Source organism: Maniola hyperantus, chromosome 1, assembly GCF_902806685.2.
Source record: "Maniola hyperantus chromosome 1, iAphHyp1.2, whole genome shotgun sequence".
Lineage (NCBI taxonomy): Eukaryota > Metazoa > Arthropoda > Insecta > Lepidoptera > Nymphalidae > Maniola > Maniola hyperantus.
Genome location: NC_048536.1, coordinates 14,655 through 86,743, shown reverse-complemented (window position 1 = coordinate 86,743; position 72,089 = coordinate 14,655). Strand labels below are relative to the sequence as shown.

The 72,089-nt window shown below is 46.6% G+C and overlaps 2 protein-coding genes across 2 annotated transcripts; both read left to right on the top strand.

Moving 5' to 3' along the window:
- Positions 1-33,361: 33,361 nt before the first annotated feature.
- LOC117982741 (uncharacterized) lies at positions 33,362-62,667 on the top strand. Its single transcript, XM_069501960.1, has 21 exons — positions 33,362-33,552; positions 33,663-33,823; positions 33,877-34,623; positions 34,698-34,876; positions 34,950-35,082; positions 47,451-47,614; positions 47,685-47,871; positions 47,937-48,079; positions 50,011-50,084; positions 50,159-50,303; positions 51,491-51,804; positions 51,980-52,114; positions 52,290-52,424; positions 52,600-52,734; positions 52,910-53,044; positions 53,220-53,354; positions 53,530-53,664; positions 53,840-53,974; positions 55,179-55,341; positions 60,277-60,708; positions 61,278-62,667. The coding sequence occupies exons 1-21, from the start codon at positions 33,362-33,364 to the stop codon at positions 62,574-62,576; spliced, it is 5,277 nt and encodes a 1,758-aa protein (XP_069358061.1). The 3' UTR covers positions 62,577-62,667.
- LOC117982743 (uncharacterized) lies at positions 56,973-58,491 on the top strand. Its single transcript, XM_069500842.1, has 2 exons — positions 56,973-57,008; positions 57,088-58,491. Exon 2 carries the CDS (start codon positions 57,171-57,173, stop codon positions 58,305-58,307), a length of 1,137 nt encoding a protein of 378 aa, XP_069356943.1. The 5' UTR covers positions 56,973-57,008; positions 57,088-57,170; the 3' UTR covers positions 58,308-58,491.
- Positions 62,668-72,089: the final 9,422 nt, after the last annotated feature.

Below are 72,089 nucleotides of genomic sequence, written 5' to 3'. Positions count from 1 at the left end.
ATATTTTTGGCGTGGTATGTATAAGGACGTGGTTGAGTACGTTAAGAATTGTGATACTTGCTCTGCGTATAAACACACGACATCAGCCACTCCAGGTCTGCTAGGGAAGCCTAAAGTCTGCGAGAGACCTTTTCAGGTCATTTCGGCTGATTTAGTCGGACCTTTGCCTAGGTCTAAATCAGGATTTACATTTCTTTTTGTGGTGACGTGTTGTTTTTCGAAATATACAATGTTGTTTCCGTTACGGCGTGCCACAGGTGCCGCTGTTGTTAAAGCGCTAGAGAATTTTGTATTTTTGAACCATAGTGTTCCAGAGACTGTGATTGTGGACAATGGGTCCCAATTTACAGGATCTGAATTCCGTAATCTCATTAAGCGTTATAATATTCCGAAATTACACTACACACCACTGTACACTCCGCAAGTTAACCTTGTTGAGAGGTACAATAAGGTTGTTATGACTGCTGTAGCCGCTTTTGTGAAAGATAACCACAGGTCCTGGGACGAAAACCTGTACAAGGTCCAGTTCGCCATAAACAGTGCGGTTAATGAATCCACTGGATTCTCCCCGTTCTTCCTTGTCCACGCTAGAGAACCGGTTTTAAATGGTTCCTTCTATAAGGACACGGATAAGGAGTACGAGGCCGGAATTCCAAGGGAGGAATACGCAGGAAAGTTTGGATCTTTGGAGGACATATTTGGTCAGGTTAGGAGAAATTTGTTTCAGGCTCATGCAGAGTATGCAACGCATTACAACTTAAGGCGTAGGTCTGCAAGCTATTCTGTTGGGGACATAGTGTGGAAAAAGACCTATCCACAAAGCGACGCTACAAATTTTTTCGCAGCTAAGCTGGCACCTAAGTATGAAAAGTGCAGGGTTGTCAAGGTTTTGTCACCTTTGGTTTATGAACTAGTTAGAGTAGCTGACAACCACCCAATAGGCACTTGGCATATTAAGGATATTAAGAAGTAGATATTTGCCATTACTTAGTTTGGTCTAAACTGTTTGAATATTTAAGTTATCAATATTCAATTAGGAATTTGAATGAGTGTAGTGATGTTCTGAGTTAACAGTTACATTACCATGGTTCAGTTGAGGAGGAATGTAGTGGATGTATGTAGGGATGAATATGTGATGATTGGAATGCTTGTGGTAGACCAACCGGTTGAGAAAGTAAAAATGCAAATATCGTACTTTGGGGATAACGAAAAGGGGGGGTTTTGTGTTTTGTTTTCGTTTTCCTTCTAGATAATGGATCATTTCTGTTATTTTTCCGATTCTGTTCCGAGATCTATTTTCTAGGAGAGTTATTTCGTTTTTTTTTCTCATATTCCGATTTTGATTCGGTTTTATTTTTCCGAATGGGATAGAGAACGGTCGCCATATCAGATGGACCCGTTCACAACCAGTTTTTCCGTATTTGTTGAGTAACAAATATTAAGATGGTAGTTTAAAAGAGTGAATCACCGTAGGCCTAGACGCATTCTATCAGTCAGCTGAAGAATGATGCCAAGATGTTTCCACTCAAGTGTCTTAGACACCATGAAGTTTTTTTTGTATATATTCTTTTTAGAAGTTAGGGTTGTGTAGTTAAGTATAATGTATAAAACCTTACACTGTTTTCAGTATATTTATTTTGTTAGACAATTTTCCTTGTTAGTAGTAGATGTGCGTTCACGCGTAACTTCTGTGTTTTTTTTTGTTTGTTTGTTTCAGGCAAATTGTTAGTAGTTGTTGGATGACGCTGAGGGCAGCGTGGTTCAACCTGTTGAACCTTTTCGTAGGAGGGGAAGTATTGTGACGTTGTAAATTTTGAACTACTAATTAGCGTTTCGCTTTTAATTAAAATCTATTTTGTTCAAAGTATGTTGGTGCCACCTAGCATCAAGGTGCAGAACTACGCGTGGGTCGATGTTCAGAGTTCATTCGAGCCACAATAGATGGCGTTTGCTTCGTTGTCAATTGTCGTAAAAATAAAACAAAATAATTAAATAAAACCATAATATCATTTGTTTATTGTTAAGTCATTAACAAAACGGTTCTTATAATATATCCTTAGGTTCCGCAAATATTCAAAAATGAATTGGCTTCATGATCAAACTAAATGAGAGCGGCCACACTCGGGTTGCGTCTGGCAACACCGATTGGTGAGATTTAGAATTTTCTCTGGAGTCAACAAGTGAAGACGAATTTTTTTCGTTCCAGGAAAATCTCATTTTTTTTCGCCCATGGCTTCGCCTGGGAAAATACAATAGTTATAAAGTTAGTCATCCTAACGTATTTCAATGTTTCATCAATTATGGTGAGTGAAAAATCAAGTAATGTGGATTCGACAAAATGGCGGTTTGGTTAGAGAAAATCCTAATTTTATGATTTCATTCCAGTTCCAGTTATTTTATCTTCCCAAATAAATGAGGATAATGGGTTGTGGGTGGACTTCTGAAAACCATTGGTGGCCAGGAGTTCAATAGGTGAGTTGTGTTTGATCGGGAAAATTCCACGTGTCGAAATTTTCACACAGCACAAATTATAATCTTGTTTTTCTTTGTTACAGGGTTTACGTTTACGTTTACGTTTAGCTTCAGTTTTACGTTTTAGTTTTCCGTTTTCGGTTTTCGTATTTATTTCTTTTGCACATTCACGTTGACAACTTAATTTCTATGGATAAGACTTGGTGAAAATCTTTGTAAGGAAACATTTCGGTTGTGAAGAATCAAGTTAAATTGAGTTTTGGATCTTGGCCGATGCCGTCCAGCTACCTTGCAGTCTTCGCACCTACAAGTAAGCAAATGTTTGTATCCTGCAACAGTTTAGTGAACCTTCTTAGTGTATGTGTACAGTAAGAACCCTGTCTTTACTACTGAGCTTTTATTTTGAAACAATTTTATGAATTTTACTGTGTCATTGTCTATTCCATGCCAATGGCATCTTAAATTTAAAACATAGATCTTATGTACTATCTACCTAAGTCATTCTAATGTATCTAAATTAAGTCTTGGCATTAAGCTAGAATAACTAAGCATTATTAGCCATCATTCTGTATTAAGCGACCCCGGTAAAAGTTACATTAAAAACAATTTTGCCTAACATCTAGCAAATTTCATTTATAACACCTCATATACATTACAAGGGAGTCGACGGCTAGCTTCTATTCTTTACTAGGTAGATAGATCAAGTAAAGTAAATTATTATTTTTTTTTTCCTCTAATCTTTGTAAGGTGGTAGATTATTCCGTATCCGGGTATATTTCTATTCCGCCCAATTTACCACCCTTACAGTCTTAACCATTGGGCTATCAGCGCTTTTTTTATTCATTTGTTTAAATTCAGATCAGAAGTAATCAGTATTTATCATATTAAGATTCAATAGATGAATACCTAGGACATATTTCGTAACTTTTATAATAGCGAAATGCTTATTGAGTTAATAAAATAAACAGGAACGAAGCAACTTCCACGGAATCTAGATAAGCAAATTAATTTTATCCCAATCGCATCACTTGTGACGATTCTCTATCTCGTAGTCAACTGGTAGGCTACGACGATTCTCTATCTCGTAGTCAACTGGTAGGCTACGACGATTCTCTATCTCGTAGTCAACTGGTAGGCTACGACGATTCTCTATCTCGTAGTCAACTGGTAGGCTACGACGATTCTCTATCTCGTAGTCAACTGGTAGGCTACGACGATTCTCTATCTCGTAGTCAACTGGTAGGCTACGACGATTCTCTATCTCGCAGTCAACTGGTAAGTACTGGTAGGTATCTAAGCGATATAGCATGTGTATATATGCACCCCCCCCCCTTCATGGAGGAGGGGGGATGAGCTCAGTCTCAACTAAATCCTTCGCCAGCGCAACTCGTCAATTTTACTCAACGAAGCTTAGTGATTCATTTTTTAATTGTTAAAATGTCATTATTACCAGCGCGAGCGGGAAGAATCGTCCTTTTCTAATTTTAAAATAATTATGATATTAATTAAAATCAATGTCCAATACTACATGATCCCTGCGACTTCACCCGCGTGGGTAACATCACGTGGGAACTCTTTGATTTTTAGTAACCTTTGTCCGTTCCCAAGATGTACCTAAGCTAATTCTGTACCAAATTTTGTCAAAATCGGTTAAACGAGTGGAGCCGTGAGAAGCTAGGAGACAGACAGACAGACACACACACTTTTGCACGTAGTTATGGCAATAGTAGGCTTGGATTCACGGTACCAAATTCACTGGTAGTGAGCGTTCACACGTACCTACTGCAATGCCAGCCGCCGCCCGGGGGCAGAGTTATAGCAGACTCACCACAGAGTCCGAGTCCCCGAGTCGACGTTCACACGTACCTACTGCAATGCCAGCCGCCGCCCGGGGGCAGAGTTATAGCAGACTCACCACAGAGTCCGAGTCCCCGAGTCGACGTTCACACGTACCTACTGCAATGCCAGCCGCCAGTTCACACGTACCTACTGCAATGCAGCTGCCGCCCGGGGGCAGAGTTATAGCAGACTCACCACAGAGTCCGGTCCCCGAGTCGTACGTTCACACGTACCTACTGCAATGCCAGCCGCCGCCCGGGGGCAGAGTTATAGCAGACTCACCACAGAGTCCGAGTCCCCGAGTCGACGTTCACACGTACCTACTGCAATGCCAGCCGCCGCCGGGGGCAGAGTTATAGCAGACTCACCACAGAGTCCGAGTCCCGAGTCGACGATTCACACGTACCTACTGCAATGCCAGCCGCCGCCCGGGGCAGAGTTATAGCAGACTCACCACAGAAGTCCGAGTCCCCGAGTCGACGTTCACACGTACCTACTGCAATGCCGCCGCCGCCCGGGGCAGAGTTATAGCAGACTCACCACAGAGTCCGAGTCCCCGAGTCGACGTTCACACGTACCTACTGCAATGCCAGCCGCCGCCCGGGGGCAGAGTTATAGCAGACTCACCACAGAGTCCGAGTCCCCGAGTCGACGTTCACACGTACCTACTGCAATGCCAGCCGCCGCCCGGGGGCAGAGTTATAGCAGACTCACCACAGAGTCCGAGTCCCCGAGTCGACGTTCACACGTACCTACTGCAATGCCAGCCGCCGCCCGGGGGCAGAGTTATAGCAGACTCACCACAGAGTCCGAGTCCCCGAGTCGACGTTCACACGTACCTACTGCAATGCCAGCCGCCGCCCGGGGGCAGAGTTATAGCAGACTCACCACAGAGTCCGAGTCCCCGAGTCGACGTTCACACGTACCTACTGCAATGCCAGCCGCCGCCCGGGGGCAGAGTTATAGCAGACTCACCACAGAGTCCGAGTCCCCGAGTCGACGTTCACACGTACCTACTGCAATGCCAGCCGCCGCCCGGGGGCAGAGTTATAGCAGACTCACCACAGAGTCCGAGTCCCCGAGTCGACGTTCACACGTACCTACTGCAATGCCAGCCGCCGCCCGGGGGCAGAGTTATAGCAGACTCACCACAGAGTCCGAGTCCCCGAGTCGACGTTCACACGTACCTACTGCAATGCCAGCCGCCGCCCGGGGGCAGAGTTATAGCAGACTCACCACAGAGTCCGAGTCCCCGAGTCGACGTTCACACGTACCTACTGCAATGCCAGCCGCCGCCCGGGGGCAGAGTTATAGCAGACTCACCACAGAGTCCGAGTCCCCGAGTCGACGTTCACACGTACCTACTGCAATGCCAGCCGCCGCCCGGGGGCAGAGTTATAGCAGACTCACCACAGAGTCCGAGTCCCCGAGTCGACGTTCACACGTACCTACTGCAATGCCAGCCGCCGCCCGGGGGCAGAGTTATAGCAGACTCACCACAGAGTCCGAGTCCCCGAGTCGACGTTCACACGTACCTACTGCAATGCCAGCCGCCGCCCGGGGGCAGAGTTATAGCAGACTCACCACAGAGTCCGAGTCCCCGAGTCGACGTTCACACGTACCTACTGCAATGCCAGCCGCCGCCCGGGGGCAGAGTTATAGCAGACTCACCACAGAGTCCGAGTCCCCGAGTCGACGTTCACACGTACCTACTGCAATGCCAGCCGCCGCCCGGGGGCAGAGTTATAGCAGACTCACCACAGAGTCCGAGTCCCCGAGTCGACGTTCACACGTACCTACTGCAATGCCAGCCGCCGCCCGGGGGCAGAGTTATAGCAGACTCACCACAGAGTCCGAGTCCCCGAGTCGACGTTCACACGTACCTACTGCAATGCCAGCCGCCGCCCGGGGGCAGAGTTATAGCAGACTCACCACAGAGTCCGAGTCCCCGAGTCGACGTTCACACGTACCTACTGCAATGCCAGCCGCCGCCCGGGGGCAGAGTTATAGCAGACTCACCACAGAGTCCGAGTCCCCGAGTCGACGTTCACACGTACCTACTGCAATGCCAGCCGCCGCCCGGGGGCAGAGTTATAGCAGACTCACCACAGAGTCCGAGTCCCCGAGTCGACGTTCACACGTACCTACTGCAATGCCAGCCGCCGCCCGGGGGCAGAGTTATAGCAGACTCACCACAGAGTCCGAGTCCCCGAGTCGACGTTCACACGTACCTACTGCAATGCCAGCCGCCGCCCGGGGGCAGAGTTATAGCAGACTCACCACAGAGTCCGAGTCCCCGAGTCGACGTTCACACGTACCTACTGCAATGCCAGCCGCCGCCCGGGGGCAGAGTTATAGCAGACTCACCACAGAGTCCGAGTCCCCGAGTCGACGTTCACACGTACCTACTGCAATGCCAGCCGCCGCCCGGGGGCAGAGTTATAGCAGACTCACCACAGAGTCCGAGTCCCCGAGTCGACGTTCACACGTACCTACTGCAATGCCAGCCGCCGCCCGGGGGCAGAGTTATAGCAGACTCACCACAGAGTCCGAGTCCCCGAGTCGACGTTCACACGTACCTACTGCAATGCCAGCCGCCGCCCGGGGGCAGAGTTATAGCAGACTCACCACAGAGTCCGAGTCCCCGAGTCGACGTTCACACGTACCTACTGCAATGCCAGCCGCCGCCCGGGGGCAGAGTTATAGCAGACTCACCACAGAGTCCGAGTCCCCGAGTCGACGTTCACACGTACCTACTGCAATGCCAGCCGCCGCCCGGGGGCAGAGTTATAGCAGACTCACCACAGAGTCCGAGTCCCCGAGTCGACGTTCACACGTACCTACTGCAATGCCAGCCGCCGCCCGGGGGCAGAGTTATAGCAGACTCACCACAGAGTCCGAGTCCCCGAGTCGACGTTCACACGTACCTACTGCAATGCCAGCCGCCGCCCGGGGGCAGAGTTATAGCAGACTCACCACAGAGTCCGAGTCCCCGAGTCGACGTTCACACGTACCTACTGCAATGCCAGCCGCCGCCCGGGGGCAGAGTTATAGCAGACTCACCACAGAGTCCGAGTCCCCGAGTCGACGTTCACACGTACCTACTGCAATGCCAGCCGCCGCCCGGGGGCAGAGTTATAGCAGACTCACCACAGAGTCCGAGTCCCCGAGTCGACGTTCACACGTACCTACTGCAATGCCAGCCGCCGCCCGGGGGCAGAGTTATAGCAGACTCACCACAGAGTCCGAGTCCCCGAGTCGACGTTCACAGCAACCGTGCCAACTCCGCCGTAGCTACGTACGTAGCCATGTCTTGTGGTCCGCGTAGCAGCGTAGACACCGCGTAGACCTGAGCGCGTTTGGATTTGGAACCCTCGTATAAGTTTTAAAGTTTTCGTGTTATTAATTAATTATCATCACCATTACATCATTTTCTTACAAATTCAACAATTGACAATCCTAAAGTGTAAATAGTACCTATACTTTGAATATATAAATGCTTTGTAAGTTTGTACTTTGAGTAAGTACGTAAAGTGTAATTATCGGTTTGGTTTGAACGAAAAGTTAAATCATTTTCCTTCCAAAATACAGTAAAATTCATCAACACCAATTTGAATTAGATAGCTACAAATTGGAGGAAGTTACAACTTTTATAAATCAGTTGAGGGTCTGCGTGGGGTGCGGGGTGCGGGGTGCGGGGTGCGGGGTGCGGGGTGCGGGTTGCGGGGTGCGGGGTGCGGGGTGCGGGGTGCGGGGAGCGGGGTGCGGGGTTCGGGGCGGGGTGCGGGGTGCGGGGTGCGGGGTGCGGGGTGCGGGGAGGGGTGCGGGGTGCGGGGCGGGGAACGTGCGCAAAATTGCCATCTCCATGTACATTAATATTTCCCCAAATCTGTTTGTGTTCCTGCGATTTGCATTTATATTGAAACGAGAGCTGCTCGTTTCGCCTGAACCGAATCCATTTACAGCCCAGGCTTGTTGGTCCAACAGCCCACAGCCGTCCGCAAACACTGCTAATGAGTCATCTGTGCGACCCCCGACCCCCGACCCCCGACCCCCGACCCCCAACCCGCGACCCCCGACCTCCGGCTCCGGCGCTAAGAGCTTTCTGTTCTAGCATTACATGAATAATATTATCTAGGTTATAAGTAATCAGACGAATATTATACAAACTGCATAGGTACTGGTAGCGGTAAGCCGCGTAGATCCATAAAATAATTATTTATAACTTGGCGCTGAAAACTAGTTCTTTAATTCATGAAGTATGAACTAGCACTTTAATTCATGAAGGTTGAACTAGCACTTTAATTCATGAAGTATGAACTAGCACTTTAATTCATGAAGTATGAACTAGCACTTTAATTCATGAAGGTTGAACTAGCACTTTAATTCATGAAGTATGAACTAGCACTTTAATTCATGAAGTATGAACTAGCACTTTAATTCATGAAGTATGAACTAGCACTTTAATTATTATGGTACGGCTGGGATTTCCTCGTACAAGGTCAAACTCAAAGAAAATTCGGAAAGGGTGGTATTTTTGTATGAAAATCTCAATGCCTTTCTTTCTCAATCCAGTCTCAATACTTTTCTTTATCAGTGAATTGTTCTCGTGCGAAGTCGGGGCGGGTCGCTAGTGACTAATAAAATTAAATGGATTAACGATTATAACTCTACGGATTAACGATTATAACTCTATGGATTAACGATTATAACTCTATGGATTAACGATTATAACTCTATGGATTAACGATTATAACTCTATGGATTAACGATTATAACTCTATGGATTAACGATTATAACTCTATGGATTAACGATTATAACTCTATGGATTAACGATTATAACTCTATGGATTAACGATTATAACTCTATGGATTAACGATTATAACTCTATGGATTAACGAGATCAACGCAATTTGCGGCGCTCAGTGCATTGCTTAATAATAATTAAATGAGAGGCAATACCTACAGGATCTATGGCTAATATGCAGAAAGGAGTACTGGCCGCCCCCCCCCCTCCCCCGCCCCGCACACCCCCGCTGACCCCCGCCCCCCCGGGATCAAAACTACGTCATTCTCGTTAGTAGTTGTTTTGTGTTTGGAGGCTGGTGAAGGCTGTGTGGTTGCACGTTTTGTGTTTGGAGGCTGGTGAAGGCTGTGGGGTTGCACGTTTTGTGTTTGGAGGCTGGTGAAGGCTGTGGGGTTGCACGTTTTGTGTTTGGAGGCTGGTGAAGGCTGTGGGGTTGCACGTTTTGTGTTTGGAGGCTGGTGAAGGCTGTGGGGTTGCACGTTTTGTGTTTGGAGGCTGGTGAAGGCTGTGGGGTTGCACGTTTTGTGTTTGGAGGCTGGTGAAGGCTGTGGGGTTGCACGTTTTGTGTTTGGAGGCTGGTGAAGGCTGTGGGGTTGCACGTTTTTCTTTACTTGGTGGTGAATGATTTATCAACATTTTTCGTTTCGTTGTCGGCCGGTGTCCACCACGCCCGTGCCCCAATGTATTACTGTCCTACGGAAAGAGAATAACATAGTGTCGGCCGCCAAATCTCCGCGCAATTTAAATAAACCTCGCTAAGTGGTGATTCAATAATCCATACTAATATTATAATTAATGCGAAAGTGTGCCTGTCTGTCTGTCTGTCCGTCTGTCTGTCTGTCTGCTCGCCTTTCATGGCCCATCCGTTCAACCAATTTTGACGAAATTTGGTACAGCGATAGCTTGCATCCCGGGGAAGGGCTACTTTTTATCCCGGAAAATCAAAGAGTTTCCACGGGATTTTCAAAAACTTAAATCCACGCGGACGAAGTCGCGGGCATCAGCTAGTAATGTAATATAATTACAACACTCTTACAATTCTTATTAACAACGCAATTAAATAATATTAGCATTATTTAAATCTGTAGCGCCCGAGTGGTCTAGCACCCTAGCACCCTAGCACCCTAGCACCCTAGCACCCTAGCACCCTAGCACTGAGCACTGAGCACTGAGCACTGAGCACTGAGCACTGAGCGAGTAATAGTTGAAGTTAGTCGCGCAGTTAGCGATGCTGAAGGATTACTTGTTATTCTGTTTGGTGTTCCGTTGTTAGTAACTGTAGTCTCGAGGAGCCCACGCCCACGCCCACGCCCACGCCCACGCCCACGCCCCACATCCACAACGATTGAATATCAAAAAGAAACTTTTAATTTCGTCTAGAGAATGTTATGTCTGTGTAGTTTACTTTATGTAGAACTTTTTATGCATTTCTCGTGTCGGTACTTACTATCATTAGTGACACAATGCAATTCGGTAAACCAAAGAGATGCGAAAGTGTGTTTGTTTGTTGGTTTATTGGCTTGTTCGTTTGTTGGTTTGTCCTTCAATCACGTCGCAACGGTGCAACGGATTGACGTGATTTTTTGCACGAGTATAAATAAAGACCTGGAGAGTGACATAGGCTACTTTTTATACCGGAAAATCAAAGAGTTCCAACGAGATTTTTAAAAAACCTAATTCCACGCGGACGAAGTCGCGGGCATCAGTTAGTTCTAAATAAACAAAACAAAATAACATTACTGCAGAGCAACAATGTCGCCGGGAACCAACTTTTTGATACAATTTGTAACTTTGTGTAATTTGTTACTTCTGTACAAATTGTTTATTCATAAAGACGACCACTCAAGTTACGTCATTTATTTAACTTTTACAATCTTTTAAAATGATCAATTTTGTTGTGAATTACGATTATGTAGGTACGTTATCTGCAGTTCTGCGACGCTCTACAGCTAATCTACAAAAGAGTTTGTTGCTCATTTAAAGCAGTCTGGAAACACGACGACCTCCCTGGCGCAGTGGTAAGCGCTGTGGTCTTATTAGTGGGAGGTCCCGGGTTCGATTCCTGGCAGGGATTTGGAATTTTATAATTTCTAAATTTCTGGTCTGGTCTGGTGGGAGGCCTCGGCCGTGGCTAGTTACCACCCTACCGGCATAGCCGTGCCGCCAAGCGATTTAGCGTTCCGGTACGATGCCGTGTAGAAACCAAAGGTGTATGGGTCTAATAAAAACTGCCATACTCCTTCCAGGTTAGCCCGCTCCCACCTTAGAATGTATCGTCACTTACCATCAGGTGAGATTGCAGTCAAGGACTACGTTGTATCTGAATTTAAAAAAAAATAGTTTTAAAGGTTTCCAACTCTGTTTCGTCAAGTTTTACAACCAAGTTTCGTCACGATAACAATGTCCTGATAATCCATATCTACTAGTATTATAAATGCGAAAGTGTGTCTGTCTGTCTGCTAGCTTTTCACTGTTCAACCATTATTGATAAAAAAAATTTACAAAAAAAATAAAAACCGACTTCGTTACACAAACACTAAAAATTGAAAAATAATTTAATTTATTACCGAATATATTATGTATACAAGAGTTAATATAGTTCCATAATAATATTTTTTGGTGCCGGTGCCAATTAGCTTCAGCTGCGCGAATCGTCTAGACTTCGAATTTTTATGAGACTCCACAATGGCACCTCATTGGCACCGACCCCAAAAAATATTATTATGGAACTATATTAACTCTTGTATACATAATATATTCGGTAATAAATTAAATCATTTTTCAATTTTTAGTGTTTGTGTAACGAAGTCGGTTTTTATTTTTTTTGTAAAAAAATTTTATTTCACAATTTTTAGTGGCCCCATGGAATTATGCTATGACTGGTTAAAAGTCTACTGTTTACTAAGCTATTACACTGATCGCAAGCAATTTACTGTTATCCGTTGAGGAGTTCCAGTATCTATCTTCGAAGATGTTCATCAGATCTTCACCAAATTGAAATGGGACCAACTTTGAAGTATACCCTTTCAAACAAAAAAATAATTTTCAAAATCGGTCTAGGCGTTTTCGAGTTATCGGGGAACATACATAAAAAAAAAAAAAAAAAAAAAAGATTCCGACGAATTGAGAACCTCCTCCTTTTTTTGAAGTCGGTTAAAAAGCACAAAGATAGCTTGCATTCCAGATGCATTTTGTCCCGAAAAATCAAGGAGTTCCCACGGAATTAAATAAAAACGAAATCCACGCGCACAAATTGCGGCCATCGTCTAGTTGAGTAGCTACTTATTGATACGTGACCAACATGATTGATATTAGGCAGAACTATTGAAACTTGTGAGCAAGGAGTCCGGGAAAACAAAAATATGAATAATATAATAGACCCAGATCTTCAGACTTACATCTTTACTGACTCTGACCTAGGTACCTATTTAGGGAATATTTTTATTATTCCTTAACACCTAACAGGGGTTATCATGACGTAGTCCGAAAGGCAGCGGCTTAGGTTTAGCGCTGACTGTTCGGACTCCTCCTCCTCCTCCTCCTCCTCCTCCTCCTCCTCCTGTTCGGACTTTAAGCCTCCGAGTCGTAAAACAGCTCTCAGGCAAAGAGCTCCATTACGGGGGAGTTTAGTACGAGATGGTCTAAAGCGCGGGTGATACAGAACTGGCGAGAACTGGCCAGTGACAGGAAACGAGGTGAACAGTTCGTAGTACACATATTATTATACAACATACTGCTAGGATATAAATAAATAAATAAATAATGTTTTATTTGGGACCGTAGCGCACAGTTTACAGTTATAGTTATACAACACACAACGACACCAAAGAGTTTCTTGCTGGTTCTTCTCGGTAGGAAAGGCATTCCGAACCAGTGGTAGATGCATCCGACTATTCGTAAGTGCTTGTAAAAGTTTATACGAATAAAAAAGATTTTTATTTTATTTATTTATTATTTATTTAAACAAACGTACAAGAAAAAAAACACGAAGACAAGATCACAAATACTAACTACTTAATACGTAGGTACTGCTTTCCACGCATTTCAACCGAGAAAACCACCGCCATTAGCTCTGATAGATAGTATATACGACTGCCGAATACAGAATGCCCTTCCGGATTTCGTTTCCCCCACTAGTCCATATTGGAACTTTCAAAAGAAAAGTGAACCTTTTTGGCAAGCGCGCTTGGACCTTAGGTAATGAAAAAATAGCGCAATGCATCGCCTTTGTATAACTAGGAGGTTCTCTTGGACATATGTTTCTTCCATAGACTATTGTACAAAGTGTACGGGAGCGGTGTGCAGGCTCGACCGTACCAAAGGGGAGATCTCCCACCGAGCGGTTGGTTGTGCTCGGTAGCGCCAGCTGGGCCGACGGTTATGTCTTGAAACTTCTATATATAGTCCAGATTGCAGAAAACTCCGTTAGTGCGATTACTATCGGCGGTACATTTGTTCGGGACTACGTCATCGATTGAACAGCGCCATCTAGTTTCTATTGTGGTAACCGCCACAAAAGGAAGCGTGTTGTGAGCGCTTCCACGTCGTAAATCTATGGAAGCTGTTTTCAACACTACGGTTTCGCTACTCGGAACTTCTGTATAAACCGCGCCTAAAAGTGAGGATAGTTAAGATTCGCGGAAAAAGTCGCCTCTCCGCACTCGCTAGTACGTTCTGTGGTTACTGCTTCAGATGACGGGAGCTGTGGGAGGCTGCGAGTGCACGCGCTAGTACGTTCTGTGGTTACTGCTTCAGATGACGGGAGCTATGGGAGGCTGCGAGTGCACGCGCTAGTACGTTCTGTGGTTACTGCTTCAGATGACGGGAGCTATGGGAGGCTGCGAGTGCACGCGCTAGTACGTTCTGTGGTTACTGCTTCAGATGACGGGAGCTATGGGAGGCTGCGAGTGCACGCGCTAGTACGTTCTGTGGTTACTGCTTCAGATGACGGGAGCTATGGGAGGCTGCGAGTGCACGCGCTAGTACGTTCTGTGGTTACTGCTTCAGATGACGGGAGCTATGGGAGGCTGCGAGTGCACGCGCTAGTACGTTCTGTGGTTACTGCTTCAGATGACGGGAGCTGTGGGACCCGGCACTGTACCATTGTCCGATCGAGTAGCGCCTGTCCACGGTTCTCACTGTGATACCGGGTATATGACCCTGTACCCGGCACTGTACCATTGTCCGATCGAGTAGCGCCTGTCCACGGTTCTCACTGTGATACCGGGTATATGACCCTGTACCCGGCACTGTACCATTGTCCGATCGAGTAGCGCCTGTCCACGGTTCTCACTGTGATACCGGGTATATGACCCTGTACCCGGCACTGTACCATTGTCCGATCGAGTAGCGCCTGTCCACGGTTCTCACTGTGATACCGGGTATATGACCCTGTACCCGGCACTGTACCATTGTCCGATCGAGTAGCGCCTGTCCACGGTTCTCACTGTGATACCGGGTATATGACCCTGTACCCGGCACTGTACCATTGTCCGATCGAGTAGCGCCTGTCCACGGTTCTCACTGTGATACCGGGTATATGACCCTGTACCCGGCACTGTACCATTGTCCGATCGAGTAGCGCCTGTCCACGGTTCTCACTGTGATACCGGGTATATGACCCTGTACCCGGCACTGTACCATTGTCCGATCGAGTAGCGCCTGTCCACGGTTCTCACTGTGATACCGGGTATATGACCCTGTACCCGGCACTGTACCATTGTCCGATCGAGTAGCGCCTGTCCACGGTTCTCACTGTGATACCGGGTATATGACCCTGTACCCGGCACTGTACCATTGTCCGATCGAGTAGCGCCTGTCCACGGTTCTCACTGTGATACCGGGTATATGACCCTGTACCCGGCACTGTACCATTGTCCGATCGAGTAGCGCCTGTCCACGGTTCTCACTGTGATACCGGGTATATGACCCTGTACCCGGCACTGTACCATTGTCCGATCGAGTAGCGCCTGTCCACGGTTCTCACTGTGATACCGGGTATATGACCCTGTACCCGGCACTGTACCATTGTCCGATCGAGTAGCGCCTGTCCACGGTTCTCACTGTGATACCGGGTATATGACCCTGTACCCGGCACTGTACCATTGTCCGATCGAGTAGCGCCTGTCCACGGTTCTCACTGTGATACCGGGTATATGACCCTGTACCCGGCACTGTACCATTGTCCGATCGAGTAGCGCCTGTCCACGGTTCTCACTGTGATACCGGGTATATGACCCTGTACCCGGCACTGTACCATTGTCCGATCGAGTAGCGCCTGTCCACGGTTCTCACTGTGATACCGGGTATATGACCCTGTACCCGGCACTGTACCATTGTCCGATCGAGTAGCGCCTGTCCACGGTTCTCACTGTGATACCGGGTATATGACCCTGTACCCGGCACTGTACCATTGTCCGATCGAGTAGCGCCTGTCCACGGTTCTCACTGTGATACCGGGTATATGACCCTGTACCCGGCACTGTACCATTGTCCGATCGAGTAGCGCCTGTCCACGGTTCTCACTGTGATACCGGGTATATGACCCTGTACCCGGCACTGTACCATTGTCCGATCGAGTAGCGCCTGTCCACGGTTCTCACTGTGATACCGGGTATATGACCCTGTACCCGGCACTGTACCATTGTCCGATCGAGTAGCGCCTGTCCACGGTTCTCACTGTGATACCGGGTATATGACCCTGTACCCGGCACTGTACCATTGTCCGATCGAGTAGCGCCTGTCCACGGTTCTCACTGTGATACCGGGTATATGACCCTGTACCCGGCACTGTACCATTGTCCGATCGAGTAGCGCCTGTCCACGGTTCTCACTGTGATACCGGGTATATGACCCTGTACCCGGCACTGTACCATTGTCCGATCGAGTAGCGCCTGTCCACGGTTCTCACTGTGATACCGGGTATATGACCCTGTACCCGGCACTGTACCATTGTCCGATCGAGTAGCGCCTGTCCACGGTTCTCACTGTGATACCGGGTATATGACCCTGTACCCGGCACTGTACCATTGTCCGATCGAGTAGCGCCTGTCCACGGTTCTCACTGTGATACCGGGTATATGACCCTGTACCCGGCACTGTACCATTGTCCGATCGAGTAGCGCCTGTCCACGGTTCTCACTGTGATACCGGGTATATGACCCTGTACCCGGCACTGTACCATTGTCCGATCGAGTAGCGCCTGTCCACGGTTCTCACTGTGATACCGGGTATATGACCCTGTACCCGGCACTGTACCATTGTCCGATCGAGTAGCGCCTGTCCACGGTTCTCACTGTGATACCGGGGATAGATCCAAATGAAAGAACATTGTATCACATGATATACAAATATATAAAAAGGTGTGTGAGAGAGAGTAGTTATTTAAATACATAAATGAACTTTGTGGAACGATTAATTCGCATAATAACTTTGGAACGATGTCCATAGCTGATAATGACATTTTATAACCTGTTTGTTTTCCATATAATATAAATTATGTTAATCCGAGGCGTAACGAGTGCGAGCTTAAAATTTGCACAGCGATTAATTTATTTTCTGCACTCGGCGGCCGCGTCCAAAATGTTTGAGACTCTAAAATAAATAGTTAATAATATCTAATATGCTTGAACTAAACAACTTACATTTATTTGGTGCAACTTTTTTGAAAATCTCGGAAAGCCTGTATTGTCGATTTTCACGTAAATTTGTTAAAAATGTGAACATAATAAAAGGGAAATATTTCGGCGGGAAAATAATTTTGTGTTAACGAGCCGTGTTACAGCTCTCCGCCGTTGTTACAACTGAATGGGTTTCAAATACATTCATGGACGCAGGACGCCAAGCACCTCGTTATATTTGGGCCAGTCAGGTGGGAGTTCGTTTAAGCTAAGACCGTTAGCATCAAATTCATCAGTTTATTTAAATAAGTGAGAATGAATGTTTTTGAAGTTTGTAAATCAATGTAAATAATCTAAGTATTCTATATATTCTGGGAAACTTGTATCAATCATTATCACAATCGCAATTGTTGTGATTGGCTGAATTAATGGTGTAGTAACTAATGTATGAGTATTTAATTATAGTGTGTAAATATCGGCTCGACCATCTCACTGTCCACGTCTTCACTGTGCGGCGGTCCGAGCTCGACTGACTGCCTCAGTACGATTACCCCTCCCACGCACACTGCGTGGGGTGCAGACTCGAGACGACAGTGTCTTGAATGTAGTATATATTATTATGTGTTAGTACTTAGTATGAATGTAAGTTTGTATGTATTATTTGCCTGTATGCTACAAATGGTATTCTTTTTGCAATAATGCATTGTAGCCAGTAGTAATCGAGCCGCCCGCCAGTGTCACAATAGGTAGCTGTCTTGTGACAGCTACCTATTGTGCCTATTGTGACACGCGGCCGACAGCTGTGCTGTGTGTACGAGTGTCGAGATCTCGCTACATGTGGCGAGATCTCGCTACATGTGGCGAGATCTCGCTACATGTGGCGAGATCTCGACGAGAAGTGAGTTGTTCATGGATACGATCTGAAAATATAATTACGATAAGTTATTTTTATGCAATTAAATAAAGTTCACAGCGATTATGTTTTAATCCGTTATTATTTCCAAAAATGAAACACACGGCCAAAGCTTAAATGAACTGTCGCAGTTATTATTTTCATTATTAATGTCGAGATAAACGAGCGATTTATATTGCAGCGAAATATAATTAGTACAGCACTATCCCTGAATACTCGCACCAATATATTGTATTTCATTCACAACAGCTCTTAATGCGATTGTTCACAGATCAACTCGCGATCACGAACGTTGCAAACGGTGCGTTTCGAAGTCAAATTGTAAGAATTGAATATCATCCAGACATAGGACTTATCATCAACTCCTCTCTCGTCTTATCCGCTTTGATAAGCTTCCCGATGGACAGAGATAATGTACAGCCAGCTATGGTATTTTCTTCATGTTCTCTTCTTTATTATGTTAAAATATCTTTGCAGAAACATTATGATGCCGATCGATTGCTTCGTTGCGGTGTGATTGAAAAACAAACCAATAAACCAACACACTTTCGAATTTATAATATGCCTGGAGCGAGACCAATAATTAATCTATGGCCTAATAATTAAACTTAAAGTTAAAAAAGTAAATAATAATTTCTCTTTGACGAAATGAACTGTGCTGATCTGACGATCTGACGATCTGACGATCTGACGATCTGACGATCTGACGATCTGACGATCTGACACAACTCGAAGCCATAAAGGAAGATACGTATTTTTGTGGAAATTCTTTTGTTTCAGAGAGAACCATACTATTATCTTTCGCGTAGCGAGGTCAAACTATTTTCGCATTTAAAATGGTGTGCCCGTTTTCCAATGACGATCATTACGCGTCTCGTTATTTTCGCGGCACTTTGTAAAGACGCCTAAAATGCGGACCGCGTAATTATCCGGTTCGGTCCGCACCACACCGCACCGCGCCGCACCGCGCCGCACCGCTTCCGCCCGCGCACTGTGCGGTAACTGCCGCTGCAGCCGCACTACACCTCTGAGCTGCTACAGCATGTGACAACAAACTCTGCTGGGCACACGCTCTTAGTAAATGGCTCAACTGCAGCAAGTAGACCATTTATTTTCAGCTAGTCACAACAACTCGCCCCCTCCCACGGCCGCACCAATCTCGCAGTTGAGCAAGAGGGCTACTTGCTCTTGGCGTATTCCTGGTGCGCTTTTTTGACTCCTTACAAATTATTTTCTATTTACCTCTCCCCTTTCTGCGGCAGTCGTCGCGGTTACAGGAGATGCCCGCAGCTGTTATGGTGTCTCCTTGCTATCGGCGCTCTCACTCTCGCTCCCCTCCTCCGCACTCGTGTCATCTCCCTCCTCGTCCTCCTCCTCTTCGTCGTCGCCGCTCCGTCTCCTGTGCCACGCATGCATGAACTTCGACTACCCTCGGAAATTCCAGGATCAAAAAACCAGCCTCGTCTGAATTTTGAATCGATGGTAGAGCGAAGCATAGGATCGTGTAATTCAAGAACGCTTCAAAAAATATTGTATGTGATCTAATGAATAGTGCGAAGTGTTTCTCTCAGCGGTGAAGGTCTATAAACCTCAAATAGGAACATATCAAAAACTGGTGCCACCGAGTGTTCTCAGCGCAGGAAGAAACGGAAATAAGTATAGTATAGAAAGTGAATACGATAGAGGCAACGAGAGCAGCAATTCCCGCTAATTGTATCAACGCGTATCGACACTCGCCGCCGCCTCCGCCTCCGCCTCCGCCTCCGCCTCCGCCTCCGCCAATCAGCGCGCCGCCCTTCGCTGTAACTCCATTACTTGTAACTGGTAACATCAGTGCCACAGACTAGCACGATGTACAAGTGTACTGCTGCATGAGGCTGACACCTATCGAGCGTACTGTAACGTTGCTCAGACAGGGAGCTCCCAGAGACGGGTCGGGCGGAATGGGCGGAATGGGCGGAATGGGCGGAATGGGCGGAATGGGCGGAATGGGCGGAATGGGCGGAATGGGCGGAATGGTGAGGCGAGCGTTGACCAAATTAATTTGACCACAAATTCAAGAAACTTAATAAATTATTAACAGAGCGAAGCGAGGTCTCTGAGTCTACTTGAATAAAATTGCACTTGTCCGTCCGTCCGTCCGTCTGTCACAGCCTATGTAAGCTGATGGCCTGATAATTACTATTATATTATAAAACTATGTTATGGGATACTGCGGGGTCTTGGTTCGGGGCGAACCACTAGTACCAACAAAAATGTTAAATTCGTTCACCACAAATATTTAGCTGTCCTCAGCCGATCTACCATCTCGTACGTTTCATCTGCCGCTAGTCTGTGCACTGTGCGTGTAACACACCCTATGCCTGCGAGATTATACGCCGCGCTGAGACTCTCCGATGATTGCAATATCCTCCTCCCCCCCCCCCCCCCCCCCCCCACCGCAGGGAACTGCGTTGGGTTGCTATTTCTTCGAGCTAGAGGAAACTAATGTACCTACTTCATAATATAACGCTGTACGTATCAAATTAACTAAACAATAATTGTTGAGTGTAATTGAACCAAAACTGAACAATTTCATTTATATCTGTTAAACACTTGATCCTTTCTTTATTGAATGATGAAGCGAAAAGTACCTGTAGTGTATTGGATTATTAATATAATATTGACTCGTACCGGCGAGGCGTGCGGAGGTGATGCGGAGGTGGTGCGGAGGTGGTGCGGAGGTGGAGCGGAGGTGGTGCGGAGGTGGTGCGGAGGTGGTGCGGAGGTGGTGCGGAGGTGGAGCGGAGGTGGTGCGGAGGTGGTGCGGAGGTGGTGCGGAGGTGGTGCGGAGGTGGAGCGGAGGTGGTGCGGAGGTGGTGCGGAGGTGGTGCGGAGGTGGAGCGGAGGTGGTGCGGAGGTGGTGCGGAGGTGGTGCGGAGGTGGTGCGGAGGTGGTGCGGAGGTGGTGCGGAGGTGGTGCGGAGGTGGAGCGGAGGTGGTGCGGAGGTGGTGCGGAGGTGGTGCGGAGGTGGTGCGGAGGTGGTGCGGAGGTGGTGCGGAGGTGGTGCGGAGGTGGTGCGGAGGTGGTGCGGAGGTGGTGCGGAGGTGGAGCGGAGGTGGTGCGGAGGTGGTGCGGAGGTGGTGCGGAGGTGGAGCGGAGGTGGTGCGGAGGTGGTGCGGAGGTGGTGCGGAGGTGGTGCGGAGGTGGTGCGGAGGTGGAGCGGAGGTGGTGCGGAGGTGGTGCGGAGGTGGTGCGGAGGTGGAGCGGAGGTGGTGCGGAGGTGGTGCGGAGGTGGTGCGGAGGTGGTGCGGAGGTGGTGCGGAGGTGCGGAACTCACTGTTCGGACACCACGCGGATAGGACGTGTTGTGAAGCTAATTTGTGTCTTATTGGTGAACCCAACCCTGTACAGTACCAACTTACGCTTTTTACAAAAACCTCGTAATTTACCAAATACGAGGCTCTCAAATATTGTTCGCATACTTAGTTCGCATACATTTACAAAAAATTCGTTGTACTTTCTCAAAATATACCATACAAATCCACGTGCAAACATAGACCTATACCTACTAGTGCAATAATAGACCTATTACCTACTCGTGCGATATCTCAGTTTGTTCCCGAGCACAGTAGTTAATAAGTCAGACAATAACGTTCTCCTTTCATAATTTTGGTTGACAAGCACTTTGATGTGAGATCAATCTCCTCGAGCCTCCTTCGAGTTACTCGACACTGGCAAAGTACATGGTCCTTGTCTGGCAGTTGGCAGTTGGCAGTTGGCAGTTGGCAGTTGGCAGTTGGCAGTTGGCACTACAAGCCACCAAACTAGAAAATGATTACGTATGTTTTCCCGTAGAATAACTTTCAGTGCAATGATGTGACGTTACACTCCGTAGCTTCGTGACACACGGAGCTATTCCTCGCCTCGTGTGTCGTGTGTCGTGTGTCGTCACTGCACTCGCGCGCATACCTGTTGCACTAATGACTGGTGTTATGTTGCACAATCATCACACTCGCTAAATGTTTACTACTTAACTATAGTGTAGTGACAGATCACAGAGTGGCACTCGTTTGCGTCCCGCTTTGGTAATGAAACCACGCGGGCCAAGCGTGGATGGCACACCTTAGAAAGCAATGCAAACAACTCTTAGTTATACAAGTTTACTCACAATGGTTTCGTTCACCATTAAAGCAAGTGATATTTAATTGCTCAAAACGCTCATACATACCTACTTACCTAACTCCGAAATGATGGGGGTGCGTGCCCCGACCTCCGACCTCCGACCTCCGACCTCCGACCTCCGGAATAGGAGGCGGACCTCTCGACCACGTAACGTGCGAAGTACACATTACACTGTTGTAGTGTGCGACCATTCTCGATCCCGTCGGGGTCACCGATGTACGGGAGCTGAGTGTAACGGTAGGGGAGCCCAAGAGAGAATTTTGGGATTTACTCGAGCGCGTCAGATTAAGATAAGGTAAGTTAATTAGATGCAGAAAAGTGTGCATTTTCCTGATCTGACAATTTGAGCGCGATCTAAGGAAATGGGAGAGTCACAAAGTTTTAAACATCGGCCATGAATTTTGGTTGCGTCCAAATCGTCAGTTTTTTGAATAGGAGTTACTTGAGGATTCACTTTACATCCCTTCTCAATATCTGACGCACTCGATAAATATTTTTGGGAATATTTTCTTTTTTCTTTACCTATTTTTTTAAATTCATAGAGTCGCGCTTGGCTGCAATTAGACGGTGGGAAGTGATAATGCAGCCTAAGATGGAGCGCCCCCTTCTACACCTTCGTACGACCACCCCCACACCCCCACCATGCAAACCGGCAGATAAATATTTTTGCTATAAAAAAACACATGGGGCGCATTATATACTACTGTTACATATAAGGCAGTTTTGAATAATATAATCGTAGGAAGATATCAAATTTCAGAGATATCCACAATAATTGATGACGGTTTGTTGACTTGTGTCCGTGGCTACGTCGTCTCTCATCAATCATGTTTCATATATTATTTTAAGTAGGTTTTATAATATCGTTCACTACTGTTAATATCTAAAGCGCTCGAGTATTTCTTTGTGATATTTTTTTTTACATTTTTGAAAACCTGTACGCGCTCTCCCCACCAGTAAAAAAGGGGTTACATCATATAACCTTTATTTCTTTTTAGCACCTAATCTTCACAATCTAACAGGTCCCCACGACGCTCGAGTAAATCCCTATTTAGCATCTTGGGCTCCCCTACTATAAAGGTCGACCGTACCAAAGGGAGATCTCCCACCGAGCGGTTGGTTTGCTCGGTAGCGCCAGCTGGGCCGCCGGTTGTGTCTTAAAACTTCTTTAGTGTCCAGATTACAGAAAACTCCGTAAGTGCGAGTATTGTCGGCGTTAAATGTAACGCCGACAATACTACAAAATATGTGTTCGGGACTACGTCATGAAATGTTATCGATTGAATAGCGCCATCTAGTTGCAATTGTGGCAACCGCCACAAGGTCTTTGAGTTCAAAAACTCTTTGCTTGGTAGGTACCTCTTATATCAATAATAATTTATAACCGACAGTTGCTAAATCCTATAAATATTTGTGGTCAGGTTCCGTACAGCATCAGGATTGAAGAGTTGGAACCCAAATTTTTATGGGGCCCCCGCATACCGGGACCTTCCACAGCGCTCACCACTGCGCTACGGAGGTGGTGGAAATGTACGAAAATGCAAGAAAACGTGTCAATATTTCTGTCTGTATATAAGTCACGCAGGTACGTAGGCAGGTCGGGGCTTCGTGTCGAAGGCTATCAGATCGCGGAGCTCATTCTGGGAACATTTACGATGTATTTCTTTTTACGACAATCATAACATCGGCCGCGCGATCAATGTACGATCGAGTGTTTCCCTGGCGGCGCCCGGCACCCGGCGCCCGGCACCCGGCGCCCGGCACCCGGCGTCCGGCACCCGGCGTCCGCCCTTTGTCTATTGCTTGGTTAGATACCTACAATATACGGAACCGTCCACGTTAGTGAAGCAATAAATGTTTTACGAGTGTAGCAGCAATGCGCCGCCCGCCGCCCGCCGCCCGCCGCTCGCCGCCCTGTTTAATAATATAAAATATACCACTAAAAGGAAGTAAAGAATGAAATTAAATTAAAGCCGCGCTCGTCCGCACCTCTATCGCGTTACAGGCTACAGCGTTTAATATCCGCCCCCCAGCTGCGCGATTGCGGGAGAATGACAGCTACAATGTCACGATCGCAATCATCTCTGATTGGTTAACGCTCGCTCACTATTGGCCACAATGTATTGTTGCAACAAGAATCAATTTCATTTCCTTAATGTTTTACAAAAAATTCAGGCTCGGAACCTGTGCCTGTGCAACGAAACACATTTTATCATTATAATTATTATTTTGTAATTAAAATAAAAGATTTACAATAATGTAAAGATGACGAGCTATGGACGCAGCGGAACTCGCGGGGGCAGCGCGCGCGCCGCGCGTCGTCGGCGCCGCACGCGCCCCTCGCACGCGACGCGCAGCTGCACGTCGGCGGCGCCGGCGCAGCGCGCGCGCGTCACCGTGGCGCTGCGCAGCGCGTCGTCGATGCGCAGCGCCGCGAACGCCGCGTCGCGCACCGCCAGCCGCACGGCCGCCGCGCGCCGCGCGCCGCACACCAGCGCCTGCACACACGCGTGACAGGTACAGTATACCGTCCACGCGGAAGTCTTTCTCCGTAATCCTCGTGGAAGTTGCTTGAATAGCTAAAGAAGTAACACACACACACACACTTTCAGGTTTACGATCTTAGGTGGTGTGGACTGATGGAGCGCCTGCCTGTTGCGGGGCTGCCTGTCGCGGGGCTGCCTGTCGCAGGGCCTGCCTGTCGCCGGGCCTGCCTGTTGCGGGGCTGCCTGTCGCGGGGCTGCCTGTCGCGGGGCCTGCCTGTCGCAGGGCCTGCCTGTCGCAGGGCCTGCATAACGGAGGAACGCCAAATATTATGGAACACTTTGGAATGGAATGGAGGAAGCCTACGTTGAAGACACACACGGCACACGATCGTGTGAGTTACCTGGTCGATGTACCCGCTGCACTGCCCGTCGGGGATGGAGAAGGAGGCCGCCTCCGTCGCCGCCACGTCCGCCACGCCTGCGCCACACGGCACACGATCGTGTGAGTTACCTGGTCGATGTACCCGCTGCACTGCCCGTCGGGGATGGAGAAGGAGGCCGCCTCCGTCGCCGCCACGTCCGCCACGCCTGCGCCACACGGCACACGATCGTGTGAGTTACCTGGTCGATGTACCCGCTGCACTGCCCGTCGGGGATGGAGAAGGAGGCCGCCTCCGTCGCCGCCACGTCCGCCACGCCTGCGCCACACGACACACGATCATATTCGTTATTATATATTGTCATCAAGCGATACACGTCAACAGCTGGACATAGGGCTCTTGTAGAGACCTCCACTCGCCACGGTGTTTGCGACTTCGTTTGATATCGTCTGTCCCCCAGTGGGCACTGGGCACTGGGCAGCCCCCACGTCTATCGTGAGCTGCTGGCGTCAACTCGAGCCCGTGCCACGCTGCGGAGGGGTATTGTGCCTGCGCGTGTGCACTGTGCACTGACCCTACGCGCAAGGGTCAGCGTCGCGCGACGCAATAATCAGAATCAGAGACATTCCCGTCACGTCACCACGACGTTTTTGCTGCAACAAAATCAGGGCAAGAATTTCTTTAGTTTTGGTTACCTAGATGCAACACATTCGGACGAGCAGCTTCAAAGTTCTTTCCATATTTTGTATCATCAATTCATCACGTCATACAACGTGAGTTTTTTAAATCTACTTCCACTCAAAGTTGTAAAACTCACTCTTTTCCAATGTCGTCGTATAGAGCAGTTCCTGTGCCGTCGCGGCGTGCGGCAGCAGCAGACACGCCAGCGCCAGCGCGAGACGCCGAGCTCGTGCTGCGGTGCTGCCGAGCATGTTGGCGGAGATGCGCGGAGTGGTGCCGAGCCGCGCGACGAGCCGCTACATATTGCAACTTCACGCTCATACTTAATTACAACAATCACAAATTAGCTTCGCCAGTTTAGCTACGGAGCCAATTAGCATATAATTATATTGTTATGACGTCACGTGTCTAGTGTGCGACAACAGCAGAGCCAGAGCCTACAAGAATGCCGGGAACGTGTCGGAATCTCGAAGGTATTACACCATCGCTGTTATCCAGCGTTACTTATCTTTTACTAGGGTTCCGTACCTGAAAAGGAAAAAGGACCCCTTATAGGATCACTTCGTTGCGTGTCTATCTGTCTGTCCGTCTTTCCATCTGTCGTGTCTGTCAAGAAAACCTATAGGGTACTTCCCGTTGACCTAGAATAGAATATACGAGGAGCTCATTGCCTCGCTCTCAGCTCCACACATCGGCAACATACGAGGAGCTCATTGCCTCGCTCTCAGCTCCACACATCGGCAACATACGAGGAGCTCATTGCCTCGCTCTCAGCTCCACACATCGGCAACATACGAGGAGCTCATTGCCTCGCTCTCAGCTCCACACATCGGCAACATACGAGGAGCTCATTGCCTCGCTCTCAGCTCCACACATCGGCAACATACGAGGAGCTCATTGCCTCGCTCTCAGCTCCACACATCGGCAACATACGAGGAGCTCATTGCCTCGCTCTCAGCTCCACACATCGGCAACATACGAGGAGCTCATTGCCTCGCTCTCAGCTCCACACATCGGCAACATACGAGGAGCTCATTGCCTCGCTCTCAGCTCCACACATCGGCAACATACGAGGAGCTCATTGCCTCGCTCTCAGCTCCACACATCGGCAACATACGAGGAGCTCATTGCCTCGCTCTCAGCTCCACACATCGGCAACATACGAGGAGCTCATTGCCTCGCTCTCAGCTCCACACATCGGCAACATACGAGGAGCTCATTGCCTCGCTCTCAGCTCCACACATCGGCAACATACGAGGAGCTCATTGCCTCGCTCTCAGCTCCACACATCGGCAACATACGAGGAGCTCATTGCCTCGCTCTCAGCTCCACACATCGGCAACATACGAGGAGCTCATTGCCTCGCTCTCAGCTCCACACATCGGCAACATCAGGTCTGGATCAGGTACTTCTGTTCAAAATTTTAAATTATGAAATTGACTGCCCAAACATTTTACGCAAAGTAATTTTTTCTGTGCCCCGTAAAAATTCGCGATTTTCTACGTACAAGCCTTATATTATAAGGGGATGCAGAACAAACTTAGGAGAAAAGAATGTCTTGATTAGAATATGTCGCGAACATAATAATCTTTTTAAAACTGCGAAAAATATGATAATAGATCCTCATTCACTCTCCTTGCAGCAGTACAAAAAAATGCTGCATCAGTATATTGATGCAGCATTATAAACTCGTATGCTTCTTCGTAATTTTTCTTATTTTTCTTGTTTTATGTAATACTAGCTTATGCCCGCGACTTCGTCCGCGTGGACTACACAAATTTCAAACCCCTATTTCACCCCCTTAGGGGTTGAATTTTCAAAAATCCTTTCTTAGCGGATGCCTACGTCATAATAGCTATCTGCATGCCAAATTTCAGCCCGATCCGTCCAGTAGTTTAAGCTATGCGTTGATAGATCAGTCAGTCAGTCAGTCAGTCATTCAGTCAGTCAGTCAGTCAGTCAGTCACCTTTTCCTTTTATATATTTAGATTTAGTATTTAATATTTAGTACTATTGTAAATTGCAGTGTTTTTATTTTTTATTTTTTCATATTTATATTTTTAGCTTTAAGTTAACTGGTAATCCCGCACTTGCAAACTTTTAAAATGCATGCTGGTTTGCCAGTAATTGGGTGTGTGGCGGTTGCCACAATAGAAACTAGATGGCGCTGTTCAATCGATGACATAGTCCCGAACAAATGTACCGCCGATAGTAATCGCACTAACGGAGTTTTCTGCGATCTGGACTATATATAGAAGTTTCAAGACATAACCGTCGGCCCAGCTGGCGCTACCGAGCACAACCAACCGCTCGGTGGGAGATCTCCCCTTTGGTACGGTCGAGCCTGCACACCGCTCCCGTACATTGGTGACTCCGACGTGATCAAGAACGGTCGCACACCTCAACAACGGACGAAATCAAGAATGGTCGCACACTACAACAGCCGACGTCATCGAAGATCAACCGCACACCGCCGCACTCCGCACTGCGCACTCAACGTGATCAAGGGTGATCGCATACACCGCAACACCTTTGGATCACACACCGCAAGCCGACGTCTCCTCCAACTCCAAGTCTACAGCAGCAACAGCAAGCACATCGAGGCCTGTAAGACGGATGGTAGCCACAGCTTCGGGGCACAATGGCTCTGCACTCCATCACCAGCTACAAGCATCCTGGTCTACCGCTTCTCTGGATGGTTACCAGCCATTGCCCTTCACACGCCTTCACGCTACAACGCCACCTCTCTTCACTGCTTCACGCTACGCGTTCATCTCGGAGGAGAGTGATGTGGCGGTTGCCACAATAGTAACTAGATGGCGCTGTTCAATCGATGACATAGTCCCGAACAAATGTACCGCCGATAGTAATCGCACTAACGGAGTGTTCTGCAATCTGGACTATATATAGAAGTTTCAAGATACAACCGTCGGCCCAGCTGGCGCTACCGAGCACAACCAACCGCTCGGTGGGAGATTTCCCCTTTGGTACGGTCGAGCCTGCACACCGCTCCCGTACAGGTGTACACTCTAAATTTCTCTGTGAATTGTAATTGTTATTTTATAATATGTGTACTATCTGTTGGCAAACCAATAAAATAAAATAAAATAAAATAAAACATGAGAGGAGCTCATTGCTTCGCTCTCAGCTCCACACATCAGCAACATGAGAGGAGCTCATTGCCTCACTCTCAGCTCCACACATCAGCAACATGAGAGGAGCTCATTGCCTCACTCTCAGCTCCACACATCAGCAACATGAGAGGAGCTCATTGCCTCGCTCTCAGCTCCACACATCAGCAACATGAGAGGAGTTCATTGCCTCGCTCTCAGCTCCACACATCAGCAACATGAGAGGAGCTCATTGCCTCGCTCTCAGCTCCACACATCGGCAACATGAGAGGAGCTCATTGCCTCGCTCTCAGCTCCACACATCGGCAACATGAGAGGAGCTCATTGCCTCGCTCTCAGCTCCACACATCAGCAACATGCGAGGAGCTCATTGCCTCGCTCTCAGCTCCACACATCGGCAACATGAGAGGAGCTCATTGCCTCGCTCTCAGCTCCACACATCGGCAACATGAGAGGAGCTCATTGCCTCGCTCTCAGCTCCACACATCAGCAACATGAGAGGAGCTCATTGCCTCGCTCTCAGCTCCACACATCAGCAACATGAGAGGAGCTCATTGCCTCGCTCTCAGCTCCACACATCAGCAACATGAGAGGAGCTCATTGCCTCGCTCTCAGCTCCACACATCAGCAACATGAGAGGAGCTCATTGCCTCGCTCTCAGCTCCACACATCAGCAACATGAGAGGAGCTCATTGCCTCGCTCTCAGCTCCACACATCAGCAACATGAGAGGAGCTCATTGCCTCGCTCTCAGCTCCACACATCAGCAACATGAGAGGAGCTCATTGCCTCGCTCTCAGCTCCACACATCAGCAACATGAGAGGAGCTCATTGCCTCGCTCTCAGCTCCACACATCAGCAACATGAGAGGAGCTCATTGCCTCGCTCTCAGCTCCACACATCGGCAACATACGAGGAGCTCATTGCCTCGCTCTCAGCTCCACACATCGGCAACATACGAGGAGCTCATTGCCTCGCTCTCAGCTCCACACATCGGCAACATACGAGGAGCTCATTGCCTCGCTCTCAGCTCCACACATCGGCAACATACGAGGAGCTCATTGCCTCGCTCTCAGCTCCACACATCGGCAACATCAGGTCTGGATCAGGTACTTCTGTTCAAAATTTTAAATTATGAAATTGACTGCCCAAACATTTTACGCAAAGTAATTTTTTCTGTGCCCCGTAAAAATTCGCGATTTTCTACGTACAAGCCTTATATTATAAGGGGATGCAGAACAAACTTAGGAGAAAAGAATGTCTTGATTAGAATATGTCGCGAACATAATAATCTTTTTAAAACTGCGAAAAATATGATAATAGATCCTCATTCACTCTCCTTGCAGCAGTACAAAAAATGCTGCATCAGTATATTGATGCAGCATTATAAACTCGTATGCTTCTTCGTAATTTTTCTTATTTTTCTTGTTTTATGTAATACTAGCTTATGCCCGCGACTTCGTCCGCGTGGACTACACAAATTTCAAACCCCTATTTCACCCCCTTAGGGGTTGAATTTTCAAAAATCCTTTCTTAGCGGATGCCTACGTCATAATAGCTATCTGCATGCCAAATTTCAGCCCGATCCGTCCAGTAGTTTAAGCTATGCGTTGATAGATCAGTCAGTCAGTCAGTCAGTCATTCAGTCAGTCAGTCAGTCAGTCAGTCACCTTTTCCTTTTATATATTTAGATTTAGTATTTAATATTAGTACTATTGTAAATTGCAGTGTTTTTATTTTTTATTTTTTCATATTTATATTTTTAGCTTTAAGTTAACTGGTAATCCCGCACTTGCAAACTTTTAAAATGCATGCTGGTTTGCCAGTAATTGGGTGTGTGGCGGTTGCCACAATAGAAACTAGATGGCGCTGTTCAATCGATGACATAGTCCCGAACAAATGTACCGCCGATAGTAATCGCACTAACGGAGTTTTCTGCGATCTGGACTATATATAGAAGTTTCAAGACATAACCGTCGGCCCAGCTGGCGCTACCGAGCACAACCAACCGCTCGGTGGGAGATCTCCCCTTTGGTACGGTCGAGCCTGCACACCGCTCCCGTACATTGGTGACTCCGACGTGATCAAGAACGGTCGCACACCTCAACAACGGACGAAATCAAGAATGGTCGCACACTACAACAGCCGACGTCATCGAAGATCAACCGCACACCGCCGCACTCCGCACTGCGCACTCAACGTGATCAAGGGTGATCGCATACACCGCAACACCTTTGGATCACACACCGCAAGCCGACGTCTCCTCCAACTCCAAGTCTACAGCAGCAACAGCAAGCACATCGAGGCCTGTAAGACGGATGGTAGCCACAGCTTCGGGGCACAATGGCTCTGCACTCCATCACCAGCTACAAGCATCCTGGTCTACCGCTTCTCTGGATGGTTACCAGCCATTGCCCTTCACACGCCTTCACGCTACAACGCCACCTCTCTTCACTGCTTCACGCTACGCGTTCATCTCGGAGGAGAGTGATGTGGCGGTTGCCACAATAGTAACTAGATGGCGCTGTTCAATCGATGACATAGTCCCGAACAAATGTACCGCCGATAGTAATCGCACTAACGGAGTGTTCTGCAATCTGGACTATATATAGAAGTTTCAAGATACAACCGTCGGCCCAGCTGGCGCTACCGAGCACAACCAACCGCTCGGTGGGAGATTTCCCCTTTGGTACGGTCGAGCCTGCACACCGCTCCCGTACAGGTGTACACTCTAAATTTCTCTGTGAATTGTAATTGTTATTTTATAATATGTGTACTATCTGTTGGCAAACCAATAAAATAAAATAAAATAAAATAAACATGAGAGGAGCTCATTGCTTCGCTCTCAGCTCCACACATCAGCAACATGAGAGGAGCTCATTGCCTCACTCTCAGCTCCACACATCAGCAACATGAGAGGAGCTCATTGCCTCACTCTCAGCTCCACACATCAGCAACATGAGAGGAGCTCATTGCCTCGCTCTCAGCTCCACACATCAGCAACATGAGAGGAGTTCATTGCCTCGCTCTCAGCTCCACACATCAGCAACATGAGAGGAGCTCATTGCCTCGCTCTCAGCTCCACACATCGGCAACATGAGAGGAGCTCATTGCCTCGCTCTCAGCTCCACACATCGGCAACATGAGAGGAGCTCATTGCCTCGCTCTCAGCTCCACACATCAGCAACATGCGAGGAGCTCATTGCCTCGCTCTCAGCTCCACACATCGGCAACATGAGAGGAGCTCATTGCCTCGCTCTCAGCTCCACACATCGGCAACATGAGAGGAGCTCATTGCCTCGCTCTCAGCTCCACACATCAGCAACATGAGAGGAGCTCATTGCCTCGCTCTCAGCTCCACACATCAGCAACATGAGAGGAGCTCATTGCCTCGCTCTCAGCTCCACACATCAGCAACATGAGAGGAGCTCATTGCCTCGCTCTCAGCTCCACACATCAGCAACATGAGAGGAGCTCATTGCCTCGCTCTCAGCTCCACACATCAGCAACATGAGAGGAGCTCATTGCCTCGCTCTCAGCTCCACACATCAGCAACATGAGAGGAGCTCATTGCCTCGCTCTCAGCTCCACACATCAGCAACATGAGAGGAGCTCATTGCCTCGCTCTCAGCTCCACACATCAGCAACATGAGAGGAGCTCATTGCCTCGCTCTCAGCTCCACACATCAGCAACATGAGAGGAGCTCATTGCCTCGCTCTCAGCTCCACACATCGGCAACATGAGAGGAGCTCATTGCCTCGCTCTCAGCTCCACACATCGGCAACATGAGAGGAGCTCATTGCCTCGCTCTCAGCTCCACACATCGGCAACATGAGAGGAGCTCATTGCCTCGCTCTCAGCTCCACACATCAGCAACATGCGAGGAGCTCATTGCCTCGCTCTCAGCTCCACACATCGGCAACATGAGAGGAGCTCATTGCCTCGCTCTCAGCTCCACACATCGGCAACATGAGAGGAGCTCATTGCCTCGCTCTCAGCTCCACACATCAGCAACATGAGAGGAGCTCATTGCCTCGCTCTCAGCTCCACACATCAGCAACATGAGAGGAGCTCATTGCCTCGCTCTCAGCTCCACACATCAGCAACATGAGAGGAGCTCATTGCCTCGCTCTCAGCTCCACACATCAGCAACATGAGAGGAGCTCATTGCCTCGCTCTCAGCTCCACACATCAGCAACATGAGAGGAGCTCATTGCCTCGCTCTCAGCTCCACACATCAGCAACATGAGAGGAGCTCATTGCCTCGCTCTCAGCTCCACACATCAGCAACATGAGAGGAGCTCATTGCCTCGCTCTCAGCTCCACACATCAGCAACATGAGAGGAGCTCATTGCCTCGCTCTCAGCTCCACACATCAGCAACATGAGAGGAGCTCATTGCCTCGCTCTCAGCTCCACACATCAGCAACATGAGAGGAGCTCATTGCCTCGCTCTCAGCTCCACACATCAGCAACATGAGAGGAGCTCATTGCCTCGCTCTCAGCTCCACACATCAGCAACATGAGAGGAGCTCATTGCCTCGCTCTCAGCTCCACACATCAGCAACATGAGAGGAGCTCATTGCCTCGCTCTCAGCTCTACACATCAGCAACATGCGAGATGTGTTGCTGGCACAACGATCCTATTTTATAAAATGTTACTTTTCACATTATTACTGACATTGACATCGAGTTGTTCCTGTGAGTTTTTCTGTTTGTTTACATAATATTTTAAATATCTTATATTTGTATAGATCGATGTATTTTAATAATCTCGTTCTCTTTAAGATTTGAAACTAAATAAAAGCCTTAACGACATAAAAGTACTTCAAGACAGTGTGTCAGAAGTAGCGTCCCTGAGCTGACGATGGAGATCCTGTACAGGAAGAAGCGCAGCTCGTTCGGGCGCCAGCCGCTGTTCTGCGAGCAGGGCCCCGAGCTGTGCGACAGCGTCGCCGCCGCGCCGCCGCTGCAGCGCGACTACATGCTGCGCAACCCCGTGCACCAGCCCGCGCAGCACGCGCCGCGCCACTCGCAGCACGCCGTCAACACCCTCAGGTGATACTGTCCTCTCGCGCGTCACGCTGGGAGTCTCCCACAGCGATACGTCATCTGTACGTTCTGCGATTTCTCCGATGATGTAACGATTTTTTTCTAATTTTCTTAAGAGCCGAGTACACGACGAGCGGAGCGAATCACGCGGAAGGAGGCTGGCCGAAAGACGTCAACGTGCTGGACCCTGAGGCCACGCAGCGGTATCGGAGGAAGGTGGAGAAGGACGAGCCTTACATCCACTGCGTCATGTCGCTGTCGGCGGTGAGTGCGGCTCGTGTGTTTCGGTACTCGTCGACTTCCCATACAAGATTCCTTTCGCACTTTCAGCGGATGGAACACTACATGATGCAGAACAATGCGGTGGACCTGTTCCGCGCGTACTACGCCGAGCTGCCGGCCGCGTCGCCCGTGGAGCGCGCCGGCTGTCGCACCGTCAACGTGTACCGCGACCCGGCCGCGGGCGTGGGGCGCGGCCGGCCCGTCGCCGCCCTCAGCTGGCAGCGCGAGGGCGGCGCGCGCTTCGCCGTGGCCTACGCCGACGTGGACTTCCACCTGGCGCCGCGCGCGCCGCTCGACGCGTGCGTGTGGGACGTGCAGCGCGCCGCCGCGCCCGCCGCCGCGCTGCTGCCGCCCGCGCCGCTGCTCGCGCTGCAGTTCAGCCCGCGCCGCGCCGACGTGCTGGCGGGCGGGCTGGCCAGCGGGCAGGTGGCCGTGTGGGACCTGCGCCGCGGGGGCGCACCCGTCGCGCTCAGCGCGCCGCACGTGGCGCACCGCGGCCCGGTGCACAGCGTGCTGTTCGTCAGCTCCAAGTCCGGCCGGGAGCTGTTCTCGGGCGCGCCCGACGGCGTCTGCAAGTGGTGGGACACGCGCGCTATGAGCGCGCCCACCGACGAGATGATCCTGGACGTGGTGGAGTCGGCGAGCGGCGCGCAGAGCGCGAGCCGCGCGCACGGCGTCAGCGTGCTGGAGTACGAGCCCACGATCCCGACGCGCTTCATGGCGGGCACCGAGGACGGGCTCGTCATCGGCGGCAACCGCAAGGGGAAGACGCCCGCGGAGAAGTTGCCGCTGAAGGTGAGCGCGGCGCGAGCGGACGTCGCAGCACTCGGCCCGCACCGCTGTTGCCACGCCTCGTGTTCTGTCCGCAGCTGGAGGCGCACTTGGGCCCCGTGCGCTCGCTGGAGCGCAACCCCGGCTTCCTGAAGAACTTCCTGACCGTGGGCGACTGGACCGTGCGCGTGTTCAGCGAGGAGTGCCGCGAGTCCGCCGTGCTGTGGTCGCCGCCGCTGCGCCAGCGCGTCACCGCCGCCACCTGGAGCCCCACGAGGTGAGGGGGGCGCGGCGTGGGGCGCGGGGCGCGGGGCGCGGGGCGCGGCTGACTCAGCGCTGACGTGTTGCAGGCTGTCGCTGCTGCTGGCGCTGCAGGGCGACGGGCGGCTGGCAGCGTGGGACCTGCTGCGGCGCCAGCACGCGCCCGCGCTCGCCGTGCAGGTGTGCGCCGAGCCGCTGCTGCGCGTGCAGTTCCACGACGGGGTGAGTGCGAGCGACGCGCGGCGCGTGTGTGCGTGCGCGGGGCCTGCAGTGTCGCGTGTCGCAGGGCGCGCTGGCGGCGTGCGGCAGCGGCGCCGGCCACGTGTACCTGGTGGAGCTGGCGCCGAGCCTGGCGCAGTCCGACAAGAACGACAAGGCGCTGCTCACGGCGGTGCTGGAGCGCGAGAGCCGGCGGGAGCGCATCCTGGAGTCGCGGCTGCGCGAGCTGCGGCTGCGGCAGCGGCAGGCGGAGGAGGGCAGCGTGGCGGCGTCGGCGTCGTCCGCGCCCGACGACCGCGACCTCGCCGACGCAGCCGCTGAGTTCGCGGCGCTCGTCAAGAAGGAGCTCGCCGCGCTCTGAGACAACGCCATCTATCGACTTGTGTAACCCATACAGATTCACGAATAACATTGTGAATGCCGAGCGTAGACTTTGTTGTTGAACTCCAAGTCCCAACTCTTCAATCCTGATGCTGAAAGGTACTGAACTCCTAAGCAATGAGTACTTACACTGAAAAGCTTAAAATAAAATAAACCGACTTCCAAAACAACTACAAAGTAAAAAAAAACCGGCTAAGTGCGAGTCAGGCTCGCGCAATGAGGGTTCCGTGCTATAGTCGTATTTTTTCAACATTTTGCTGGATAATTCAAAAACTATGATGATACATAAAAATAAATAAAAATCTGTTTTTTATTTATTTGTAGGCTCGTCAGCACCAGAAGTATGTTATTATGATCGAGATTGAAGACTAAACCAACAAAAGTAACCTTAGGTAATGGTTAACCAGATACGTCAGGATTACAACCTTTAGATTAACCGAGCCTTCGTGGGCATACTAACATCATTCTTGCACACTACGAGAGATATCACAGACTACCCTCAACTATTAACCTACCGTCAATAATGAGTCATGATAACAACGTCTCTTATGAGACTAGGCAATGCTAACTAACACCAGCTAAGTCCCTACCTAGCGACCGGCTCCAACCATCCCCATACCGGCCCCAGACCAACCAGCTAACCTAGCACACCACATGTGACGCGCCGCGTCGCTACGACGGTACCGATGGCGCTTCGGCCGTTGTCGGCGGTAGCCGAGCTTGGGCGAAGGGGGGCGCGCTGGCGTGTGGGACGTCAGTCTGATCGAGCGCACGTGACAGTTTGTTTATTCCGTTAAGAAATTATTGTAATGATTTGTATAAGTACAGAGTGTGACACAATTAATTATTGTAAATACAGAGATTCTCCTGTAATACAGTGTGTGATTTAATATTCAGAAGTGGTATTATGTAAATAGGACCCAAAAATGAAGTGATCAACGAATAACAAAGAAAGTGAAGAAAATAATTGAGAAGTTTTTCTCGACTACCTACGTTTGATCCTGACAATAATGTAACGTGAATAGAACGCGGAAAAAACTGGCTGGATACAATTCATTAAATGGAAAGACTACGAAAAATAGTGATAATACAAACTCCCTTGGCGGGCCAATCACCGTTATGGTTTAATCGTTTAGTTGAGTGATTTTACTCGAAGAAATGAAAGTCTTTGTGTGTGAAGGTGTTTCCTAGAAGTTCTAAATACGCTGATATGTTCAAATAGTTAGATGCTAGAAAGAAGGGTTTATTACTAGATTTACAAGAAATAGATAACGGCAGATACAATGTTAAAAGGAATTTGCCGGTGATTCTGTACCAGCCATGGGTCAAAACAGTTTAATCGACAGATTAACAGATATGACACTGCAGCCGTAGTGACACACTTAAGGCCTCCAGCTGATGTGAACATACTTTAGGTCAATCTGTAATTATTTCAAAGGGAATTCTGAAATACAAATAATGATGGTGTGTGTACGACACTAAAGTTTTAAATCTTGTCAAGTATTTTGCTGTACCGGCAACTTTATGAACTGGAACAACTGGCGACCTCAGAGTTTATTAATATGGACAATAGGATGTATTATGGCAGAAAGGCGAATTAATTACACGTGCTGTACCATGTAAACTGGCGAAGACAAGACAGCAGGGGTCGAGGGTGACGAGTTGAGTCCTTTTCGGGCCGAGAAAACTTAGGTGCGTAATTTTTTTATTTCATTTAATCTGTCTGTTGGCCTTGAGCTTCTGTTTTCTGTATCTGAATTATCTGTCTGTTCTGATTCTGACTAATCTGAAATTCTGTTCGGAATTCGGATGCTGATCCATCGGATCAGCATCCGAATTCCGAACAGAATCCATATCATATCATCATATATATATCATATATCATATATATATATTATCATATCAGGATCTGATAAGATCCGGTATCGCATCAGTATCGGTATCGACCGATACTGATGCGATACCGGATCTTATCAGATATCACTCTGATCTGATACTGATCCTGATGTGATACCAGATATTATTCGATATCGTTCTGACCTGATACTGATTCTGATGCGATACTGGTTATTATCCGATATCGTTCTGACCTGGTACTGATTCTGATTTCTGATGCGATACTGGTCATTATCCGATATCCTGCTGACCTGATACTGATTCTGATGCAATACCGGATATTATCCGATATCGTTCTGACCTGATACTGATTCTGATGCGATACTGGTCATTATCCGATATCCTGCTGACCTGATACTGATTCTGATGCGATACTGGTTATTATCCGATATCGTTCTGACCTGGTACTGATTCTGATTTCTGATGCAATACCGGATATTATCCGATATCGTTCTGACCTGATACTGATTCTGATGCGATACTGGTTATTATCCGATATCGTGCTGACCTGATACTGATTCTGATGCAATACCGGATATTACTCGATATCGTTAAATAAATAATAAATAATAAATAAACGTTTATTCGCTGGAATGTGGGTACATGTAGGTGTTACATCAGTTGAGTTGCCTGACACATTCTACCAGATCCTGGTGTGCAAATGGTTAAAGAATATTACAATTACATCAAATTTTTTTTTCTAGTTCATTACATTTACGAAATCATAAATTTAAACATTACTCAATCAGATAAAATAAAATAAGGATTTCCATGTCGTAGTTAAAAACAAAATAAAATATACAGTGATTACAGAATATAAACCAGTCATTTAAAAGAAGCAGAACAAAAGCATAGTTTGTCAGCGCATATAAGAGTCCAAATTCATCAATTATATTATAAATTTTTATCCATGAAATAGTCATTAATTTTGTAATACATTTTGTTTAAAAGAAGATCATGTAGTTTCCGCTTGAAATGTAGTATACTAGGCGTGTTTTTTATCACTTCGGGTAGCTTGTTATAAGTTTTTATTGCCATGTAGTATGCGCTTTTAGAAAAAAGACTTATCCTCGTGTGAGGTAGCTGAATTTTATTATTCCTTCTTCTGCTTTTCAAGTTTGGATTGACCTCATTAGCCAAGAATAATCCTGGATTTTTTTTAACAAGTAAACATATTTCTAAAATATAGAGACTAGGTAAGGGGAGTATGCCGTGACATTTAAATAAAGGCCGGCAGCTGTCCATCATATTCGCACCACAAATGGACCTCAAGCATGCTTTTTGTCTTATAAATACCTTATCAGCGTTTACAGAGTTACCCCATAAGACAAGACCATAGCGTAACAGTGAGGCAACATGTCCATGATATGCAAGCAATGCAGTTTTTATACTAGAATTTTGTTCTGACCTGATACTGATTCTGGTGCAATACCGAGTGTTATCCGATGTCGTTCTGACCTGATACTGATTCTGATATGATACTGCATAATATTATCCGATATCATTCTAATCTGATACTAATTCTGATGCAATACTGGATATTATCCGATATCCTTCCGACCTATTCTGACTAATTCTGATGCTATGCCGATCCAGATCCGATACCGATTCTGTTCTGATACTGATAACTACCTGATACCGACACTGATGCGATACTGGATTTAATCCTATATCATTCTGATCTAATATTGACTCTTGATAATATATCGCTCCTGATCCAATACCGATTCTGATCTGATACTGATTCCTATACGATACCGATACTGATGTGATACTGGATATAATCCGACATCGTTATGATCTGATGCTGACTATGACACGATACAAATCCTGATCCAATACCAAATCTGATCTGAAACTGATTCCTATCCGATACCGATACTGATGCGATATCGATACTAATGCGATACTGGATACAATCACATATCGTTAAGATCTGATACTGACTATGATGCAATACCGATACAGTTTCGACACCGATTCTGATCTGATACTGATTCAGATGCGATACCGATCCTGATCCGATATCGATTCTTATCTGATGCCGATTTTATCCGGAACCAATCCTCATACCAACCGGTTCTAATCTTTTCCCTCTCCTGTTCTGTCACCTCAGATTCCGATTCTGATTCCAATTCTGTTTCTGATGCTGATTTTATTTATTCTTTATTTATTTGCATTCATGTTTTACATCATAAAATATATAATATTACAATATTACAACATGAAGCCCCGTCAGGACATTGCAAAATATAACATTTGTACATTTATTTTATCTGATTCTGCCTCAGACACGAAACACATATTTATGAAACTGAAACTAATCGCTTTCAACTTCGACTCATGCTATTTATTATGCTGTTTAGTTACATTCTGTTTTATGAACTGTGTATTACGTGTACCTATTGTCTGAAAATTTTAGATTCTGATTCTGATACCATGATGCTGTAGATTTTATTTTCTATCTCAGTTTGAACCTTATTTGGTATTTTTTTGAACTGATTTTACCAGAACAGACTGCAGAACATTTCAAAAAACAATTTTCTACTTCATAGAGAAATACGTATTTAAATAAATATAATATGACCTAGCACTAGAACAGATGGTTGCATACCTTCGAGCTCGCAAGGTTGTGAATCAGAATTCTCCGAATTCAAAATTGGTGAATAAGCATGACAGAATCAGTGTAGACTATGAATTGCTTCTGGAATATGGAGATTGTTTCGCGGCTGACACGAAAGATCTTGGACCAAATAATTTATACGAAATGAAAAGTGAATTGACTTCTTCGACACCAGTCTTTCGCAAAACATATAGGCTTGCTAAGACCGAACTGCATATAGTGCGGGCTAAGGTTAAGGTTCTGTGAATAATAAGATCAGGAATAATTAATGTATTGTAGATAAACTTTTCCTCACCGGTTATCTTAGTTAAGAAGAAGAAAAGAAAATATATATATTCCACGAGCGCAGTTATTCAACTCAAACTTAAATCCTTTATTCAAATTGAGTATTATTGTAGTTAACAGACTTTGTGATTGTCAATTGCTGAATTTGCAATACAATGGTGTAGTGGTGGATTACATGAACTTAAAACTAAAGCTGTGAGGGTTCCAAACGCGCCTAGGTCTAAGAAGAGCCCACAGGAAACTCAGCCAGCATGTGTCAGCTGTATGCTGCGAATGCAATTATATGTGCCGTAGGTACTAAACATTCCATTGATTTGGTATTTCTAAATTGTATTGTATTATATTTGATGATGAATTTAGTTATGAGTGCCACGATGGAACTATGTATGTTGTTTGACAACCTTGGCTAAGAATGCCACAATGAAATTGAATCTTAAGATTTTGATATTGAGTTTAAGATTTTGCTATGGAGTTTAAGATTTTTTTTAATATTGAGGGTAAAGAGCTGAAATTTTGTACTGGAACTGGTTTTGGCATTGTATAATCTTAAGTATGAAACAGAAATACATACGATTACGAATGCGAGTGAAATTGGTATTGTAAGTATTCTCTTACAAAGATAGCCCAGGTGTAGACTTATTAAAACGCTTCAGAATCTACATAACTGGAGTCACATTTCTGACATAATATCAAAGACATAACTGATTGTTTAGCTGTTCCAAACGAGACTTAGTACTAAGAATTGTACGTTAGTGGTTCCAGATTCAGGATTATGTTATGGAGGTGAATCTTAGGCTAGAAACTAGTATAAAATATGTCGATGCACTACATCGGAATCCAATTTCTAGGATCTCAGCTGCGATAAATGCTGAAGACTGATTTCTGTTAGCCCAGCTCCAAGATGAAAAACTTCAGTCCATCTATAATCAAATTTGAACTGAAAAAACATTAATGTCGTTATTTTGTCAGAGATTTGCATGTGTCAGAGAGACGCATTTAAGGGAATACATTAAATAGTGAACGATTTGCCGTGCCTAAGGATGCTCGATGGTGATTCAGATGAAGATGTTTCATGATGCCGCCGTAGGTCGTGTTGGGCTAAGACTGCTAAGAGATACTATACATACTACTGTTAGATAAGACCGACCACTGTTTTTACCGCATGACAAGTATTATAAAGATAATATGTGAGTGCCTGTTTAAAGTAGTTGTTTGAGAAAGAGAAGTTAGGGTAAAACGTTTAGCAGAATATACCCATATAACTGAATAATATCTCCAACCAAAGGCTTTCTGTATCCAATCGATATTTTAAAGCTTTCTGTACAACGCATAGGATTCATCACACGTTATTGCTGCTCCACGGGCCAACGATCAAGCTGAACGACTAAACAGGAGGCCATTAGATGCGATAAGAGCTAGTGCTCAGGAACCAACATTATGGGACAGCGCAGCTCCTGAATTAGTTATCTGAATCAATCAAACTGTTTAAGATACGACAAAAATTCACGCCATATTATGAATTCATGTTCACCCAAAAGGAGAATTCAGTTCCGGAAATGAGAAACTCTGCAGAAGACAGCACCTCAAAAAGGAACAGTGCGAGTAAAATATGAGGAAGCAACAGCTGTATATAAGGACTAAATGTAATGAAGACAGGAAAGAAGCAGGAAAGGAAGGAAACAATAGAGAATATGATTTGTGGCATAATCATTCCGCTAATTCCGATACTGGGGTCAATCACAAGATAGATCAAATTTATGTTACGACATACAAAGTAACGCAGGTTAGGTAATTCTAGGATGATCGATATCAATTTCAGAGTGTAAAAGGAATGAAAGGCTACAACATGTTTGTAGCGGTAGCTGCTTCTGATACATTACTGTCATGCAAAAGCAAAGATTCTGATAGTGAAGCAGACATTGTAGATACCTACGCAAGATCTTATAGATCTTCTGGAAATTTGGATATCTGACTTTCAGTCTGATCTGGTCAAATCTATTCAATTACATAATAATTTAAGCATTGTATTCTCCACTAATACACGTTGTGAATACCCTGGTGGTATTCACTTTGCAGGATGGCCGATGTGACGCGCCGCGTCGCTACGACGGTACCGATGGCGCTTCGGCCGTTGTCGGCGGTAGCCGAGCTTGGGCGAAGGGGGGCGCGCTGGCGTGTGGGACGTCAGTCTGATCGAGCGCACGTGACAGTTTGTTTATTCCGTTAAGAAATTATTGTAATGATTTGTATAAGTACAGAGTGTGACACAATTAATTATTGTAAATACAGAGATTCTCCTGTAATACAGTGTGTGATTTAATACACACTTAGTTCAATTTACTTCAACTACAACAATCACGTTTGTCTAATACAAATTGGAACGATACAAGAAGGACTTACCAGATAAACAGCTCGACACTGTCATAGAACAAAGTCACTTCTACGAAATGTTAGTTTTACAGGAGAGCAGTTTAAAGTTTTGAACTCGGATTTTTCTGCATATTTCATTTCCTAGTTACTTTAATGAATAATAACTTACAAATAGCCTTTGTCATCATATTAGGGCTTGTTTATAGACAATTACCAGTAAATTATATCTATTTTTTAAAGAAATAGTCCATTTATGTTGATATCCGACGTTGTTCTGCGATAGATAGGACGCTTCGTGTTACAATACGATGTTTTTCTACGGAAAATGCGTTCACTTATGTAAACATGCCACATTTTTCTACGGAATAACATAAGAAGATGATGTTGTATGTTAAATTTTGATACACCCCTTTGATAAAAAAACTGGCACCTTTTCAAAAAAGTTGTACTATTATTTTAATATTAGCAATTGTTTTATTTATCTCTGGCTAGAATAGTGTTTTTATGAATGGAGGATAGGTTTTATTTCATTATTTTAACACATGGTTAGCTCAAAATAAAAATAAAATGTAAATTTCCTAGCATTTAATACTGGAATAAAAAACCAAAACCAACTTTTATAACCTGTTTTATATATTATTATAATTAAAGGTTTAAAATATATATATAAATCTATAAAAGATACCGCTATGGGTTCATAAAACAAATCAGAATCACAAAAAATGAGATTATTTAAAACGTTATTACTAATTAAATATCATGGTAATAAAAATGAAATGAACATTATGTTAAAATGTTAATAATAATTCATCAATCATAAATGGGACAGGCCAAGAATACTAATTATGATCAAAATTTTAAAAACCTTAACCATATTTTGTTACCTGTCCATCTAAGTTAGGAACCACTATCTACATGTTAGGAATCGGTTAAGTGAACAGTCTTATAAAAAATATTATACGGTCAGTAATCAAATTTACTTAATATTTAAAAAATGTATCTATTATTACTATAAAAAACAATACGAGACTATAAAAGTTATTCATCTGAGCTGTCTTGACAATCAATTAGTTCAAGAACATTGTTTGACATACAGCAACATACTAGAATCAGACGTAGGAGGTCGAGGAGGTGTAGTAAATAGTATATGTAGGTGAATTTACACAAATTTGATTGGTCTTTATTGAGACATCATTAATTCTTTACCAGCTTACGGGTAAATACAACAAACCCCCCAATGTTTTCTCGACTAGACTCCAAAATCTTGTAAAACAGTCTAATCTTTTTTCATAAGTAATTCTATCCACACATTTGTAACATTTGCAAGGTGCACCCATGACTTTTTCAGCGACAACCTGCCCCTTTTTGAAATTAGTATAACTTTTTCTTAACCTCCGACTAGGATTTCTTAGATTTCTTACGTTCTTTTCGCCCCGGAGACGGAGCACAGGTAGTATATAATCCAGACAAAGATCTACAAGTATTGCTTACAGTATTAGGAGAAGACGATATTGCATCAAGCTAGTGATCGTGATCTGCACAAAACAAGTGATTACAGCTGCTGTTACTATTAGTTAGTGAAGGCATAAGGGTTGGAATAGTTATTGGAGATTCAGGTGTGGCCACAACAGTGTTTCCAAAATCTTTGACAACGATCGACGGGTAGAGAATTTTCAAAACTGGTGTTAGCATCAGCTGTATTCCACGGGGTTGACATGAATGGGGTTCAAATTTACAGTGTTATCTTCCAAAACTTCTTGTCACACATCCCTTTTTATTTATTTATTATAAGCGCACGCTTGACCACGATCACACCTGATGGGAAGTGATGATGTGGCCTAAGATGGGACGCGTTTGCCTAGAAGGTGCCTATTCACTCTTGTTTTAAATCCTCCTTCCTATGTGTTCCTATGTGTTTGTATTATAATCCTTCAGTTAAATGCGAGGTTTTTCGCATCTGGTAGTAGAAATGATTTAGATCCATCTACTTTAGAATCTACAATATCATAACAAATTTAGTGGTAGATTATAAAACTGAGTCATAAAAATATAAAAACAACAAATTTAAAAAAAAATATCAATTAAAAAGGGTGTTATTAACATTTCAAAATTCCGAACAAAAGCGTATGTGAAAATATGTCCAAGAATACAGTCAGTTCAAAATACACGACAAAAAAAATTTGTCACCGTTCCGAAGTACAATGTCATATATGCTCAACCGATCTAAATAAATTAATTAAATTTCGAACAAAAACAACGCTACGATAACATACGACACAAAAAATATACAAAAATAAAAAGCTTGAAAACTTCCAGGTATAAAGCATAGTATGTAGTAATCGTCATAATAAAGTTTTAAAATGCGTAAATTTGATTTTTTTGAATTCTGTAGAAAAATGTCGTTTCACATTATACGACGTAGTTTTTTATTATTTCGATGTTAAATCCTTATTATGTCAAAATTAGCTTAACAATACAAGAATTAGCTATTTCTAAAAAACCTTTGTAACGCGATTGTTTTCCATCTAACAACATCGCAACTGACGATCCGCCGGCGCAAGCGTGATTTGACAAGCAAGCGATAACGGCGCTTCTTTACAAGTAATCTTTTTCTTCGGAATGATATTCAAATACTGCTTTGTTCTATTGAATATTTCCAAAACTACTGAGTATTTTTTTCTAATTTTTTCCTGTGTGAAAGGAAATTGTTTATAAAAGCGATTCGTGTCAAAATCACGATTTCGTCATATTGTCATATCTGACAATGTTCTACGACAGTGTCGAGCTATTCAACACACACTATACCATCATTCACACAATCACGTCACTTTCCACAACCTAGTACTGAACCTTTAACAACTGAAACCACATTAGGTCACAACAACAATGATAATAATAAAACCTACAGTACGATACACATAGTATCCACTGAGAAGTGCCCTCGGCAAGAGCCACACGAATAATGTCTCGTGACACACTGCGTATCTCATTTTATAATCTCACAATGACGGTGGGGACGATGACGCGATGTTCAATGAGCAAAGTGTTTACAATTAAATGGCGGCGAGCCTACATATTTTTAAGTACGTCAATCGAGTAAGTACATCATAGTTTTTGAATTATCGTGCAAAATGTCGAAAAAATACGACTGTAGTACGGAACCCTCATTGCGCGAGCCTGACTCGCACTTGGCCGGTTTTTCCTTTTGAGATACGGAACCCTAAAATAACTTGTTGTTACACGTGAATGTATGTACGAAGTCGGGCGAGCATAATAACAGAAACTAGAAATCAAAGGTAAAACAACATCACTGTATAGTGACAGGGAGTTAGTCCCTTAGTTTATTTTTACAACACAAATACAATTATGTATCATGTCTGTGACGTCACGGCCACGCTCGCGGCTCAAGAGATTCGGCTCTCCGAAGCGCGGCTAATAATAGCTCCGAGCACCTCCGAGCACGCCGAGCGCGCCGAGCACGCCGCTCGGTGCAGACGCGACACTCGGCCGCCGAGCCCGGAGCCGCGCGCGCGGAGCGATGGCGCGCCACGACGCGGAGTGGAGCGGCGCCGTGCTGCGCTGCGTGTTCGCGCACCTCGCGCCGCGCGAGCTGTGGCGCTGCGGCGCCGTGTGCCGCGCGTGGCGCCGCGCCTCGCTCGACGACGCGCTGTGGCGCCGCGCGCTACGCCCGCGCGCCGCGCCGCGCGCGCTGCGCGCTCTCGCCCAAGCCACGAGCGGTAACGACACGCTTACTTTACATGTCGAACATTTTTTTATAGACTTATTGGTGATGTGACCACAAATTCACGGTTTTCAAATTTTTCCCTAAAGCCAGCTATAAGACCCACCTACCTGCCAAATTTCATGATTCTAGGTCAACGGGAAGTACCCTGTAGGTTTCTTGACAGACAGACAGACAGACAGACAGACAGACAGACAGACAGACAACAAAGTGATCCTATAAGGGTTCCGTTTTTCCTTTTGAGATACGGAACCCTAAAAATATGAAAAGTATTTTCAATTTTCGAAGTAAGATAACTATGTCAAGTGGGGTATCATAATTATTGTTATGAAAGGTCTTCACCTGTGCATTCTAAAACTGATTTTTATTTATTTTTATGCATCATAGTTTTTGAGTTATCATGCAAAATGTCGAAAAAATACGACTGAATTACGGAACCCTCGTTACGCGAGCCTGACTCGCACTTGGCCGGTTTTTATTACATTGTTTTCGTTTCAAATACTTAGTAGGTATAATACAATTGAGATTCACAAATAAATAATGACTCCCGTTCCCATACAGTACATTTCATTTATTGCAGTCATGGACAACCGGTTCGTAGACCATATACTAGGTAGCTCCATACATTATATTTACTCTCATACTATTCTCGCAATATTAAACCGAGTTTTTCTCCTACTTTTATGTGTTAGCACAACTTGAATCCACAACTTGTTCGGTGTTTTTACACTGGTATTCCCACATGCAGGCACATTGCATACGAATGAAAAGACAAGTTACCTACTCATTTTAAATTGCAAAAAATATGTACTTCATGTACTCTTTCACTAAGAAAATTCCTTTTAGACAAAGTGACGTCATCACGGCTCATGAACTTTACAAGATGGCGGGCAGCGTTTTCGCGGTGAAATTAGAAATGCAAAATTTAAATGCGTTTTTATTGCACTTATCGATCGAATAAAATTTTTGTAAATTTTTTGGTGGGTTATTATCACTTTAGGATCAAATTAAAACACTTTTCAAAAAAGGCTAAAGTACCCCTAATTGTATTGTAACGAAGTATATTATGTACAGAGTCCGGGGAGTGGTGGTGGCGCGAGGAGTACCGACTGTCGCGGCGGCGCTGGACGCTGCGCGCGCGGCTGGCGGCGCGCGGCGCGGGCGCGGCGCTGCGCTGCGCGGCGCTCGGCGCGGGCGGCGACTGCGTGGCGCTCGTCGACGAGGACGCGCGGCTCACGGCGAGTGCTCTTCTCGTTCACGATGTCACTAGTGCAAAAGGAACACGTAACGTCGATAATGCGATTTCAGGTTTACGAGAGGATTCGTTCGGCCGGTGGCGGCGGCGCGGAGTGGAGCCTGCGCTGGAGCGGCACGCCGAGCGCGGAGTGGCGCGACGTGGCGCAGGCGCAGTGGGCGCCGCGCCGCCGCGCGCTGCTGCTGGCCGCGCCGCTCGCGCTCGTCGACCGCCACGAGATCCTGCTCCTCGAGTTCGACGGTACGCCCGCCCCGACGTCGCGCAGCCCCCCTTGCGCACGTGCTGACGCACCGCTCGTGTTGCAGAGGCGTGGCGCGCGCGCGTGCTGTGCCGCGGCGGCGGCGCGCACGCGTGCTGGCTCGGCGACGCGGCCTTCCTGTCGCTGCAGCTTCACCTGCTGGCGCCCGGCACCGCCGCCACCACGGTGTGGCTCAACGCCGCCGACCAGGTGACCACAATCTCCTCATTCTGCTGCTGCGCGTGTGCAGTGTGTGACCGGTGTGTGTCTGTGCGCAGGAGACGCAGTCGGAGCACGCGGGCGTGACGGCGCCGCTGCTGCGCGTGTACAGTGTGTGACCGGTGTGTGTCTGTGCGCAGGAGACGCAGTCGGAGCACGCGGGCGTGACGGCGCCGCTGCTGCGCGTGTGCAGTGTGTGACCGGTGTGTGTCTGTGCGCAGGAGACGCAGTCGGAGCACGCGGGCGTGACGGCGCCGCTGCTGCGCGTGTACAGTGTGTGACCGGTGTGTGTCTGTGCGCAGGAGACGCAGTCGGAGCACGCGGGCGTGACGGCGCCGCTGCTGCGCGTGTACAGTGTGTGACCGGTGTGTGTCTGTGCGCAGGAGACGCAGTCGGAGCACGCGGGCGTGACGGCGCCGCTGCTGCGCGTGTGCAGTGTGTGACCGGTGTGTGTCTGTGCGCAGGAGACGCAGTCGGAGCACGCGGGCGTGACGGCGCCGCTGCTGCGCGTGTACAGTGTGTGACCGGTGTGTGTCTGTGCGCAGGAGACGCGGCCGGAGCACGCGGGCGTGACGGCGCCGCTGCTGCGCGTGTACAGTGTGTGACCGGTGTGTGTCTGTGCGCAGGAGACGCAGTCGGAGCACGCGGGCGTGACGGCGCCGCTGCTGCGCGTGTACAGTGTGTGACCGGTGTGTGTCTGTGCGCAGGAGACGCAGTCGGAGCACGCGGGCGTGACGGCGCCGCTGCTGCGCGTGTACAGTGTGTGACCGGTGTGTGTCTGTGCGCAGGAGACGCAGTCGGAGCACGCGGGCGTGACGGCGCCGCTGCTGCGCGTGTGCAGTGTGTGACCGGTGTGTGTCTGTGCGCAGGAGACGCAGTCGGAGCACGCGGGCGTGACGGCGCCGCTGCTGCGCGTGTACAGTGTGTGACCGGTGTGTGTCTGTGCGCAGGAGACGCAGTCGGAGCACGCGGGCGTGACGGCGCCGCTGCTGCGCGTGTACAGTGTGTGACCGGTGTGTGTCTGTGCGCAGGAGACGCAGTCGGAGCACGCGGGCGTGACGGCGCCGCTGCTGCGCGTGTACAGTGTGTGACCGGTGTGTGTCTGTGCGCAGGAGACGCAGTCGGAGCACGCGGGCGTGACGGCGCCGCTGCTGCGCGTGTACAGTGTGTGACCGGTGTGTGTCTGTGCGCAGGAGACGCAGTCGGAGCACGCGGGCGTGACGGCGCCGCTGCTGCGCGTGTACAGTGTGTGACCGGTGTGTGTCTGTGCGCAGGAGACGCAGTCGGAGCACGCGGGCGTGACGGCGCCGCTGCTGCGCGTGTACAGTGTGTGACCGGTGTGTGTCTGTGCGCAGGAGACGCAGTCGGAGCACGCGGGCGTGACGGCGCCGCTGCTGCGCGTGTACAGTGTGTGACCGGTGTGTGTCTGTGCGCAGGAGACGCAGTCGGAGCACGCGGGCGTGACGGCGCCGCTGCTGCGCGTGTACAGTGTGTGACCGGTGTGTGTCTGTGCGCAGGAGACGCAGTCGGAGCACGCGGGCGTGACGGCGCCGCTGCTGCGCGTGTACAGTGTGTGACCGGTGTGTGTCTGTGCGCAGGAGACGCAGTCGGAGCACGCGGGCGTGACGGCGCCGCTGCTGCGCGTGTACAGTGTGTGACCGGTGTGTGTCTGTGCGCAGGAGACGCAGTCGGAGCACGCGGGCGTGACGGCGCCGCTGCTGCGCGTGTACAGTGTGTGACCGGTGTGTGTCTGTGCGCAGGAGACGCAGTCGGAGCACGCGGGCGTGACGGCGCCGCTGCTGCGCGTGTACAGTGTGTGACCGGTGTGTGTCTGTGCGCAGGAGACGCAGTCGGAGCACGCGGGCGTGACGGCGCCGCTGCTGCGCGTGTACAGTGTGTGACCGGTGTGTGTCTGTGCGCAGGAGACGCAGTCGGAGCACGCGGGCGTGACGGCGCCGCTGCTGCGCGTGTACAACGAAGCCGCTGCAAATATATCGTGAGGATTTTACGGCTTTCACTAAAGTGATGGGCAGTAACGTACTGAATTTACTAATGTGTGGTTGTCCACAGCCACATGCTCGTGGCGGACGTGCCCGATGAGGGAGAGGAGCGGCCGGAGAGAGAAGGCGAGTACGAGGGCGAGTACGAGGACGAGGACGAGTCGTGGACGAGTTGCCGGGAGCCGGGAGCGGCCTACTGGCGCGCGCTGCGCCCGGTCAGTGCTGCTGCTGATAGCATTATACTACTTCTGTTGAGTGTTTACGATGCGAGATGTCAGTTTGGGGTCATTAAATGGGGTTATTAAAAATTATATAGGTTTATATGAATGTTTGTGAGAGGTCGATGAACTTTGTCAGCCCTAGCACAGACTACGGTCTATTTGGGCTGCAAACTGCCAACACCAGTCTCGGCTTTTTATCTAGTGCTTTGGTCTAAAAGTGTGGTGTAAATTGTTCACTTTTCATTTTGTTAAAAAAAAAAAAAATTAGTGCGGGTCAGTCACAGCTTGGCTCTTGGAATTTTTAAAAAAATTTAGTAGTCAGAAAATGGCAAAGAGAATCTATAATGCAAAATTTTAATAAACCTAGCAGTTTGAGCGTTAGCAGTTGGGTGTTCTGTAATCCACCACGATGATGATGATGATGGCTGGAGCAGATGCGCTGACTTCTCACACGTCGGACGACATCATGGACGACTCTCAGGCACGTATGTTTCCCCGCGATGTTTATCTTCACCGTTAAAGCGAATAACACAAAAGGTGCGGCTCAGACGACATCGAACCAGGGACATTAGGACGTCAAGGTCTTGACACTAGCTTATAGTTGTAGCTCAATGACTATGTGGTGTGTGCAGGCGAGGGGCGCGGGCGCGCGGCGGCGCTGGCTGCTGGCGGCGGGCGGCTGCGCGGGCGGGCGGCGCGGCGCGGCCACGGCGCTGCAGCTGTGGCCGCTGCCCGCCGCCGCGCCGCTGCCGCCGCTGCGCGCGGGGCGAGGCGCTGGCCGCGCGCGTGCGGCGCTGCGCCGAGCAGCGCGCGCGCCCGCCCGCGCCCGCCGCGCCGCCGCCCGACGAGGCCGCCGTGCGCGCGCTGTGCACGCCGCCCGCGCGCCGCTGCGCTCTGCACCACCAGATATACGGCATCGTGCTCCATCCTAAGTAACTACATATTAACATTTATTTAGTTATTTAGTTAGTTAGTTAGTTTAGTTATGTTGAAGTAGATTTTTGGATTGATGATGATGTTGAAACATAGCTGAAAGCATATTATTTCAATTTCAAAAAATATAACCGTCAATGGCGGACCGCGGACTGCAGTCTGATTTATGATTTAAGAGTCCACCTCTGAAGCCCGGAAGAAGTGTAATGCGCGCACATTATCTCTTGTTCGTCCGTCGGTCTGTGCAGTGGGCGGTGCGTGTGGGCGACGACCGCGGGCGGTGCGTGCTGCGCGTCGCTGCCGGCGCTGCGGCCGCTGCTACGCGTGGCGCCGCCGCCGCCCGACCCACGCGACGCGCTGTCGCCGCACTACGTGACCCCCGCCGTCGACGACGACTACTTCATAACGTAACGTATCTCACTTGGAGCGCGCGCGGCGCGTGCTGCGCGTCGCTGCCGGCGCTGCGGCCGCTGCTACGCGTGGCGCCGCCGCCGCCCGACCCACGCGACGCGCCGTCGCCGCACTACGTGACCCCCGCCGTCGACGACGACTACTTCATAACGTAACGTATCTCACTTGGAGCGCGCGCGGCGCGTGCTGCGCGTCGCTGCCGGCGCTGCGGCCGCTGCTACGCGTGGCGCCGCCGCCGCCCGACCCACGCGACGCGCCGTCGCCGCACTACGTGACCCCCGCCGTCGACGACGACTACTTCATAACGTAACGTATCTCACTTGGAGCGCGCGCGGCGCGTGCTGCGCGTCGCTGCCGGCGCTGCGGCCGCTGCTACGCGTGGCGCCGCCGCCGCCCGACCCACGCGACGCGCTGTCGCCGCACTACGTGACCCCCTCCGTCGACGACGACTACTTCATAACGTAACGTATCTCACTTGGAGCGCGCGCGGCGCGTGCTGCGCGTCGCTGCCGGCGCTGCGGCCGCTGCTACGCGTGGCGCCGCCGCCGCCCGACCCACGCGACGCGCTGTCGCCGCACTACGTGACCCCCGCCGTCGACGACGACTACTTCATAACGTAACGTATCTCACTTGGAGCGCGCGCGGCGCGTGCTGCGCGTCGCTGCCGGCGCTGCGGCCGCTGCTACGCGTGGCGCCGCCGCCGCCCGACCCACGCGACGCGCTGTCGCCGCACTACGTGACCCCCGCCGTCGACGACGACTACTTCATAACGTAACGTATCTCACTTGGAGCGCGCGCGGCGCGTGCTGCGCGTCGCTGCCGGCGCTGCGGCCGCTGCTACGCGTGGCGCCGCCGCCGCCCGACCCACGCGACGCGCTGTCGCCGCACTACGTGACCCCCGCCGTCGACGACGACTACTTCATAACGTAACGTATCTCACTTGGAGCGCGCGCGGCGCGTGCTGCGCGTCGCTGCCGGCGCTGCGGCCGCTGCTACGCGTGGCGCCGCCGCCGCCCGACCCACGCGACGCGCCGTCGCCGCACTACGTGACCCCCGCCGTCGACGACGACTACTTCATAACGTAACGTATCTCACTTGGAGCGCGCGCGGCGCGTGCTGCGCGTCGCTGCCGGCGCTGCGGCCGCTGCTACGCGTGGCGCCGCCGCCGCCCGACCCACGCGACGCGCTGTCGCCGCACTACGTGACCCCCGCCGTCGACGACGACTACTTCATAACGTAACGTATCTCACTTGGAGCGCGCGCGGCGCGTGCTGCGCGTCGCTGCCGGCGCTGCGGCCGCTGCTACGCGTGGCGCCGCCGCCGCCCGACCCACGCGACGCGCCGTCGCCGCACTACGTGACCCCCGCCGTCGACGACGACTACTTCATAACGTAACGTATCTCACTTGGAGCGCGCGCGGCGCGTGCTGCGCGTCGCTGCCGGCGCTGCGGCCGCTGCTACGCGTGGCGCCGCCGCCGCCCGACCCACGCGACGCGCTGTCGCCGCACTACGTGACCCCCGCCGTCGACGACGACTACTTCATAACGTAACGTATCTCACTTGGAGCGCGCGCGGCGCGTGCTGCGCGTCGCTGCCGGCGCTGCGGCCGCTGCTACGCGTGGCGCCGCCGCCGCCCGACCCACGCGACGCGCTGTCGCCGCACTACGTGACCCCCGCCGTCGACGACGACTACTTCATAACGTAACGTATCTCACTTGGAGCGCGCGCGGCGCGTGCTGCGCGTCGCTGCCGGCGCTGCGGCCGCTGCTACGCGTGGCGCCGCCGCCGCCCGACCCACGCGACGCGCTGTCGCCGCACTACGTGACCCCCGCCGTCGACGACGACTACTTCATAACGTAACGTATCTCACTTGGAGCGCGCGCGGCGCGTGCTGCGCGTCGCTGCCGGCGCTGCGGCCGCTGCTACGCGTGGCGCCGCCGCCGCCCGACCCACGCGACGCGCCGTCGCCGCACTACGTGACCCCCGCCGTCGACGACGACTACTTCATAACGTAACGTATCTCACTTGGAGCGCGCGCGGCGCGTGCTGCGCGTCGCTGCCGGCGCTGCGGCCGCTGCTACGCGTGGCGCCGCCGCCGCCCGACCCACGCGACGCGCTGTCGCCGCACTACGTGACCCCCGCCGTCGACGACGACTACTTCATAACGTAACGTATCTCACTTGGAGCGCGCGCGGCGCGTGCTGCGCGTCGCTGCCGGCGCTGCGGCCGCTGCTACGCGTGGCGCCGCCGCCGCCCGACCCACGCGACGCGCTGTCGCCGCACTACGTGACCCCCGCCGTCGACGACGACTACTTCATAACGTAACGTATCTCACTTGGAGCGCGCGCGGCGCGTGCTGCGCGTCGCTGCCGGCGCTGCGGCCGCTGCTACGCGTGGCGCCGCCGCCGCCCGACCCACGCGACGCGCTGTCGCCGCACTACGTGACCCCCGCCGTCGACGACGACTACTTCATAACGTAACGTATCTCACTTGGAGCGCGCGCGGCGCGTGCTGCGCGTCGCTGCCGGCGCTGCGGCCGCTGCTGCGCGTCATAATAAGTCACCAAAAAATTTAAGCGCAATAAAAACGCATTTAAATGCATTTCTAATTTCACCGCGAAAACGCTGCCCGCCATCTTGTAAAGTTCATGAGCCGTGATGACGTCACTTTGTCTAAAAGGAATTTTCTTAGTGAAAGAGTAGGTACATGATGTACATGTACAATATTATTCTAAATTAAAAATGATGTAAAAGGCAAATTTGGTCTAAATTGAATATCGCAGATGATCAATAATTTTATTTTGATAAGATTATTAGTATGTCAGTAAAAACACCCTCGAAAGTAAGGCTTTGTTTCAGATCACATTTGAAAATCATAAAATCGAGTATTGTGAGCCAACCTTAACAGACACATGTATGCTATTGTGCACTTTTTTATAGAATTTTTTAAGAGAAACAATTTCACCATACATTGTTTTGGTGTAACTTTGACCATTTAGGCAGCGCACGTCTCGGAAACTCTCAAATGAGAGGACTTTTTCCGACCTAATTCACATTATTTCAATTTCCCTAGGGATCTCTAATTTTTTGAGAATTAAACTATACCAATAAACCTTCCTCTTGAATCATTCTATCTATTAGTGAAAACCGCATTAAAATCCGTTGCGTAGTTTAAAAGATCTACGCGTTCATACATACATACATACATACATACATACATACATACATACATACATACATACATACATACATACATACATACATACATACATACATACACACATACACACAGACGCGGGAGGCGACTTTATTTTATACTATGTAGAGATTCGCTACGAAAAGAGAAATAATCGGTAGGTAAAATTGTCCGCTCATTTTGTCACTAAAATATATAATTTTATACTATACCTACCATTGAATTATAATGAACTAACGTTCCTATACAATCTAAATTTTGAAACCTGGGCCAAGATAGCCTTAAATTACTATCTTAGAATGTAGTGTGTGTGTGTGTGTGTGTGTGCAGCCCCCCGGGGAGCGGTGCGACGCGCGCGTGCGTGTGGACGGCGCGCGCCGCGCTGCCCGCGCCCGCGCTGCACGCCGCCGCGCCCGCGCACGCCGCGCTGCTGCTGCCGCGCCCGCCGCGCGCTCCGCACTCGCTGCTGCTGCTCACCACCGACGAGCTGCAAGTATGTAGTGTGTGTGCGCTGCACGACGTCTGCGTGAGCAGCAGACGCGCGCGGGCCGAGGGGACAGTATCGGTGTCGGCCGGACGAGGCGGCGGAGGCCCGCGCTCGGACGCACGCTGCACGACGTCTGCGTGAGCAGCAGACGCGCGCGGGCCGAGGGGACAGTATCGGTGTCGGCCGGACGAGGCGGCGGAGGCCCGCGCTCGGACGCACGCTGCACGACGTCTGCGTGACAGTGCTATCATACTTAGTTGCGTGTCATGTCCGCAGGTGTGGCAAACCTCTGACGCGTGAGGAGAGACATTCGCAATTCCTATTGTAAAAAGGTACAAATATAATATTATTGTTTATTTTGCAACGTGTAAGTGTTAGCGCGCACCACGCGCACGTTGCGGCGAGTTGCGGTGCGGCGAGTTGCGGTGCGGCGAGTTGCGGTGCGGCGAGTTGCGGTGCGGCGAGTTGCGGTGCGTTTTAAATTCCGTAAAAATCCGTTGCGGAGTTAGTTCCGCAGTGCGCGTGCTTGTATGTAGTTCTATAGTTCACAAATGCGGGGAAAAAGTACGGAAATTCTCTGTGGTGCGCGCTAGCTCTTAGTTTACTTACATCTTTATCTATATCTATACTAATAAATAAAATTGAAGTGTCTGTCTGTAATTTCGAAATAACTATCGAAATAAATATTTAGCTCATATTATGGTAATTTGAACTATACCATATTATTATGTCGGACTGAATCTATAATTATATTATATTATGTTATGGGCAGTTAAAAAAGAAGTGAAAAAAATGTTATTCAAATGTCAAAAAATTGTGTGGTTGGAAAATCGTATTATAATTTTCTAGAACATTTTTTCCCGTCTTGTAAAATCAGTGTGCTGTGTGAAACCCGAGTAATAAAATCTGAGTGCTGTGTGAAACCCGAGTAATAAAATCTGAGTGCTGTGTGAAACCCGAGTAATAAAATCTGTGTGCTGTGTGAAACCCGAGTAATAAAATCTGAGTGCTGTGTGAAACCCGAGTAATAAAATCTGAGTGCTGTGTGAAACCCGAGTAATAAAATCTGAGTGCTGTGTGAAACCCGAGTAATAAAATCTGAGTGCTGTGTGAAACCCGAGTAATAAAATCGGTGTGCTGTGTGAAACCCGAGTAATAAAATCTTTGTGCTGTGTGAAACCCGAGTAATAAAATCTGTGTGCTGTGTGAAACCCGAGTAATAAAATCTGTGTGCTGTGTGAAACCCGAGTAATAAAATCTGTGTGCTGTGTGAAACCCGAGTAATAAAATCTGTGTGCTGTGTGAAACCCGAGTAATAAAAGAAAAGGAACCTATTTGTGCTATTTTAATTTAAAAACCTAAATCCACGCGGATGAAGTCGCGGGCATCAGCTAGTCTAAATATATATAAATGACCTTAGGAAGCCCATTTATTTCTCTTCATTTATTTGTCTATGTCAATGTCATCACTTATCTATGTCTATGATCACATAATTTGAATCTGCCGCGCATTGACCCGAGAGAGCTGTCAAGTGTCAACTGTCAGGTTGTTATTTTATTAAAACGTTAGCTGTGCGAGTGAATTTCGAATTATAATATAAAATTAGAATTTAAAGTTTAAACAATACCTAATAACACTGAAATAATAGCTTCAATTGTTGTTTCTCTTTACAGGTAAGATAATCTTTAACAACTTATGTGTTTGGTTCTTGTAAAATGTCAGGGCGTTAATAAAACATAATACTCTTTACAGAGCAACGCAAGATCTTTTATTTCACAAGAGTGTTTATAAACACATTATAAAACAACAATTCTATAGCTATTTTTTGCAAGAACATGGAGAAGTTAAGATTGGAATTTGTTGTAAAAAAATCGATGGATGATCCGAAATCAAATGTCATCTGCTTAACATCAATAACTAATAATAATCGTACCTTCTTAATGCCGGAAGAATTCCAACCAGCAAAACTGCACGACACATTGATAAAAACTCAAACATTTCAAAAAGTAAAAACCACACTACAAAAGAGAAATGATAGAAGACAAGTTTGGTTTACACTAACACCAGAGATATGTGGTACCTACATAGATGAAGATGGAAACATGCAGTTTAAAGGATATTTGCTAGAGGAATCAACACAAGAAACGCGGACACTGCCCTCTACTTCTGGAATTTCAGAAGAGGCTTTGACGAGAATCTTAGAGAATTTTGCTGAAAAAAAGAATTCATCGAAGTCCGACAATATAAAAAAGCTGACAGAAAAAATTGTATTAGAGAAATTCAATAATAAGATGTCAAATGTATCACAATGGATGGCTATTTTTGAATCAGAATGTATTCGTGTTGGTATAGAAGAAGACACTAAGAAAATTGAGGCCTTGAGATTATTCTTAGAAGATTCATGCCTCGATTGGTACAGTTCAAGACTCATAAAATGTACAGTAAACTCGGAATGGTCAACGTGGAAGGAAAACTTCTGTGAAACTTACGCAGACAGGGGATGGTCGCCAGTGAGATATGCAATGCTATTCAAATATAGACAAGGATCATTACTGGAATATGCTTTGAAAAAGGAAAAACTTTTATTAGAAGTTAATAAATCAATGGATAATACCACGTTAATTGATTTAATTGCCACCGGGCTCCCAAATTTTATTGCAGACAAAATCAATAGAACTAGCTTAAAGGAGACTAAGGATTTGTTTAATAATATCAGGGGCTTGGAACATCTAGTGAATAAAAAGAATTCGGGAATAAAAATGAAAGGTTTAGAAAATAAAATTAAAGACCGAGATGGAAGTTACAAACCATGCAGAATTTGTGAGAAAGAAAACAAAGGCAACCGGTATCACTCCGAATCTTTGTGTTGGTTTAAAAACAAAAATAATGATAAACAAAAAAGAGATCAGATAAAAACAGTTAATAATTCAGAGTTAGAAACAGAATTAAACGAAATAAATCCAAAAAACTAGTGATCCCGCCATTAATCAAAATTAAATTGTTATTAAATGATTCCTTAGAAATAACAGGGATTTATGACTCTGGATCAAACGTTTCTTTAATAAATTCTAGATTACTATCTTTGAAACCTAATAACAATAATATTGCAATTGAAAATGCAAACTTAAAAACGATTAATGGCGTGAAAAAAACTAAAGGAATCAAGATATAAACCAGAATAAATATAAAGTAACATTAAAAGATAACATATACTATCGTAAGGATGGGAAAAGGGAAAAGATAATACTAACTGAGGAATTTAGTAAAAAATTTATACAGAAAATACATTATATGTACTGTCATATTGGGATACAACAGATGAAAAGGAAAATTAATCCATTCTATACAGCAAAAAATTTAACATATAATATCAAAAAAATTTGTGACAACTGTGAAATCTGTATAAAAAACAAATCTAGAGGGAAATATAATTTTGGACTAATGTCTCACTTAGGTCCGGCTACTTATCCTTTTGAAATAATGTCTATAGATACTATTGGTGGATTTGGTGGCTCACGTTCTACAAAGACATATTTACACCTCCTAGTAGACCACTTTTCGAGATATGCTTATATTTTGACTTCGAAAACCCAAAATGCCAATGATTTTATAAGGTTGGTCCAAAAGGTAACACGTGAAAATAAAATTGGCTTAATTTTATCTGATCAATATCCCGGCATCAATTCAAAGGATTTTAAAAATTTCTTAGACAAAGAGAATATACCTATCATCTTTACTGCAGTGAATTCACCATTTTCTAATGGTCTGAATGAAAGATTAAATCAAACACTGACAAATAAAATAAGATGTAAGATAAATGAAAGGAAAGATAAATTAGCTTGGACAACTATTGCTCATGAATGCACAAAAAAGTATAATGAAACGGAACATACTGTAACAGGATTTTCACCAAAATATCTATTGGAAGGAAAAAATGTTGATATACTACCAGAAGAATTGAAACAAGATAAAAGCCGTAATGATTTATTGAAGGATAGAAAAACCGCATTGGAAAACACTTTAAAATCGCACAATTATAATAAACAATACTTTGACAAGAACAGGAGAACATGTGAATTAAAAGTAGGAGACTTAGTATATGTTGAAAATGGTAACCGTTTGAACAGGAAAAAACTAGATGAGTTAAAAATTGGCCCGTATGAGGTCTTAGAAAAAATTTCAACCTCAGTCTACAAAATAAACACAGGACATAAGAAGTGTGAATCAAACCTATTCCACATAACAAAATTGGTTCCAGTGTTGAATTGACGACGGCTGGGGGGGGAGATATAAATGACCTTAGGAAGCCCATTTATTTCTCTTCATTTATTTGTCTATGTCAATGTCATCACTTATCTATGTCTATGATCACATAATTTGAATCTGCCGCGCATTGACCCGAGAGAGCTGTCAAGTGTCAACTGTCAGGTTGTTATTTTATTAAAACGTTAGCTGTGCGAGTGAATTTCGAATTATAATATAAAATTAGAATTTAAAGTTTAAACAATACCTAATAACACTGAAATAATAGCTTCAATTGTTGTTTCTCTTTACAGGTAAGATAATCTTTAACAACTTATGTGTTTGGTTCTTGTAAAATGTCAGGGCGTTAATAAAACATAATACTCTTTACAGAGCAACGCAAGATCTTTTATTTCACAAGAGTGTTTATAAACACATTATATATATAAAAGGAAAAGGTGACTGACTGACTGACTGACTGACTACTATACTACCTACCTACGAGATGGCAAAAAGTTATCGAACAAAATGGTACCTACGTACTTTAGTTAAATGTAAATAAACTATACTAATATAATATGTTTTGAATTATCTTAAAAAATGCGAAGAAAATTTTTCCCCAACCTATTATATAATAATACATCAATCAAAACATTTCATATTATCACGACCATCTCGAGCAGACGCATGGCCCTCTAGTCGTGCGGCGCCCGACGCTCTCATTGCGACGCCGCACGGCACACGGCACACGGCACACGGCACACGGCACACGGCACACGGCAAACGGCAAACGGCATGGCGCTCCTGCACGCGCCGCGCGGCGCTATCGCAGCACTCTTCAGGCCACAGTGTCGACTGGTACATCGGCACACGCAGCTCGGGGCACAGCCGATGGAGTCCGAGACAGCTTCGTCAGTTTTGCAGATAAGACGACCGGCGTCGGCCAGGGCGCGCGAGCCGGCGCCCTGCGCGCCCTGCGCCCACGCGCCTCGCCCGCCCTGCCGCCGCCCCGCGCCCTCCGCCGCGCGCGGCCTGCGCGTCACGTGCTGCGCGCCGCCGCCGCGCACGCACCCGCCCTGCGCGCCGCCCGCCGCGCCCCGCGCGCGCACGTGCTCGCACGCCGCCGCACAGGTGAGTTCTGTTTGAATGTAGACTTGAAGTGCTAATACTTTTACTTAGGTAAGACTGTGATAGATAGTGACACTAAGCATCTGACCTCTGTGATAGATAGTGACACTAAGCATCTGACCTCTGTGATAGATAGTAACACTAAGCATCTGACCTCTGTGATAGATAGTGACACTAAGCATCTGACCTCTGTGATAGATAGTGACACTAAGCATCTGACCTCTGTGATAGATAGTGACACTAAGCATCTGACCTCTGTGATAGATAGTGACACTAAGCATCTGACCTCTGTGATAGATAGTGACACTAAGCATCTGACCTAAGCATAATAAAACCTACAATACGACACACATAGTGTTCACGAAGAACTGCCTCTGGCCGAAGCCAAATGAATAATAATCTGCTTCGTACCGCCGCATTCGTTTTTAATGTCTCACAACAAAGATGGGGCGATGACGTAATGTTAATGAGCAATCTTTTTACAATTATTATCGACGGTCCTGCCGTCAAATACATAATGTAATGCAGAAGTTCGTGAACACCCGCGTCAATACGATATCTTATCATTGCAGGCCAAGGAGCCAAATAGCTGCACCGTTCAACCGCGCGACACCGAGCACCGCGCCCGATGCGGGCAGCAGCTGCACTCGGTTGCGCGGCGCCTCGCCGCCGCCGACGCCGTGCGCCGCGCACATTACGAGCACGAGGTGCAGGCGCGCCACGCGCCGCCTTCGCCCGCGCCCGCGCCCTACCGCCTGCACGACGAGCGCGAGTGTCTGCGCGCGACGGACGGCCGCCCATACGCTGTGTCCCCCGCCGCCGCACGCCGCTGCGGGCCCGGCCGCACACCGCCGCCGCCCTGCCCCGTGCATGTCGAGCCCTTCGACCGCTGCGAACTGCGCCGCGGCGCGCACCTCGACCCCTGCTCACATCGCCCGAGGATCTTCCTCGACGTGGACCGCACTCCGCCTCCAAGCCCCGCCACTCCCGCCGCTCCCGAGCGTCCAGCGCCGTCCGGGGGGCTGGCGACGCGCATCATGGAGACGTTCCGACGGAGCGCGCCCGCCGCCGACGCCGGGCGGTGCACGCGCGCCGTGCCGCCCGCGCCTGCGCCGCCGCCCTGCGCCGCGCCGTCCGTCACCGAGCGCCTGCGCCGCCGCCCGCGCGGCGAGGGCGCCCCGTGCTGCGACCCCCGGCGCGAGTTTCACACGAGCACGGGGCTGCGCGGGGCGAACTGCCCACCTTCGCGACCCGACACGAGTAAATCGATCGATGTGGAATCGGGTGAAAGTGTCCTGGAGGTCGTATTGCGGGCGAGAGAGCGGCTGGAGGAGGCGGGTCGCGGCCGCGTGGTTGCCCCGGAAGGCGCCGCAAACGAGGCGAGCGCCCTGGGCGCCGGGGGACTCGAGCTGAAAGTTCCGCCTTCCGCGGAGGCGGTCCGCGTGCGGGTATTGCTCGACTTCAGCGCGGCGCCCGTGCCCTGCCTGCCTGCGCCCTGCCTGCCTGCGCCCTGCCTGCCCGCGCCCTGCCTGCCCGCGCCCAGCCCGCCAGTGCCCGCGTCGAACGCGTTCGGCGTCCAGACTTCACCCTCCGCATCTACATTTTGCACATCCGATTCTTGGTTATCGATAAAAAAATTACAGAAAAAGTTTTCGGGAGGGCGGAGGCGCGAGGAGCCGCCAGACACGCCGAACCGACCGCCGCCGCCGCACAAACACCCGGCGAGCGCCGACACTGCGCCGCCAGCGAAGCGAGCTCGCGGGCCGGCCGGGCCATGCGGAGCGTGCGGTCCGTGCGGAACAGGCGGGCCAATACAAAACAAATCACAGTTTTCTTCAATGTATGATTTAATTATTCCTGTTTATTCTTAAATCAACAGCCATTGCCGTGTGTCTCTGTAAATGAACAAAATCCTGTATTTTCTAAATGTCGTATTTGAATAAATCACAGTGACCAATAATATTATGATTAGTTATTGTTCTACATTAAGCTACAAGGTGTCACGAAACACGCAAAAACGCACGTAGGCAAAATATACTGTAATTTATCCTATAGGATACTTCCCGTTTGGTAGATACTAAGATCTTATAGCACAATTTATTATGTTCGTTACTCGAACTGACATGCGAAGATCTTCTATTTTCAATTTATAATTATTATATTTATAATTAGTCTTTCTGGAAAACTGCTGTACAGAAATAACTGAAAACTTCAAAAGTATGAGCCAGGTAAATGAACAAAGTAACAGAATTAAAATGTATACCGAAACTCAAATAATAAACGAGATGCAATTAACCAATATAATGTGTAGGCGACTGGAAGTAAAATGTAAGAAGAAAACGGCAAAGTTAAGTTGGTTACGTGCGGTTAGGTTACGTGCGGTTAGGTTACGTGCGGTTAGGTTACGTGCGGTTAGGTTACGTGCGGTTAGGTTACGTGCGGTTAGGTTACGTGCGGTTAGGTTACGTGCGGTTAGGTTACGTGCGGTTAGGTTACGTGCGGTTAGGTTACGTGCGGTTAGGTTACGTGCGGTTAGGTTACGTGCGGTTAGGTTAGGTTAGGTTAGGTTAGGTTAGGTTAGGTTAGGTTAGGTTAGGTTAGGTTAGGTTAGGTTAGGTTAGGTTAGGTTAGGTTAGGTTAGGTTAGGTTAGGTTAGGTTAGGTTAGGTTAGGTTAGGTTAGGTTAGGTTAGGTTAGGTTAGGTTAGGTTAGGTTAGGTTAGGTTAGGTTAGGTTAGGTTAGGTTAGGTTAGGTTAGGTTAGGTTAGGTTAGGTTAGGTTAGGTTAGGTTAGGTTTTTTTTTTTTTTTTTTATAATCATAGATTGCTCTATTTTACCTCTGACGTGGAGATCAGAGTCTTTGGTATTACGTTTGAATTATTTTTAAATGAAATAAAATCTAAGATTTTATTTCCATTTATATATTTAATATTTTATGTTTAATATTTATTTTATATATTATTTCTATTGTTGGTCTTTTTACTTCATGTTATTATAACATGAAGTAAAGAGCCTTTGCTTGTAAAAAAGAAGATACATATATAATTATTGTTATATTTTATTTTATATATTTGTTAAGGTACTGGCCACAATAACAGTATTGTGGCTAATTTATAGTATATTTATTTTGTTTATATTTATTATTTGTATTTTTATTTTATATATGTGCTATATGTTTTATAGCACATATATAAATAACTTGATTATTTGTTTTGTCTTATTATTTTTTCTGCTATGTATTTACAAAATTTTAAAAATATATCTCTTTTGTCTTTATTCTCCAAAAATTTATTTATTGTTCCTAGTGTAATATTGTCATCTAAAAGTATTTCGGTTTCAAAGCGTATTTTTGCGAATCTCGGGCAATCCAGCAGCAAATGAAGTATATCTTCATTGTGACGTTGTAAATTTTGAACTACTAATTAGCGTTTCGCTTTTAATAAAAATCAATTTTGTTCAAAGTATGTTGGTGCCACCTAGCATCAAGGTGCAGAACTACGCGTGGGTCGATGTTCAGAGTTCATTCGAGCCACAATAGATGGCGTTTGCTTCGTTGTCAATTGTCGTAAAAATAAAACAAAATAATTAAATAAAACCATAATATCATTTGTTTATTGTTAAGTCATTAACAAAACGGTTCTTATAATATATCCTTAGGTTCCGCAAATATTCAAAAATGAATTGGCTTTATGATCAAACTAACTGAGAGCGGCCACACTCGGGTTGCGTCTGGCAACACCGATTGGTGAGATTTAGAATTTTTCTGGAGTCAACATGTGAAGACGAATTTTTTCGTTCCAGGAAAATCTCACTCTTTTTCGCCCATGGCTTCGCCTGGAAAAATACAATAGTTATAAATTTAGTCATCCTAACGTATTTCAATGTTTCATCAATTATGTTCCAGTTATTTTACCTTCCCAAATAAATGAGGATAATGGGTTGTGGGTGGACTCCTGAAAACCATTGGTGGCCAGGAGTTCAATAGGGTTTCCGTTTGCGTTTCCGTTTTTAGTTTCCGTTTTCCGTATTTATTTCTTTTGCACATTCACGTTGGCAACTTAATTCTATGGATAAGACTTGGTGAAAATCTTTGTAAGGAAACATTTCGGTTGTGAAGAATCGAGTTAAATTGAGTTTTGGATCTTGGCCGATGCCGTCCAGCTACATTGCAGTCTTCGCACCTACAAGTAAGCAAATGTTTGTATCCTGGAACAGTTTAGTGAACCTTCTTAGTGTATGTGTACAGTAAGAACCCTGTCTTTACTACTGAGCTTTTATTTTGAAACAATTTTATGAATTTTACTGTGTCATTGTCTATTCCATGCCAATGGCATCTTAAATTTAAAACATAGATTTTATGTACTATCTACCTAAGGCATTCTAATGTATCTAAATTAAGTCTTGGCATTAAGCTAGAATAACTAAGCATTATTAGCCATCACTATGTATTAAGCGACCCCGGTAAAAGTTACATTAAAAACAATTTTGTCTAACATCTAGCAAATTTCATTTATAACACCTCATATACATTACAAGGGAGTCGACGGCTAGCTTCTATTCTTTACTAGGTAGATAGATCAAGTAAGTAAAAATTATTTTTTTTTCCTCTAATCTTTGTAAGGTGGTAGATTATTCCGTATCCGGGTATATTTCTATTCCGCCCAATTTACCACCCTTACAAATGGCGCCCGAACGTTTTTTTATATAGTTATTTCAGTATATTTTGAGAAATTTTGTGAATTTTATGAAATGTACTCCGCTGATTGTACAATTTTCTAAGTGGTGACACATTGCAAAGAGCACTAAGCTGTTTTTTATGGTTAACTAACTAAATAATAACTAATAGTTAGAAATTTTGTTTGATAGTTTAAGTAATTTTCTGAGTATAGTCCAACAGTGGTTTTTTCTTATTTAATTAACACATTATAAATGGTGCTTATGCCGTTCAATTATGTTATCGACTTACCTTGGAGGTGTATAAGTGAATGTTTGCCTTCAGTTTAGTAATAAACATTGCTTAACTGAGTTGTTGTTGGGTATTGCTTTCAATAGTAAGTACATCTTATGTTTGAAAATTCCGGTAACTTAGTATAATTAAAGTTTTGAAACGCTATGTGCCGTTAACTAGTTACACACATACATTTATAAATACTAAGAGTTACAACTTGTGAAACTAAATATATAAACTATATTCAGAGATTACATTAAGTTCAAGTATGAAGTTATGAACAATTTTTTTTCAGTGACTTGATACTTCATTATTTTGTTGAAATTTTGTTTAGAGCTGTGTTAAGGTTATGATAAAAGCTACTTCACACACAAAACATGTTAAGTTTAAGTGAATGCTGGTAGTTTAAAGTGACATTTAGAAACAGATTTTGTTGTATTTTAGGTTATGTGTTAAAAGTGTAAAGTAACAGTCATCAAACCATTGCACAATCTCTTTGTTTTTTTTTTTTGAAAGATAATATGCTAGTCAGAGTTCATTGCAACTTTGTTGCCTGTTTACTTTTGTAATTGTAAAGGTTGTAACACACTGTGTACTCATAAAGGTGATACTGCACCTTACAATCATTTATTCAATTTTGGGAAGTTTTATTTTGTTATATTTTGTTTACTATAGTAATAATATGTGCTTGTATTATTAACAATATTTTGGAATAGGAACATAATTGATAAAATAGGTTAGGATAGACTTAAGAATATTGTTTTTGTTGTGTATTTTGCTTGTGTATATTTAATAGTTTAAATAACTTCTTTTGTGTTTGTGTTTAACCAATTTGTATAAGGCTAAACATAGACAGTTACACAAGCTCGATATTTTGTTAAATGTGTTTTGACTTAACACAATGGAACAGACTTTTGCCCAGTTTCATTCACTTTTGAAGGACGAATTGTGTTATGAGGTATCCATTCGTTCCGAAACTCCAGCACCTACAGTGCTAGGTTTAAAGAAACAGTTAAAACAATTAATTCAGGAAATTCCTTCTGAATCAATTTTAGAGACGGATTTCACTTCTGAAAGTGAGTTAGGGGTTATTACTAAAAAACTTCAAGACTTAGAAGATTTATTAAAAAAGTGTTCTGACACTAAAGATAGACATGCCCTCTGTAGGTCTAAAGCTTTAGCTTCACATTTGTACTTTAGAATTTTGAGAATACAGTGTTCCGAACTCAGCTTAATAAGTAGGAAGAGTGAATTACATACAAAGTTGCAGAGTTTGATTTCCAGATTAGATGCTGACAATGAGTCGTCTCACGACGAATCACTGGATTCCGAGAGTACCGCCGTTGACTGCACTGGTGATAAAAATGTGGCCAAGTGGAAGTTAAATTTCAACGGACAGGGTGATCCGCGCAGTTTCATCGAACGCGTTGAGGAATATAAAAGATCTTATGGCGTTTCAGATGAAAAATTATTTGTTTCTGCATTTCATCTTTTTACAGGCCGAGCATTGTTATGGTACAGAGGCAACAAATGTCAAGTTTCGTCTTGGTCAGAATTGAAAACTTTATTTTTAGAGGAATTTGATGCAGTAGATTATGACTACAGGTTGCTAGGTGAAATTCGAGCAAGAACACAAGGCTCTGAAGAACCTGTGTCTATCTATTTCGCTATAATGTTTTGCATGTTTTCAAGGTTGTCAACACCACTTTCCGAAGAACAAAAGTTACAAATTTTATTACATAATATTCGCCCTTTTTACTCAGAACAATTAGCTCTTGTTGACATTAAGTCTGTCGCAATGTTGAAGGAAAAGTGTCGCAAACTAGAGGCTGCGAGGCAGCGTTCCGCCTTATTTTCTGAGCCTACTAACAGTAAGGCAACTTTAAGTTCAGAGTTTGCTTACAAACAAGTGACAAAACAGATAAACACACTTTCAGTCACACCTGCACCTAAGGTTGATACAAGTAAAGGCACTGATTTTTCGAAAACAAATAAACAACTATGTTACAAGTGCGGCAAGGGTAACCATTCCTTTAAATTTTGCAGGACAGTTCCGAAATTTATTAGATGTTTTTCGTGTGGACGTCAGAACTTTACAGTAAAGACATGTCCAAGTTGTAGTAAAAAGGCGATTAGTAAACCCGCTCCGGACAAAAATTCAAAAAACTAATTAGTAAGAACTGTGCAGAGACACAAGTAAAGAACTTGGTCATTAACAACAAAACATCCCTTTTACCTGACACAGTTCTGTATTCAGTGGATAAACGAGACTTTAGGCCACATTTAAAGGTTTTTGTTGACGGTTTTGAGATTACAGGTTTACTAGATTCCGGTGCTTGCGCGTCAATTTTGGGTAACCAGGCGCACAAGGTTTTTTTGAGATTCGGTTATAAATTGCATAGCAGTATTGATACCACATTTTCAGTGGCAAATGGAGACAAACTTGATTGTATGGGTTATATGTTTATTCCGATTACTTATAATTCCGTAACTCACATAATAAAATTTTTTGTAGTACCCTCTATAATAGCGGATGTTATTTTTGGCTGTGACTTTTGGAAAACATTTCAGTTAGCCCCTGGCATTTTTGATAATTTAGAATTAATTAAGGCACCTTCTCAATTTTACAATATTTGTGCGATTGATAATAAACAAATTCATACCATCACTTCTTTTGAAAACTTATCATCTCAACAGAAAGAATTAGCCCAGTCTGTAGTAAATAAATTTTTAGATATTTCTTCAGAGAAAATTGGATTGGGTAGAACAAAATTAATTGAACATGTTATTGACACCGGTGATGCCTTGCCAATAAAAATAAAACAATATCCACTTTCTCCCGAAAAGAAGGAAGCTTTAAGTAAAGAGTTAGATAGGATGCTGGAAATGGACGTAGTTACTCCGAGTGAAAGCCCTTGGAATAACCCAGCAATTTTAGTGAAAAAGGCAAATGGAGACTGGAGATTTTGCCTAGATTGCAGGAAATTAAATTCAGTGACAAAGGGGGATTCATACTCAATACCGTACATTCCACAAATTCTAAATAGCTTAAAAGAGGCAAGGTTTTTATCATCGATTGATTTAAGTTCAAGTTTCTGGCAAATTCCGTTAGCTAACGACTCTCAGGAAAAAACCAGTTTTACAGTTCCTGGTAGAGGGTTATTCAAATTTAAAGTCATGCCGTTTGGCCTATGCGGTGCACCAGCACGACAGCAGAGGTTAATGGACCAGTTATTTAATCAAAATTTTTGTAGTGATATTGAAAATGGAATAGTATTTTGTTATATAGATGATATTGTTATTTGTTCTGCTGATTTTGAAACCCATTTAATTTTATTAAACAGAGTTCTGGATAAACTAAAAATGGCTCAACTATCCATAAATTTTGATAAATGTAATTTTTTTAGAAACTCTTTGAAATATTTAGGGTATATAGTGGATGAATTTGGTTTACGCACAGATCCTGGAAAAGTTGCCGCAGTTTTGAACTTTCCGACCCCAAAAACTGCACAGGAGGTAAAGATTTTCCTAGGCACTTGTTCTTGGTACAGGCGCTTTATTAGGAATTTTTCAACCATCGCTGCACCACTCAATAGACTAACGAGTAAAGGAAAGAACGCACCTAAATTTGAGTGGAGCGAACAGGCAGAGGTAGCATTTAATACATTGAAGAATGCGTTGGTAACCGCACCTGTTCTTGCGGTACCGAATTTTGAAAAACCATTCAAAATACATTGTGATGCTTCTGCATATGGTGTTGGCGGTATGCTGACGCAAGAAACCGATGGTTGCGATCATCCCATTGCGTATGTCAGTAGGAGCCTAAATAAAAACGAAAGGAATTACAGCGCGACGGAACGCGAGGCTCTAGCTGTGATTTTTGCAGTGGAGAAATTTCAGGCTTATTTTGGTTCCAAGCCAGTCACAATTATCACAGACCATGCATCCCTAAAGTGGTTCTTAAATTTAGAAAATCCCTCAGGACGACTCGCCAGATGGGGTTGTAGATTATCACAGTATAATTTTGTTATCGAACATAGGAAGGGTTGTGATAATGTAGTTCCGGATACCTTGTCGAGACTCATACACGTAGATGTAGTTGGTGATCGTAATGATAACTCTAGTCAACAAGTTTGGTAGATGACTGGTATGACAAAACATTTAATGGCTGTAAAATCAATCCAGCAAATTTTCCGAATTTTTGTATTTGAACGATAAACTATATCGTTACAGTAAATGTAAATACCAGCTTCTCAGTGAGTTCGACTGGAAAGAGGTAGTCCACAAGAACGACATCCTTAGAATTATGCAACAAAACCATGCAGATGCAACTGCAGGTCATTTTGGTGTGTTCAAAACTCATCGCAGATTATCCCTCAGATATTTTTGGCGTGGTATGTATAAGGACGTGGTTGAGTACGTTAAGAATTGTGATACTTGCTCTGCGTATAAACACACGACATCAGCCACTCCAGGTCTGCTAGGGAAGCCTAAAGTCTGCGAGAGACCTTTTCAGGTCATTTCGGCTGATTTAGTCGGACCTTTGCCTAGGTCTAAATCAGGATTTACATTTCTTTTTGTGGTAACGTGTTGTTTTTCGAAATATACAATGTTGTTTCCGTTACGGCGTGCCACAGGTGCCGCTGTTGTTAAAGCGCTAGAGAATTTTGTATTTTTGAACCATAGTGTTCCAGAGACTGTGATTGTGGACAATGGGTCCCAATTTACAGGATCTGAATTCCGTAATCTCATTAAGCGTTATAATATTCGAAATTACACTACACACCACTGTACACTCCGCAAGTTAACCTTGTTGAGAGGTACAATAAGGTTGTTATGACTGCTGTAGCCGCTTTTGTGAAAGATAACCACAGGTCCTGGGACGAAAACCTGTACAAGGTCCAGTTCGCCATAAACAGTGCGGTTAATGAATCCACTGGATTCTCCCCGTTCTTCCTTGTCCACGCTAGAGAACCGGTTTTAAATGGTTCCTTCTATAAGGACACGGATAAGGAGTACGAGGCCGGAATTCCAAGGGAGGAATACGCAGGAAAGTTTGGAACTTTGGAGGACATATTTGGTCAGGTTAGGAGAAATTTGTTTCAGGCTCATGCAGAGTATGCAACGCATTACAACTTAAGGCGTAGGTCTGCAAGCTATTCTGTTGGGGACATAGTGTGGAAAAAGACCTATCCACAAAGCGACGCTACAAATTTTTTCGCAGCTAAGCTGGCACCTAAGTATGAAAAGTGCAGGGTTGTCAAGGTTTTGTCACCTTTGGTTTACGAACTAGTTAGAGTAGCTGACAACCACCCAATAGGCACTTGGCATATTAAGGATATTAAGAAGTAGATATTTGCCATTACTTAGTTTGGTCTAAACTGTTTGAATATTTAAGTTATCAATATTCAATTAGGAATTTGAATGAGTGTAGTGATGTTCTGAGTTAACAGTTACATTACCATGGTTCAGTTGAGGAGGAATGTAGTGGATGTATGTAGGGATGAATATGTGATGATTGGAATGCTTGTGGTAGACCAACCGGTTGAGAAAGTAAAAATGCAAATATCGTACTTTGGGGATAACGAAAAGGGGGGGTTTTGTGTTTTGTTTTCGTTTTCCTTCTAGATAATGGATCATTTCTGTTATTTTTCCGATTCTGTTCCGAGATCTATTTTCTAGGAGAGTTATTTCGTTTTTTTTTCTCATATTCCGATTTTGATTCGGTTTTATTTTTCCGAATGGGATAGAGAACGGTTGCCATATCAGATGGACCCGTTCACAACCAGTTTTTCCGTATTTGTTGAGTAACAAATATTAAGATGGTAGTTTAAAAGAGTGAACCACCGTAGGCCTAGACGCATTCTATCAGTCAGCTGAAGAATGATGCCAAGATGTTTCCACTCAAGTGTCTTAGACACCATGAAGTTTTTTTGTATATATTCTTTTTAGAAGTTAGGGTTGTGTAGTTAAGTATAATGTATAAAACCTTACACTGTTTTCAGTATATTTATTTTGTTAGACAATTTTCCTTGTTAGTAGTAGATGTGCGTTCACGCGTAACTTCTGTGTTTTTTTTTTTGTTTGTTTGTTTCAGGCAAATTGTTAGTAGTTGTTGGATGACGCTGAGGGCAGCGTGGTTCAACCTGTTGAACCTTTTCGTAGGAGGGGAAGTATTGTGACGTTGTAAATTTTGAACTACTAATTAGCGTTTCGCTTTTAATAAAAATCAATTTTGTTCAAAGTATGTTGGTGCCACCTAGCATCAAGGTGCAGAACTACGCGTGGGTCGATGTTCAGAGTTCATTCGAGCCACAATAGATGGCGTTTGCTTCGTTGTCAATTGTCGTAAAAATAAAACAAAATGATTAAATAAAACCATAATATCATTTGTTTATTGTTAAGTCATTAACAAAACGGTTCTTATAATATATCCTT

What these genes read in the sequence shown, in the direction of transcription:
- LOC117982741 (XM_069501960.1), top strand. Translation starts at nt 33,362, where the DNA reads ATGGAGATCCTGTACAGGAAGAAGCGCAGCTCGTTCGGGCGCCAGCCG. An exon ending in GAAGCCGCTGCAAATATATC is followed by an intron (nt 50,085 to 50,158) that starts GTGAGGATTTTA and finishes GGTTGTCCACAG; the next exon opens with CCACATGCTCGTGGCGGACG. An exon ending in GCTCGCACGCCGCCGCACAG is followed by an intron (nt 60,709 to 61,277) that starts GTGAGTTCTGTT and finishes TTATCATTGCAG; the next exon opens with GCCAAGGAGCCAAATAGCTG.
- LOC117982743 (XM_069500842.1), top strand. Translation starts at nt 57,171, where the DNA reads ATGGAGAAGTTAAGATTGGAATTTGTTGTAAAAAAATCGATGGATGAT.